At 37.7% G+C, this 72,089-nt stretch overlaps 1 non-coding gene across 1 annotated transcript; it reads left to right on the forward strand.

The window, feature by feature from the left end:
- Positions 1-34,695: 34,695 nt before the first annotated feature.
- LOC133813333 (small nucleolar RNA R71) lies at positions 34,696-34,801 on the forward strand. The gene has a single exon (XR_009884356.1). It is a non-coding gene; the product is annotated as a small nucleolar RNA R71 (small nucleolar RNA).
- Positions 34,802-72,089: the final 37,288 nt, after the last annotated feature.

Below are 72,089 nucleotides of genomic sequence, written 5' to 3' on the forward strand. Positions count from 1 at the left end.
ATAACATTGAACTTTTATGTAAAGCCAATATTTTCACCTTATTCTTGTAAAGAATCACGTGGTCATTTTGTAAAAGCGACCTAGAATATGTGTAAGTTTTGGTCGCTTGGGGGGCACATAACCGAAGAGCTTTTAAACGAGTTTAGCATATTCAGATAAAATTTGAAACTCAGAATTTGGAAAAACTTTTGGGAAAATTGATTATTCAACGACTTTTTAAAGCTCAGATTTTCAAAGTAATTCCGAATACGAACTAAGTTGGGAAATTTATAAGACAAAACAAAACCTAGAAGATAACTAGGAAACCTGTGATATAATCAGGTCTGAGGCCTGATTCTTAACATGTACAATGCTTCTTATTGAGGTTGTCAACCCCAGCCTGCAGTTGATCCCATTACTGGCTCACCTCCACCACTTGGTCCTTAGCAATCTGCTCATTCCCCTGGGAAGTGGCCAGGGCGGCCTTGATCTCCTCTTTCCTAGCTCGAGACCGGGCGATGCCGCCGAGTTGAGTCAGGACAGACTACAAAGGGGAAATGCAATTCAGGGTTAGTTCGCAAAAAAAAAAAAATAAGAGAGAGAGAGAAAAAGAAGTACTATAGGGGGAATGAAGGTGGCTCACAGTTAGGTTCATTCCCATGGCAGACTCTAGAATGTCTTCAGGGGAACGCTCCTCCATGGCCCTCAAGTCCTTAATGTTGGCTCTATATGTGTGGCCCACCATATGGTTCACCATCTCATATACAGTCCCTCAGAATGCTTCTGGGATCCTTGCCATCTCAAGTGGTTTTACCAGGATCTGAACGGAGGGGAGTTCACCCTGAATAACCAGAGGGACTCGAGCAGGTGAATATCGACAAGAGGAGAAGGAACCTCAAGAATAGTAACGGCCGTTGCTAGAGCTAAGGGCTGAGTTTGTGATTGCTGTCTCTGGGTGGAGCTAGCATTTTTATCTTTTATAGGAGATTCGATGGAAGCTCCAGACTTGGAGGCAAATTTCTTTGATACTCTTGCCTTCTTGATCACGGGTCCAGCTCCGAGCCCGCCAGATTTAAAGGCGCCCTTTAGGGCCATATTGTCTCCTGCAAAGGAACGAGCAGAAGATTTAGATACAAGAAATGGTTAGTCAAAGTAATGCAAGGAAAATAATAGAGCAAGAACCCTACCCTCCGTGCTAGAGGAGGAAACTACTATGATCGGCTCGGGGTTACGAATCGGACTAGGTAAAACCTCTAATATTATTACGTCTTGGTTCCTATGGGGTTCAGGCTCTTCAGCCAAGTTGGACTCTTCTAGGTCTGCCTAAAACTAGGGGAAAATATTCCCTGACAAAGGGAAGGCCACGTCCTACGATTCGTACCATACTTCTAAAAAATGGTGGACCTAAAGTGGAGGGTATTGTCTACCATTATGGTGCATCAGGGATAACTATGGTCATAACGAACCACCAAGTGATCCACACATTATTGGAGGGTCATGTTCAGGTCTGGGTCAACAGGATGTCGACTCACGAGCTGTCGTGGCTTGAATCTGACTAGCCTAAAACTAGCAGCAACCCGGTCTAATTCTCTATAGGGGTTACCTTGGCTGGAAGTGTCGGTTGCTGCCCCTGGCTCAGCTCAGTTTGGATCAGGATGCTAGCCATCTTTAGAATCTTTTCTCTTGCACACCAGCGGTGCCACCTCTTCTTCCTCCTCTGTGTCAGCAATGACGAAGAGAACTTCTTGAGGAGGAAGGAGCTCGGGGGGCGGACCTCTGGCTTTGATGGCCAAAATTTGATCTTTACGAATAAGATTATAAGCCACTATGGTAGCATCATTCACTACCATTTAGAACTCCTTCTCCTTCGGAGGAATACAAGACAGTGTCACGTACCGACCTCCAAGAGTCTCAGATCGCTTCGCCTTCTTGTATATAGATGCACAAAGAAGCAACTCAGTTAGGAGGGTTAAACTCAATAAAAAAGGAATTCATGTATGAAATTTGAAGAGTTAGGAAACTTACGAGGACGGTTGAAGTATCGATGAGTGTAGTTCTTGAACCCATTTGACATAAATAATTGATCTTTATAGTCATTCGAGTGGCTGGGGAGGTCGATGATGAAGGCCGTGTTGGGAAACTGAGTGAGGTAGTAGAATCCATCACCTCACCCCTTCTTCTCATGGATTGGCTTTGAGGCAGAAGAAATACATAATGTCGGTCGGGGTGAGGACCTCCCACTCGTGCTTGAAAAATAAATACTTCAGCCCCGCCAAAAGCCGATATGCGTTTGGGGGGAGCTGGAATGGAGCTAGTTCGACGTAGTTTAAAAAGTCTATGAAGTACTGGTCCAAATGGAGGAAAGCACCTACTTTCAGATGCTCATCACTCCAGGTCCCGAAATCATCCTGAAGTGGGGCGTAACTTCGCTCTTCTTCTAGCGGAGGTCGGGCAACAAGCCCGTCGGGTCCCATTTCGATCCCATGGCTCAGTAGAATCTTGTTCACTTTGCCTTGGATTTTTATTGGAGACATGATGTGCTCGGCCTCAAAAAAGGCATTGGGGTCGACTACAATCTCCCTGTCCACCACCGGGCCAAAATGGGGAAAAGGGGTGTCGGGTGCAACCTGCTTGCCCTTACTCTTGCTTTGCAAAGAGGAGCTCGCGATGGTTTTCTTTTGATGGGCCACGATCTAGCTCGCCTGATGACAAAGCGGCTTGTTAGTGGTGACCTAAAATAAGGTCTAGCTACGGGGATAAAGGTTCAGTGACCCTGGGGTTTGAATTTGATTTATTTAGCATAGAATATATGCAAGCTAAGAAGTACCCTAGCACCAATGCATGTTTCCCATGTGCAGTCCTTGGCCACGCGCTACAGATTGGGGGAAGTCCCTCATACTTTGGGATTTGCATGTCAGACCTAGTACCATTTTGAAAGCGGTTTAATGTAAAACCACTCAAGGAACCGTGGCCCTTAAGCAACCCAGAACCGAACCTAAAACCCCCTCAGCTTCTACGCACAAATAGGTAACTTAATTAATTCATCAACAATTCTATCCTTTCAAAACCCAAAAAAAAAGCCCATTTTTCACTCACCTTATTTCTAAACGAACCTAGTATCATTCTTTTAGCCTATGTAAACTATTGAGAAAACTTATTTAAGATCTTGTTTATTTTCATGTAAATCTTTTATCAAACATATTAATATAAGAAAACCTAGAACATGTTTCTAAAATTTAATTCATACAGAGATAATGATAAGAATACTTACATTATTGTGTAGCAGAATGATTGAGTCATTCTTTCAGTTTCTCTAACCCTTGTATCCTTTCTGTTGCAGGGTATCACCAAGAAACTGAACCGTTCTTCAATTTTCTTCACAACCTTCCAAAGTATCCTTAGAATCACCTAGACTGGAGTGGGAAATTCTCAACACATGAGATAGATACAGAGAGAAGAAGAATAGAAGAGAAAAATTGAGGCTTAGAAAAGGACTTATGCTATAGAGAGAATCTATAATCTAGAGCATTAAGAATAGATCATCCGATCTTCTAAAAAACCATCTAATTTCAACTCTCACTTAGCATTCCTTCTATAGGCTCAATTAGGTCATTTATTTTAATTAAAAATTAATAAAATAATAGATAATATTAGTCATTAGGTCAAAATTCTCATGGGCTTTAGGCCCGTGAAATTTTCTATTTAATTATAAGCCCATTGAACTTACAATCAATGCCAGTATTATTTTCTATTGATTTAATTAATTAAATATTTTATCAAATTATTTATTTATAATTTGAACCTTGATTTAAACTTATTTATTAATTTAGATACCAATTTATCTTAATTAATAAATCTGCCATAATTTCTCTTTTCTTCTTTAAATTACATAACTCTGTGAAACTATCCAAAATTGACCTGGTCAACTTTGATAATTCTAATTGATAATTAAATCAATTAATTGAGACTATCTAGATGATTTTATCCAAGGTACAGTGGGGACTGTGGGCCTATGAAATCAAGCTCTAATAAGTTATCATAAATTTAACAAATAAATTTACTAACTTATTAATTCCTTGTAACTCCACTAAAGACTCATAATTGCACTCTTGAATTCATAGAACGCTCTATAAAAAATTAAGATACATTATTAATTATCCATTGTTACAACCATCATTTTCACTTAATCCTCTATAGACAGTCTACAATGAGATGGGACTAAATAACCATTTTACCCCTCATTGTATTTTATCCTTAAAACACTTAGTTCCTTGTAAATGATATTTCTATAAACTAATATTAATTACTGAAATGAGATCTCTATCATTTAGTACCTTGAACCAAACGAAAAGGAAACCATCGTTTCACTTCTTCATCAGAAGCTATAGATGTTTGTATCTATGATTAATACTCCCACTTAATTATACTACCGAGTTCCAAAGATGTAAGTATGGGCTAGTCTGCAGGGTAAGCTGGTAACAAACAAGTCAAAGAACTCAAATATTACAATAAGTTAGAATACTAACCACTTAGAATTGAGATTGAATTGACCTATGATCAACTAGAATAGATAATAATTGTATGTTTACTTATCCTATCTTCTGTCAATATCGATCCAATCCGATGTAACAAATACATATGATCTTATCTATTTTGCTAATGTTCTGGAAAGAACATAACACTGTGATATATAAGTAGATCATATCGTATATTGACAAGTCAATGTAAATCATGTGCACTGACTAATCTTAAGACTAACTTATTTTGAACATATAATCATATTTATATTCCACTGTGATTACGACACTATAAATATGATTAGCAATATGCTCAGGATTTAATAGAAGTTTATATTAAACAAATTATCATGAAAATAAAACATGTGAGCAAAGTGATTGACCAAGTTAAAAATTGATTTATATTCTTTTATTGATAATAAAATGAGATTACAAAGAAACATGTGAGCAAATTGGGATTTCTATTCTTTCACGCACCTTATTTCTAAACGAACCTAGTATCAATCTTTTAGCCTGTGTAAACCCCTATTGAACTCGAACATGGTTAAAGTACGAGACGATACTTGAAATTTTTTTGAAATAAAAGGAGCTTATTGAAAAACAAAGAATGAAAGATTTAAACCAGATGAAGAGATACTTACAGTTTATATGTTTACTTGACGAGGATGCTGATGGTTCCAAATGTAGGAGCTTGAGAGCTTCTGAAGAATGGGAGGAAGATGAAGGTTTTTGAAGGAGGTATGAGAAGAAAGGGTAAGTTTTTGAAAGGAAACTTTTTGAATGCGAAGGTGGTGAAGTTCAGGCCTGATTTTCCTATTTATACGTAAACCTTGAGAATTAATCTGGGCCATTTGATCGGCTCAACTCGAGATCCAAAGAACGAGATTAAATGACCCTTGCAGCAACAAAAAGTTGATAGGACAGTTGTCACAGTCCTTGAAACCCGAACATGCTCCTATTATAGACGACAACATGTTTAACACTCGAGTAATGGGTGGGCACAATTTCACACAACATAAGCCTAAAAGCCCCTACTGTTCACGTCGGAAGTGACGCCATGCACGAGCAGGAGCTTGGGGGGGGGGCAAATGTTGTACCCCCCAAAATAAGCGTGGATTCAATCATTCAGCTAGGGGGTACAGCTAGCAGATAAACACATGGAGAAAGCGTGCGAGTATGACATTTGTCTAATTTTGATGTCAGCAGCTCGAGTTAAGACTTGGAAGCATGATAAGCAGATAATCTCCAGATCGCCCCTCAGGACAACAACCTAGTTTGAGACATGTGATGGCTACATCGCCTTCCGGATACTCCGAACTTGGTCCAAACTAAAGTCTATTCACTCTTGATCTCCAGCTCGAGGAAGATGTTCAACTCGTGGAAACCTGGTCATGATGCACAATGAAGGATCCCGAAAGACTTAGAGGTTCCTTATACGCTCATTAATTCCTAGGTTGTATTACATATTCATTGCCTGAGATAACAAATGTAATTTACATAGGCAATCATATCCCTATGTAGATGAGAAATTATATTGATTGATTGTTTACCATATATATGCACGCGGTTACCCAAACCTATCTAGGAATATCCACTATAAATATCAGGGATAATGGACAGGAAAATGAATGACTTTTAAGATACAAAAACTCTACAGAAATTGTGAGAGATTAATAATATTGCCTCATGGACTAGGTGGATTTTAACCACTGAACCACGTAAAAGTGTGAGTGTGAGAAGTTTTTCATTTTTGTTAATTACAATTTAGAACAAAGCACTAATCTCTCTGTTATCAGATTTATTAATTCATTGTTGGCGAAAAATCGCATCAAAAAATTTAATAAAAAATGTATATGCAGGTAGTAGATGTCAAAAAATGACAATGAATTTAAATTAAGCATTTATCACGTAACAAATGATAGTTAACCGTTGAAGTTGATAGAAAAAAAATCGTCAAACTAAAAATTTGTTAGATACATATTTTTATATATAAAGATATAAATATTTTTGTAGGTTGATTTTCATTATTTGAGTGGGTTGTCAAGGTTGTGTTTGGTTAATATTTTCTAATAACAATTTTTTATTTTTAAAAAATTAATAAATATATTTTCGAAGAGAAAAATCTTTTCAAAGTTTGTAAAAAATAATGAGATAAAGTAATGAAACTCAAAGGAATTGACGGGGGCCCGCACAAGCTTGTGAAAGAAAAAGTGATGAAAAATAAGAAGTGAGAAAGTTGTTGATGACATTTTCATCAACTTAATTATGTAGAGAAATTAAATAGGAACAAAAAAAAGAACGAGAAATTTTACATGGTTCAACAGTTAAAATCTTCCTACATCCGTCCACGAGTCATTTTTTATTAAGGTCCGCGTTAAAGCTTCAAGAAAGAGCAATTTCACATAGTGTTTCTCAGTCCAAAATTGTGCCCTCGTACAAATGACCGGATCCATGCTATTTATAGACTTTGTTACAAGAATATATTCCCACAAGTTTAGGGAAGTTACAACATATATTCAGATGACTATTTGAATAATAATGCAATTAAAATGCATTACATAAATAAGGATCCCATAAAAATAGGGATTCAATACACAGTTTTAACAAATCCCAAAGAAATAGGGATTTCCTAACAGCTTCTACGTGTATATATTTAATGTGCCTTCGAGCTTGAACACTGCTTCATCACGCTTTCGAGATCACTCATAGCTTCGAGCTCACCATTCTAGTTGTCGCCACCTCCTTGCTTGATCAGCTGTCGAACTCATCTCTTGGAGGAGACTGATTCTTTCGAGCTTGCAACTCATGCTCGAGTGCTAATGACGTAGCTCTAGAACTTCACGATAATTTGTACAAGTATAATGTTAACACTTGTTAATCCCAAGCTTACACTCATTTGTTGAGGCTACTTATTTATCCTCGAAATTTGGGTGTAACAAAAGTAAAGAGAGAAAATTTGAGGAAAGAGAAATTGAGAAAAAAGAGACTGATAAGAGAAAAAATGAGAGAGAAAGCGATGAAATAGAAAGTGAGGAGAGAGAAAGTAATGAGAGATAAAATGACCATAGAGTATCTGATGAGCTTTCTAATTTTTATTTTCACTTTTTTCAATCTCTGGGCCCTCACTTTTTTCTTTATTGCTAGATGATGCAGTCTTCCGAGAATAGGTGGGGGCCCGAGCTGGCAATCCCCTACCATTCTTCCTTGTCACAAGCCAAGTCTCCATTTACTCGAAACCAAAGACGTATCCAAGAATACAAATAATGCATCGAGCTTGAAGATATCCGAGCTCATTTTTGACACCAAGTGATTGAAATCCAAGAGGGAAAAAGACGAAAGTTATGAGTAGTATTCGATCCCGACCCTGACCCTGAGCCGAGACCCATTCACTCAGACTTGAACCTTAGGGTTACTGTTTCTTTCAAACCACACGAGCTCTCCTTCGAGATCATGGAGAGCTCCTCTAGCCAAATCCTTCTTAATCTCCTCCTATCTCTTCCATCCCTACCCTACAAGGAGAATGTTTCGAGGCTGATCTATACAAGAGTACTATCAGCACTACGAGATAGATATCAGACATTTTGTCTTGTCATGGTCTTAAGTTGACCGGGGAGCTCATTTTTTGAGCTCTTAAGCCTGAAGAGAGGAGCTGCTATGCTCCGGGTGAGGAAAACACAAAGAGAAAGGTTAAGCTCGCGGCTTGGTGTTGCAAGCACATGCGAACTGGGGCTCTTTTTCCTCTAAATGATTATTTTAGGAAGTTTACCAATTATGTCAGTATTGCCCCATTCCAGCTCTAGACCAACTCATACAGAGTTTTAGCGGCACTTAAGTCATTGTATCATGAAATGAAGTGGGAAAGTCCATCTCCTTATGAGATCTTGTACCTTTTTTGCTTGAAGAACAACCCCACAAGAGCTAAAGGTGGAGACGGGTTCTACTATCTCTCCAGCTGGCCTCGAGAGACGAGGTTGCTTGAGGATATTCCCAACCATCCTCCCAACTTCAAAACACAATTATTCTAGATGAATGACCTTGAATCGTCCAAATTATTTTCATTCCAACGCCCTCGTAAGTTATCTTGTGATTTTTCAATAGTCATGCCTTTTGCTCTTTTACAGCCAACTATGACCACCCAAAACCAACGCAGGACATGGAGGACCACAGGGAAACAATGTCAAAACTCCCATATGGGAAGCAATCCCTTCGTTACCTCTGACACGAGGATAAACTGCACCTATGCCAGCTCATTAATGAAGATGAGTCCACAGATGACTCTTCTTCTTGCAAGTATGCTCAATGGGAAGAAGTCCCCATTCTTTGACCTTAAAATTCTTCAAAGAAAATCAAAAGGAAGGACCCGAGCACAATGCTGGTGGAGCCTTCAGGGTCGAGTAGCGAGGCTCAAGATGAGGCATCTCTAGGCTCGACAAGAGGTAAAATAGCGTTGAATATGTCCATATGGTCTCCAAATCTTTTGAAATATGAGACTAGCATCTTTGTTCCCTTTGTCAATCCTAGAACAACTTTTTTACTTGGTTGGGGGTAGAATTTAGGGTCTATAGAGACGATAGTTGGTTAGGTAAATTTCAAACAATGTATAGTTTAAACGAGGTTCGGGAAGGGATAGTTGCTCAATATGGAACCAGCGATTGTAAAAACTTATCTAGCTTATCCCCCACCTATCGAGAAGGTACTCGCATAGAATCCTTAGAAGATAGAGGGATTTCCTAGTCCCCAAGCTCAAGCTCAAAGGGATCTTCTAGTTCGGTTTCCTTACTAACTGTTTCCGATCTCTCTTTGATGACCAGTTACTAATATGCCATTTTTTTTGTTTCTCATGTGATATGGATTCAGAGCTTGACAACATACTCAGGATGCCACCTAAGGCCCGAGGTAGCAAGCAGGGCTGCGTGTCCTCGAAGAAGCATGCACCTCCTTCTAAAGTCACGAAGGTTGCTGAGGACCCTTCCTTGGCGACCTCGAAGGCTGCCCCTAGTGAGCCAAAAATAAAAAATCCTCCCCCAAATAGAAAGACTCCACCTCCTCCCCCCCCCCCCCCCCCCCCCCCCCCCAAGAAAAGTCCATGTTGAGGATAAAGGTAAAAAGGTCGCAGACCTCGAAGTTTCATGGCCAGCAGGTGCTCCAACTCAAACTGTGGTACGCCAATTCTCCGCCATGCCGCATATGCCAGAGTATCTCTTGGAAAACGAGGCTGGTGCCTTAGGAGCTGACCTGTGCTCTGACTTGCTGTCTCGAACTGAGCAATCCTGCAACAACCTCGACATTAACCTGTGGATATTTTTTAAGGGAGACAACACCACTGCCCTCTTCGACCAGACCATGGAGCTTGAGGTTTCTGTAAGTATCCCAACCTCTTTAACTCTTTATTTTCTCAGTTAGTTATTCTCTAATTGTCATTGTTTTCCCTTTAGACTATCCTCGGGTTTATGCGCCAATGCTTCCTCCTATCCTCAAAGATTGTGACCAGTGAGAAGCTAGCCAACGATGCTCATAAAGCTTGAATTTGAGCTGAGGATGTCCTAAAAGAGGCCAAGGGAGCTCAGACCAAGGCTGAGGATGCCCTTAAAGTGGTCCAAGATAAGCTTGCCTCCTCTGAGGCTGAGGTTAGCCATTTGAAGGTAGAGCTCGATATGAAGACGACAGACTTCGACGTTGCAAAAGTTGAGTTTGCTAACAATGCTTTAGAGATCGAGCATCTTAAGGAGGAGAAGAATGCAGCCTATGAAATCCTCGAGGATGAGAAGAAACACATGCTTGAGGAGTTCATTGCCAAAAAGGAGTGGGCCACCGACAGAGCCATGTACCAAATTTGGTCATTGAATCCAAATGTCGACACTTCATTCCTGATGGACAAGACTAAGTGGAAGGCTCGGTTGGCTAAAGAGGAGGCAACCGCAGGAACCACTGTCGAGGGTGGCGGTGAAGATGAGAAAGAAAAGGAGGCCGAGTCCACTCTAGTTGCTAAGGAGTAGTTTTATTTTTATTTTTAATAAAGGTTGCATCCCTTTATTTGTGTATTATATTCTATTGAGGCCCCTTGGACCGAGACAATCTATATTATAGCTCGGGTTCAAGCTACTCTATCATCTCTTGTGAATATTCATCTATTTTTAACAGTAGTGGTATGCTCAAATTTCTATCTCGAAGTCTTTATGAACATTATCTACTTATAGCTTTTGCCATAATATTATGCACCATATTTTAGGTTCGAAATATTTCGAGCATGTTACTAAAGACTCGCATTTATACTTGTTTATTTGCACAAGTACACATTTAGAGTTTAAGCTTGAATTTCTTTATAATCATACATAGTTCATTCGATTGTTCAATTTTGACCTCGTTATATTCAAGGTCGAATACTACTTATACCATGAATTTTTGCATTTGAAAACACTTGTTGGCGTGTTGTTTCGTTAGTCTAGTTATTTCTTGCTTAGTGTTGACGGTGAAATATCGTCAATGATATAAGGTTAGAAAACTAAGACTGTATTGCCAAAGGTATCTTAGAAGAAGATGGAGAAAACTTGAAAGGTAAATATGCAGAACTACAATGGAGTCGAAATTGTATATTGCTTAACAGCCTTAGCATACAATCAATTATCCAACCTCTTTTCTGGAGGGGTGATGATCTATTTATAATGGAGCTCTAATGGCTCCTCATACATTGTGGTCCTTGGGGACAAGATTGTACATAGGTACATTGTAAGGGTAGTGACACAGGTTGTGGTGGGGCAGAAGGTCATGGTGTCGGCTTGGTACCTAGTTAGAGGCATGCATGTAGTGCTTCCACTCTCTGTACAGATCTGCACCTCCACTACTTGTGTTATACAGATGTCATGGTCATGCTTCTATCATCCTCATGGTCGTACTTCCTGCACCCGTACACGTACAGGTGCTTTTACCTGATGGTTATGCATGCGAGGGTGCGAGGCCCAACGTAGTGCGAGACCCGCAGGTGCATGGTGAGGCATGACAGGGTGCGAGGGTGTGAGACCCTCGAATGCATGGCGAGGCATGTGAGGGTACGAGGGTGTGAGACCCTCGGGTGTGCGGCGAGGCATGCGTGGGTGTGAGGGTGCGAGACCCTTGGGTGCATGGCGAGGCATGCGTGGGTGCGAGGGTGTGAGACCCTCGGGTGCATGGCAAGGCATGCGTGGGTGCGAGGGTGTGAGAGCCTTGGGTGCATGGCGAGGCATGCGAGGGTACGAGGGTGCGAGACCCTCGGGTTCGCGGCGAGGCATGCGAGGCGCTTGCGAGGGTACGAGGGTGCGTTTGTGCGAGGCGCTTGCGAGGGTACGAGGGTACGAGACCCTCGGGTGCGCGAGGCTCTACGTGGCATGGAGCGCCTCGCTATGCAAGGTTGGGTGAGGCCTGGAGTGCCTCGCTGTTAAAGGCTGGCCGAGGCAAGGAGCGCCTCGCTGTGTGAGGCTGGCCAAGGCCTAGAGTGCCTCGCTGTGCGAGGCTGGCCGAGGCAAGGAGCGCCTCGATGTGCGAGGCTGGCTGAGGCAAGGAGCACCTCGCTGTGCGAGGCTAGTCGAGGCAAGGAGCACCTCGGTGTGCGAGGCTGGATGAGGCCTGTGGTGTCTTGCTGTGCAAGGCTAGGTGTGGCATGGTGCGAGACACCCTTCTAGGCATGAGGTCCATCTGAGGCGCGAATCGCCCTGATGGCGCGAGGCCATTAGCCTAGGGAAATGTTCACCTATAATTTCCATACTTCCATCGAGGAAAGCTCTAATGGAAATTATTCCATATTCCCAAGACCCACAAGTCCGAGCCCAATAGCATGAATACCTGACCTTTAGTCATGTGATCTAACTAGGGACCAAAGATTTTTTCCTTGGTCAATTTTTTGCATTCACACTTGCCCCCCAGTCTATTAGGAAGTCTTCAGGCTTCCTAGTAGACTCATAGTAATGCTACACTCACTTTGCTCTGGTGGTACTGCTGGGTGATTCGTGTCTGTTGGTGCACTTTGATTACTTGTAAGGATATGTTGACGCCTTGGGTTCTTGCTATCCTTTTATGTATTTTAGCGCACGCTTATTATTTTTTTGCGAGAAGCGTCCTTCTCGTCATTAGGCATAGTACTATTTTTGCAAGCGTCTTCTTTGAGACCCTTTTTGCAAGCATCTTCGTTGAGACCCTTTTTGGCAAGCACCTTCTTTGAGAACCTTTTTGCAAGTGTCTACTTTGAGACCCTTTTTGCGAGCATCTACGTTGAGACCCTTTTTGCAAGTGTCTACTTTGAGACCCTTTTTGCAAGCGTCTACTTTGAGACCCTTTTACGATTTTTGAGGTGATCTCCCCTCGTGTCGGGACTTTTATGGCTAGATGGTCCTCCTCCAATTTTAAACTTGGTCAACGACCCCTCTAGCATGACGTCCCCTTCTATATGGACTCTTCAGACGTATTGGTAGTAGGGCAATTGGAGGAAGGTTCGCTTTCTTCAACATGCGAGTTCTTATGGCCCTCTTCCACCCGTATGTACTTCTGTGCTCTTTCGAAGAAATCATCTAAATTTGAAACTTCTCTTTTGAGCATGCTACCCCATAACTTGCTTCCTGGATGAACTCTGGCTGTAATAGCTATCTTGAGCTCCGCTTTGGTTAAACTCCCCACCTTTGTTGCTTCCATATTGAACCTATGGATATAGTTCTTCAGAATTTCATTTTTGCCATGCTTTATGTTAGCGAGGCTGGTAATTGGCATAACGTAATCACAGACCGCATGGTGCTACTGAAGAAATTCGCCAGAGAATCGCTGCCATGATCTGATTGTTCCTAGCCTTAACCTTTTGAACCACTTGTATGCAACACCTTTAAGTGTAACAACAAAGAAATGGCATTTTTCTTTGCAGTTGACCCCTCTTAACCTCATCAGGTTATTGAAGTAGTCTAAGTGATACTTTGGGTCCGTAGTACCCTCGTATGGAGTCATGTGAGGCTCTCTGAGGTTGGCGGGGATTTGCTCAGCCTAGATCTCCCTTGTGAAGGGCGAATCATGGTCAAATTCTTCATCATCTCTGTGCCCCCCAGGTGCGGTGATAATCTTGCCTTGAGGGTGCTGCATTTTGATGTCTAGTTCCCTCCTCTTTTTGTATAAGGAGTCTTGCGGGTTCTCAGGCTGATCCCTTGTCTTGGTTGTGTTCCTCGGGGGAGCCGCGGGGGGTGCGTTTCTTACTTCTAACCTCTTCCCATGGAGCTCTTCTCTTAGGCCAGGGGGCGCCTCTTTTGAGGTGACCTTTTCTTCATTCTTACGACCATCGTCTTCCCTCCGCCTTTGCTCCCGGGGGCATTTCGTCGGCCTAGGTCCCTCATGGTACTTTTTTTGGGGAGTTTTACTGCTGGAGAGTCGGGTTCTCCCATCGTCTGTGGGGACAGCATTTTCCCCTTTTTTACACTCCTTCTCTTTATGCTTAGGAAGGGGTATGCTTGAATTTCCTTGCAGGAGGTCGTTTAAGACCTCCTGCATGTTCTCTATCGTGGTTTCTAGCCTTCGAGTCTTTTTATGCAACTCACGAATCTCATCCTTGTAGAAGTGAGTCCTTGAGCCGGAACTTACCGAGTGTACTCGGGGGCTCTTGCCTAGCCTGTGCGTCGAGGGACCCGGGTCTTGGTAGCCTGAGCATGGGGCCACCGGGGACCGGGGATATGGGTACACTAGCGGCTTTGAGTAACCTCCGTCGGGCTGGACAGCCGGGGATGATGCTTCCTTCTCCTCCCCTAGGGGAGGACATTCCTCCGGCTTATCTCCATGCCCAGGCGGAGGAGGGTCTTTCCTGGAAGCCCTCATTCGTTCTCCGTTCAGGTGAACCTCAACGTCTTGTAGCTGCCGCAAGCGTTGTGAACGCCTTGGCATCTTTCTTTTCTGGAAGTGATGAAAGAACGTTGGCTTGATGCTTGTTCTTCCCACAGACGGTGCCAAACTGTTGATGGTGAAATCTTGTCAACAATATAAGGTTGGAAAACTAAGACTGTATTGCCAAAGGTATCTTAGAAGAAGATGGAGAAAACTTGAAAGAGTAAATATGCAGAACTACAATGGAGTCGAAATTGTATATTGCTTAACAGCCTTAGCATACAATCAATTTTCCAACCCCTTTTCTGGAGGGGTGATGATCTATTTATAATGGAGCTCTAATGGCTCCTCATACATTGTGGTCCCTGGGGACAATATTGTACATAGGTACATTGTCAGGGTAGTGACACAGGTTATGGTGGGGCAGAAGGTCATGGTGTCGGCTTGGTACCTAGTCAGAGGCATGCATGTAGTGCTTCCACTCTCTGTACAAATCCGTACCTCTACTACTTGTGTTACACAGATGGCATGGTCATGCTTCTGTCATCCTCATGGTCGTACGTCCTGCAGCCGTACACGTACGGGTGCTTTGTACCTGATGGTTATGCATGTGAGGCATGCGAAGGTGCAATTCCCAATGTAGTGCGAGACCCTCAGGTGCATGGTGAGGCATGACAGGGTGCGAGGGTGCGAGACCCTCGAGTGCATGGCGAAGCATGCGAGGGTACGAGGGTGCGAGACCCTCGGGTGCGCGGCGAGGCATGCGTGGGTGCGAGACTCTTGGGTGCATGGCGAGGAATGCGTGGGTGCGAGGGTGCGAGACCCTCGGGTGCATGGCAAGGCATGCAAGTGTACGAGGGTGCGAGACCCTCAGGTGCACAGGGATGCATGCGAGGCACTTGCGAGGGTACGAGGGTGCGAGACCCTCGGGTGCGCAAGGCTCCGCGTGGCATGGAGCACCTCGTTGTGCGAGGCTGGGCGAGGCCTGGAGTGCCTCGCTGTGCGAGGCTGGCCGAGGCAAGGAGCGCCTCGTTGTACGAGGCTGGCCGAGGCAAGGAGCGCCTCGTTGTACGAGGCTGGCCAAGGCCTAGAGTGCCTCGCTGTGCGAGGCTGGCCGAGGCAAGGAGCGCCTCGCTGTGCGAGGCTGGACAAGGCCTGTGGTGTCTCATTGCTCGAGGTTAGGCATGGCATGGTGCGAGACACCCTTCTAGGCATGATGCCCATCTGAGGCGCGAATCACCCTGATGGCGCGAGGCCACTAGCCTAGGGAAATGTTCACCTATAATTTCCATACTTCCATCGAGGAAAGCTCTAAGGGAAATTATTCCATATTCCCAAGACCCACAGGTCCAAGCCCAATAGCATGAATACCCGACCTTTAGTCATGTGGTCTAACTAGGGACCAAAGATTTTTTCCTTGGTCAATTTTTTGCATTCACACTTAGAGATAGTAACTTTTCCTTATCCTCAAGTATGACCTCAAGGTTGCAAGGTTGAAACTTTTTCGCAAAAAAATCTATCTCTGTCTTGATTTATGAATATTGTTGGTTAATCTAGAATTTCAACTTTATTCCAGTATCAATTTGTTGGTGTTGGTTATTCTAGACGCATAGTTAAGTTAGGCTCGTGGTTTATGCCCAGGCACTTGTTTTTAAATTCGTGCTTTGTTAGCAGTGATCCATGAACTTTAATTATTTTTTATTTTTTTATGCTATATTTTTTTGAGCTTATGGTATGATTGTATACCACATATGCCCCCTTAAATTCCTACGATTGTGAAATCTTAAGTTATTAAATTTTGAGAGCGTCCAAAAAATATAACAATAAAAATAAGAACTGAACAGTAAACAATTCTTTATTAATAATACTGAAATAAAAAAATTAGTACAAGATTGGTTATGACTAAATAAACATCATTCCTAATTTACTGATAATAAGGTCGTAGATGTTCATTGTTCCAAGCTCGTGGAACCAACTCTCCATTCAATCTCGTTAGTTTGTATACTCCAGGTTGAATGATGGATTCGATTTGGTAAGGTCCCTCCCAATTAGGCCCCAGCACGCCTGCAAAAGGGTCTCGTATGGCTAAAAATATGCGTCTAAGAACCAAATATCCCAATCCAAAGTGTCTGTCTTGAACCCTTTTATTAAAGTATCTTGTAGCCTTTTGCTGGTATGCAACATTTTTAAGCTGGTCTTCATCTCGCTTTACTTTAATTAGATCTAGGGATTCTTCAAGCTGAGACTAGTTCTAATATGTTTTGCGCTTGATAGTAGGAATTTTGACCTCAATTGGTATCCCATATCTGCAAATTATGTTCTTTACCACAAAATCCAAGACTTTTTTCGAGGTGATTGTGGCCAGAGGTTCAGCCTCAACCCATTTGGTGAAGTAGTCTACAACAACTACATCATATTTGACTCATCCTTTTCCCATTAGTAAGGATCCTATGAGGTCGATTCCCCATACTACAAATGGCCACAGGGAGCTCATCATGGTGATTTTTGTTGGTGGAGCTTGAGGTATTGAGGCAAACTGTTTACACTTATCACAACATTTGAAATATTCGAATGAGTTTGCCTTTACAGTAGGCCAGAAATATCCATGCCTAATTACTTTTGCAGAGAGACTGTGCCCCCAGTGGGTTCTCCACAAAATTCTTCATGAATTTCTTCTACGATATTTTTAGCCTCGGGTGGAGTTATACATCTTAGTAATGACATAGAATATCCTCTTCTGTACAATCTCCCTTCCAATATAGTATATCTTGGTATTTTATACATCAGTTTTTGAGCCCCGTTCCATTCTGCTTGGAGGTTCCCGGTTTCAAGGTAGTCGATTATAGGTGTCATCCAAGTAGGCTGTGAGTCTATCATATCAACCTTGACTTCATCAAGCTCAATTATGCTTGGTTCTTGTAAAAATTCCACTGGTACCACATGAAGTGCATCAGCTTCCCTGGTTGTTGCGAGTCAAGCTAGAATGTCTGCATTCGAGTTGTGTTCTCGCGAAACTTGTTCGATCGGTTCGAATGTTGCTTTGACTATTTTTGAGTACGCTGCAATTTTTGTGCCCCAAGGCTGGTATTCTTCTAGGAATTGGTTGACGACCAATTAAGAGTCACTATAGCAGTGAATGGCCTTAGATTTTAGCTCGGAAGCTATTCGGAGCCCTGCTAATAGTGCCTCGTATTCAGTCTCGTCGTTGGAGGACACGAAACCAAACCTTAAAGCTGAGTGAAACCTGTTTCCTGATAGGGCTATTAAGATGATGCCTATCCTCGATTCATTTCCGTTTGAGGATCCATCGACATATAGTCTTCACAGCTCACAAGTCAGGGTCACGACTTCTTCGTTGGTTATTCCTGTACATTCGAATATAAATTCAGCTAAGGCATGACCCTTTATCATCATTTTTAAGTGATATGTAATCTCAAATTGATCGAGTTTGACTGCCCATTTCAGTCAGCATATGTATAGGGTGTGCTTAAAAGTAGGGTCGAAGTTTTCGAGATGCATGTATTAAGCATAATGCTATTTTTTCCATCAGTGGATATCTCGATTATTCCCCCAGTAATCTTTTGCTAACATAATAGACGAGCCTTTATACCTTTTTATCCTCATGAGCAAGTACTGCACTGATTGCATGCTCGGTTGTAGTGAGGTATAAGTAAAATATTTCCCCTGTGACTGGCTTAGATAAGATAGGTGGCTCAACGAGATGCTTTTTGAGAGATTGAAAAGTGAGCTCGCACTCATTTGTCCATTCAAACTTTTTTCCCCCTCTCAAAAGATTAAAGAATGGTAGGCAGTTGTTTGTAGATTTCGAGATGAACCTATATAATGCCGCCATATGTCCAATTAGACTCTGAACATCTTTATGCTTTCAATGCGAATTCATATCAATTAAGGCTTCTATCTTATCCAGGTTTTCCTCGATGCCTCAAGCATTTACTATAAACCCGAGAAACTTTCCCGAAGATACTCTGAATGAGCACTTTTTTGGGTTGAGTCTCATGTTATAGTTTCAAAGTATAGCAAAGCATTCTGCAAGGTCAGCAACATGGTTATTGTTGTGTTTAGATTTGACTAGCATGTCTTCCACATACACTTCGATGTTATTTTCTATGTGTTCAACAAATATCCTATTTACCAGTCTCTGATATGTAGCCCCAACATTTTTGAGAAGGAATGGCATCACCTTGTAACAATATAGGCCTTTATCCATCATGAAGCTCATATGCTCTTGGTCGGGTGCATGCATGGATATCTGGTTATATCTAGAATACGCATCCATGAATGACATGATGTCATGGTCCAAGGTTGCATCCATGAGCTGATCGATTTTAGGCAAAGGGAAACAATCTTTTGGGCATGCTTTGTTGAGGTCCGAATAGTCAATGCATGTTCGCCACTTGCCATTTGGTTTTGGGACCAGTACTGAGTTGGCTATCCATTTTGGGTAGAAAGAGTCTCGAATAAACCTATTTGCTTTTAATCTGTCGACCACCTCATTCAAGGCTTTCTTCCTCCCATCGTCAATGAATCTTCTGTTTTGTTGTTTCAGAGGGAAGCTTTTGTCGATGTTTAGTGTATGGCCTATAACATTGGGACTGATCCCAATCATATCTGAGTGCAACCACACAAGTTCATCTTGATTTTCATCAGGAATAAAATTGATTGCTTTCTTGCTTCCTTTGTGAGGTTCTTCCCAATCTTCACCACTTTGGTGGTATCCTTTTCATCAAGATGAATATCTTCGAGCTCTTCAATCAGACCGAGATCGACCCTATCTTCTTCTACTCTTGGGTCGATTTCTTATTCGACCTTGTATATCACTTCATCAATCTCCTCAATGATGACTAGTGCCTGCGCATTAGCTTGGCACTTCTCCCTCATTGAGATGCTATAGCATTCTCGAGCTAAAAATTTTGATCTCCTTCTAGTGTCCCGATGCCGCTAGGGGTTGGGAACTTACTAACCAAATGCTTGACAGATGTAACTGCCATAGCCCGATCAGGGCTGGTCTCCCGAGTAGAACATTGTAGGGTGATGGGGTGTCCACTACGATGAACTCCAACATTTTGGTTATCGAGACTGGGTAGTCTCCTAAGGTTACTGGGAGTTCGATAGATCCCGTGTTGGCGATTCCCTCTCCTGAGAATCTGTATAATGTTGTAGCACAGGGTTTAAGGTCTCTAACAGACAGACCCATTTTTTCCAATGTCGCTTTATAAAGGATGTTGAATGAGTTCCCGTTATCGAGCAGGACTCGGTGCACTCTCTTATTGGCGAGTTGGAAGGTTATGACCGATCATTGTGAGGAAATTGGACGTGTGAAGCATCGTCTTCAGTGAAAGTAATAGGTTGGGATTCAACTCTTTGTTGTTTCAGAGCTCGTGGTTTAGGCACATAGGGAGATCCATCTCCCATTTTGAGTTCCTGGACATATCTCTTCTGAGCGTTTCTGCCCGACCCTATAATGTGCGGTCCCCTTGCGATGGTTATTACGTCTTCTCTATCGAGGGGAGGTCAATTATCCTCCCTCGCAGGTGGTGCCGCGACTTGTTGGGCAGGTAGTTTCGGCTTAGTTTCTGTTTCAGACATATTGTTTGAGGTAGCCTATTGAGATCAACCCCTCGATATCATCTTTTAGTTGTTTGCATTCCTCATTTGTATGACCTACGTCTTTGTGGAATCTGCAAAATTTGTTTGAATCCCTCTTCGTTCGCTGATTTTTCATTCTATCAGGTCGCCTGAAGGGGGCTTGATTCTCATTCATGATAAATATATTTTCTCGAGTATCTGTGAGTTTGGTATACACTGTGTAAATGGATAAATGTTTATCTCCTTTCTTCTTCTTACCCTCGTCAATATCGAGGTTATTGCCTTCATTCTTCTTTCTCTTAGAAGAATTGTCTCTTGAAGGTTGTGTTGTGGAAGGCGAAGCCTAGGTCATGGCTGAGTTAACGTTTGTCATTGTAGTTGTTGAGGACGGATGAGCCACTTTGAGTGCTGACCTTGCCTCTTCTACATTGACAAACCTCTGAGCCTGAGTATTGAACTCAACTATTGTTCTCACAGGCTTCCTCTGCATGTCGTCCCAAAAAGAACTTCCTGGCAGCACTCCAGTTGGTACTGCCATAAGGTGATCACTGTCATCAATATTGCAGGCTCGTGCTGCCTCCATATTAAACCTTTCTAGGTAGCTCTCTAGTGATTCTCCTGGATGTTGTCTAACATTTGTCAAGGTAGAAGCCTCGGGTTTGATATACATCACAGCTTGGAACTGCTTCTTGAACTCCTTAGACAACTGATCCCAAGACGAGATTGAGTGCCTTCGAAAATTTTCAAACCAGCTCTTTGTTGGCTTAATGAGTGTGTTCGGGAAGAGCGTGCACTTGAGCTCGTATCCGACATTGCTAGCTCGCATCACAAAATTGAATGTATTAAGGTGGCTGCTTGGTCAGTAGTCCCATCATACGACGCCACGTGGGGTATCTTGAACCCTTTGGGGAATGGTGTGTTCGAGATATGCGGAGCAAAAGGCTTGATCTCCTCATCAGAGTCGTACGCCTTTTCTTTGTCTTTCCCTTCTTGAAGAAGCCTGAATGCTTCATCGAGTTGGTTAATTCTTTATTGAACTGATTCTACTAGAGGGGGAGCTTGCGCTACTGGGAGCTGGTCGTTGTTAATAGGAACTCCAGCTCCTTATCATAGTATAGGGTTATATTAATTTACATATACTAGTTGTATAGGCTCCCTTTGGGCATTTAAGTGTGCCTTCAGGTCTGGCTTTGGCTGATTGAACTGCCCTTGGTTCTGGTTCAGGTGGTCTCGAAGATCCAGATGATCATTCGGATAGTTCATGTAATATCTAGGCTCGGTGTTATAGACACTCACCAACTTGCTGTAATCCTGACTTCCGTCAAGGAAGCTGACAGTTCTTTCTGGCTGCTGTTGTTGTTATGAGGCTTGTTTGCGAGGTGGATTATTAACGTGCACTCTAGATGGCTGGGGTTTTCTAGCTTGTCTACGTTCCTAATGTGTCCCCAGTGGGACTTCACATTCACCCCTACGCTCGAGTCGAGCTCGATGGCTCTTGTCCCGGCTTCCACTTCTAGTGCTTTGTGAAGGCCTCTGAGGTGCCCTCTCCCCAGGTTAGTTTTCGTTGGGAGCTTGCTGGGGTATACCTCGAGCTGGAGAGGGATGTATAATAGGTGATGGATGATGCCTAATTAGAGATGGTGGCAGCCTCTCATTGTTTGGCCTTGCAAGCTCAGGGTTATTATTATGGGTTATCATTTCGAGTTGGCGGGGAGCTTGGTTATTCCTAGGTTCTGTAGGAATGTCCCTGGCTGAGTTGTTTCTGGCAGGGTTTTCAGATGACACCCAAGGCAGGCTTTATCCAGTATTTTCCCTAGACCTTGGCTAAGCCTGTTGGGAAATTTGTTCGGCCATCTTAGCAGTCGTACTTCCTTGAGGTCGCCCCTTGGTCCTCCGTGGGGGTGCTTGGGCTTCAACTGCCCATCTTGTTATCTCTTCATTTATCCGCGTATATTCGACTAACTATTCATGTAGCCTTCGATTTTTGAGCTCGACTGCGGGCACATATCTTTTAGGATTATAGTAATCCTGCTCATTAGGTCTAGAACATTGGCCTAGATTCCGTGAATGATTTCGCTCTCTAAGAGATGATGAGGCACTCTCTTCGTCGGGACTCTAGTCCACGATTGACTCTTTTCTAGGTCTTCGAGGATGCTATTTAGCACGTGGAGTACTTTCCTCAGGGATTTTGGGAAGTGGTCGCCCACTGGTTCTAGGAATATTCAAGGCAGCCATTGTTGTTAAGCAGGAAGTTTTATACTAAACGGTAAGAATAATTGTTTAATGCTCTCAATGAAAGCACTAAACCGTTGACGTCATTTTTCATCAACTTAATTATGTACATCAATTAAACAGGAAGAAAAGAAAAGAAAAGAAAGATATTTTTTACGGGTTTAGCAGTTAAAATCTGCCTATGTCCACAAGTCACTTTTTCATTAAGGCCTGCGTTAAAGCTTAAAAAAAGAGCAATTTCACAGAGCGTTTCTCTGTCCAGAATTGTGCCCTCGTACAAATGACCAGATCCGGGCTATATATAGGCCTGGTTACAGGAATATCTTCCCACAAGTTTAGGGAAGTTACAACATATATTCGAATTTAAATTCAAATGAATATTTGAATAATAATACAATTAAAATGCATTACTTAAATAAAAATCCCATAAAAATAGGGATTCAATACATGGTTCTAACTAATCCCAAAGAAATAGGGATTTCCTAACAGCTTCTCCGTGTATATATTTAATGCGCATTCGAGCTTGAACGCTTATTCATCACACTTTCGAGGTCACTCGTAGCTTCAAGCTCACCATTCTAGCCGTCACCACCTCCTTTCTTGATTAGTCTGTCAAACTCATCTATTGGAGGAGACTGATGCCTTCGAGTCTGCAACTCATGCTCGAGAGCTGATGACATAGCTCTGGAACTTCGTGACAATTTTTACAAGTATAATGCTAACACTTGTTAATCCCGAGCTTACACTTTATGAGCCTACATTTCGAGGCTACTTATTTATCCTCGAAATTTGCGTGTAACAAAAAGTATAGAGGGAAAATTTGAGGAAAGAGAAATTGAGAAAAAAGAAACTGATAAGAGAAAAAAATGAGAGAGAAAGTGATGAAATAGAAAGTGGGGAGATAGAAAGTAATGAGAGATAAAATGACAATAGAGTATCTGATAAGAGAAAAAAATGAGGATATAGTAAGTGATGAAAGAAGAAAATGATGAAATAATAAGTGATAAGAGAGAAAATGAGGAGATAAAAAGTGATGAGATAGAAAGTGAGAAGATAAAAAATGATTAGAGAAAAAATAAGGAGAGATTGTGAGGAGAGAGAAACTGATGTGAGAGAAATTGAGGAGAGAGATAGCAATAAAAGAGAAAGTAATGTAAGAATAAATAATGAAAAAAGTAATTTTGAGAAAAGAAAATAAAAAAAAATGATGGGCAAAAAAAATTGAGAACAACAAAATACAACTTTTTGTTCTCAATTTTTTTATATTTTTTGTAACTTTGTTTTTAAAAATTGTTTTTAGCTTTAAAAAAATTAATTTTTTTTAATTAAATAGCCAAACACTCTTTTAATTGTCACCACTTTTATTTTCTATGTAAAATATCCCTAACACTAACAATATAATTTTTTTTTAAAAAATCTTCAAGCAAATAAAATTAAATATAATTTAGTTTCCATTCTTTATTTGTATAGGCAAATTGCTTTCCAATCTTCTTATTTTTAAACTTTTAAATTTAAAATTAGAATAAAAAAAATGATGAAATAAAGAAAAAAAAATTGAATAAGAAATTGAAGAAAAAACTATAATGGTTTAAATTAACAAAAAAAATCAAATTATTTTAAAATAAATAAGAATTAAAATGAGAAAAATAATGAAAATAAAGAAAAATATTGATTTTTTTATTAAAAAAAACTATAAAGTTTAAACTAACCAAAAAAAACAAACGAATTGAATTGAATAATTTTTTTTTTGTATTTTATGATCACAATATTAATCTCTTATTTCTTTTTAAATTATACATTAAACTTTATTTTTTTTTGTTAATTTGAAAGTTATATATATATATATATTTGGAGGAGAATTCAATAATTACGTAACCAATGGTAGTTATATTTTTAGTGACATAATAAACAAGTTATAATAAGTTTTTTAAAGTTTCTATTTTAAGAATTAAATGTTGTGAGAATTTTGAACTATCCAAGTATACGCAATTCTAATAAGTAATGAAGTGACAAATTAAGTATCGTTCCCACAAAGACTGTTATTAACTACCAAAAATTAATGTTTAATTATAATTGATTGACAGATAATGAATTTCGAATTTTTAAAACTAAAGGAATAAAATAATAAAACCATAAAAAGGAACAATAGAGAACTCAATACTAAATATTAATTCAATGCAATATGAATTAAACTTATTAACTTCATCAACTATCTATTCATGTCTCTCTAATGTGAATTTAAGAATTCAAATCTCTATTGTGATAGCGGATTACAATTGTAAATTATATTCTTACTAGGACATATAACTCTCTACAATAAGCAAATCTCATACATCTCTGTGGTAAATTAGCATATCGCAGGTATTAAACATGTAATCCCTAAGCTACACAAATTATATAGATACTCTCGCCAATATAAATCTATGATTATTTGACTATAGCATATTTATCCTTCACTTCTCATTTCTTAGGTTAAATTCATATAAATTATGTAAATGGTGATCAACCATTCACAAGAATTAAACACATGTCAAACAATTCGCAATATTGATGGGGAATTCATAAAAACTTCATTAGATAATCATAAGGTTTCAAGAATAATCCATTAATACTCTAAATAAGAAATTAGTTCATGCTGAACATAATCAAATCAATCAAACTAAATATAAACATTACTACAAGAGAAAGTAAAAGAAGAAGAAGAAAAAGAATGATAGAACTAGTTGATCTCCAAGTTTTTGTCTCCACGTAGTGTTTCATTGAGTCTCTCCTTAGGGTTTTTCTTTCAAAAATCATCATAATGTTGCTTAAATAGTAGTTTGTGCTTTGAACATGAAATTCCACTTTTGCCCCTACTTAAAATGCCCTAATCTACACACTGACCCCATAATTGTGCACCGCGGCCCGTGTCCACGATTCGAAGTCGTCTTGTCTCTGACTTAACCAACGCCGCGGCTCTAATTCCTCAATTAATAGCGCCACAACTCCAAAAGGTTGTGTTGCGATCCTCGTTTGCCCAAAACCTTCAGCTCTCTATTTCATCGTAGCTCCGCGACTCTAATGCTCAACGACGCGACTTTAATGTACGATTTTCACCAATTTACTTTTTCAGAGCCAAACACGGTCTTTTCATCAATTCTTCCATAAATCATGAAATATTAACAAACAAAGGCAACAAAAGCGTCATACTGCACAAACATAACTACATAAGCTTGAAAATTCCCTAAAACACCATAAAAACTACTCTATCAAACTCCCCAAACTTAACTTTTACTCGTCCTCGAGTAAAACATTTGACATTTCTAAAACAACTAAAAACAAACATGAATCAGTTATAACCTAGCAAGCCTCAACCTCAAAAACACCATGCAATACAAGCTCAGAATTTTCAACTACATTTCATCCAGAATTTCTGTAAAATCAATTCAATAATCAACTTCGATCTTTGCTACACCAATCAACACACAATCACAATACCATATACATGTCAAATCTTCCAAATCATTCCATCAACACCAAATATTTCATATACTTGCATAATTCATCAATCTCCCCTAATATGATAACACACACTCAAGAATCAAAATGACTTTTTTTTAGCTTGTAACGAAAGGCTTAGGATCAGGTAGGTAAATAAAAAGTCACTTAGGCTCAACTATACCATAAGCATACACCTCAAACAAACCAATCTTTCTCAACTTGAAAAACCACAAACAATCCCCAAATTTCCGAAAATTTCATACTTTGAGAGAATTCATACTTATGATTTTTTTTCTAATTATACTACACTCTCCCAAACTTATTTCTTTATATACTTATTTGAAGTGTAGTTCATTTTCAATATATTTTTTATATTTTTTTTTCTTCTCTCAATTTTTATTCTTCCATTGGCACAAATTTCCAAATATAAACTCCATTACAAACCATCCCCCAATCACTTTTCATATGCTTGTGGTATATCAAAAGGAAAGATAAATAACAAAGTTTCAATTAGGCTCAAAATAAGTGTCAAACAACAAAAGAATCATGTTAGGCTCAAAATTAGATAACTAGGGATTTAATACATTAAGGCTGGCTTGAAAGACTCAATTGTTCCAAATAATTGCCCAAATCATCTTCCTAAGCCTACATCATTCCAATTTCAGCTCAATCGACAACAATGCATGTTCTAAAATATTTTTCAAATTTCATACCACAAACCCACTTAACATGCATACATTAAAGGATTGTGAGAAATTTATTAATTAAAGCTTTCATGGCAATTAAAACTCAGATCAAAGCTAATCACTAAATTAATTTCACCAAGCATACAGATTCACATAGTTCTAAAAACATTACTCACATCACATGGTTATAAGTATCATCAGCTTCAAAACAACTTGATTCATAACTATAAACAACTAAAACAAAACAACTAAACCAAGTAATCCCTCCCCCAAACTTAAATAACACATTGCCCCCAATGTGTTAAAAATAATAAGGAAATAGGACATACCAAATCACACACCACATCTGGGCATCGCTACGCTTAGACTTCACCAAAAACTCAGTGGCTCTCTGACTTCACAAAGTCGCAGCTCTAATAGTGGGCACCGCGGCTAAAAATAGCCTACGTTATTTTTTTTCATGATTTCCACGGTTCATAAATGACAAATTAAATTGTAAAATTAAAAAATCATAAAAATTGAGAGTCAACGTAGAAATTTTTTCCAAACTTAAACAAAATAACAAAACAATAAAAAGATAAATAGATTGGGATGCCTCCCAATGGCGTTGTCATTTCACTGGACGTTGAATTCCTCTTCAATTTCATCTTGGATCAAGTCCACCCCTCATGTCCTTGAGAGCCATAGTGTCATGAGTGGAAGCTTATTTCTTGTTATTGCAAATTGGTGAAACTTTCCCTCGCTCATGTAACATTCGAATCTTCTCAATAAAGAACATTTTCACTCTATGACACACTTTTCACATACCACTTTTAACCATGGACCTTTGCTTAGAGACTTCAAACTTGTTCTCTCCTCTTTTTACAACATCAACTATACAACAAGTTGGAATTTCCATTGCTGCAAGGAAATTAAATGTTACCTCCTCTTTTTACACTCGCATATTCAACTCACATTTTTGTACATCGATTAATGGCCTACCAATAGCCAAGAATGACCTTCCAAGAATTATTGGAATATTTTCATCTTCCTCCATATCAAGAATAATAAAGTCTGTAGGAAATATGAATTTGTCAACTTTCACCAATACATCCTCAATCACTCCACGAGGATGTATAAATGAAAGGTTTGCCATTTGTAAAGACAGGGTAGAAGGCCAAGCTTCTCCCAATTTCAACTTGCGAAAGATTGATATAGGCATTAGATTCACCCTAGCCCCTAAATCACATAAAGTCTTTGTCACCACTGAGCCCCCTATAAAGCATGGGATATTGAAACTACCAAGATTTTTAAGCTTGGGAGGTAGCTTATTTTGAAGTATCGCACTGCACTCCTTAGTAAGTGCCATTGTCTCATAGTCCCACAATTTCCTTTTATTTGACATAATTTCTTTCATAAACTTCACATAACTTGGCATTTGCTCAAGTGCCTCAGCGAAAGGAATGTTGATGTGAAGCTTTCGAAATACATTTAAAAACTTGGAAAATTGCTTGCCAAGCTTATTCCTTTGAAGCCTCTGAGGATATGGGATCTTGATATAGTGATCTATGCTTATTTATGGATGCTTATTCTCAAGGTTCTCAGTAACATTTTGTAACGCCCCAACTCCAGGGACCGTTACGGTGTGCCTTGTAAACAGTGCTAAACTCGCTAATCGAGTCATTTGGCCAAAATTGTGAGCTAAGTATGATTAGCGGTTTAGGGATTAAAAATTTTGGTTAAGATGTAACGTTTCACTAGAACGTTTAATATATACATTGGGATCCCGAAAATATAGTTTCAGAGTCTATTACAGAAAATATTTACAACAGGCCGTTCTAAGCGGCAAAACAGGGTTCAACCCTAGTTCCTCTTTAAACCTCGGCCGTGGCGGACGAGCAGCTGCATATGTACACGTCATCACCTAAGCTCTCCAACTCAAGGATGGTCCAGTTTCCTTTTGCCTTTACCTGCACCACATAGCACCCGTGAGCCGAAGCCCAGCAAGAAAACACAGTATAACATGATATAATATCAATAGTAATTGTATTGATTATTCAGGACCAACAGTTCAAACATATAGGTGACTAACACAAGAGTCACAAATGTGGGGACAACACCCTTTAGCCATGTGACGATAGGGTCACCAGGGCTTAACTGGTAGGTTGTCCTTTCATAAGTTCGATCAGGATAGGTGCATGGTGATTGGTCACCAACATAACCTTCCTCCCGACTCTAGAGTCGTAACTATGGACAGCGTCCCCTAGCCGTGTGACAAACAGTCACCGGGGCCATATGCCCTGGCTAAAAACATATGGTCCTAGACCAAGCAAGCGCTTATAGTTTTCATTGACCCTCCGGTCGGTCCAGCATTAATACCCCATATGAGTCATTCAATGCCGACCTCGATTAGATCTAATCTTCACTTGGCCCGGCGTTCACAACGCTCTGCCATTTCTGACTCTTGGGTCAGTGGAACACGACCAGTGCTCAGCCCGTTGTGAACTTAACTAATAAGTCACAGCTTCACAGACGGATCTGACACCATTGCCGATTCTGACTAATAAGTCAGTGCCATACACAGGTAAGCCATGCCACCAAACATATATCACATGTCCATTATCCATAAACAAGGCATCCATCATGCTTACTTAACAGGTACTAGTACAATTAGGACCATGCACAACACAGAGGCTCAAGCTCTGAACGATATCATACTCAATATACAAAGCATGTCCTAATCACATGTTTCTCGTGCATCATATGCATAATATACAACAATCCAACATGCACCAATAACAGCCATGCATGTCACGTTTAATAATCAACCGACATGCATCAAGAATAGCCATGCATGTCACATATAATAATCAACCAACATGCATCAATAACAGCCATGCATGTCACATTTACACAGGGTGCAGTTTTCTTACCTCAAAGTCGAGCTAGAATGATTTAAAGAGCGACCCTTGAGAACGATCAACTTTTAGTCCTTTAGCGGTCACCTAGTCATAACCAAATATAAGATACCATCAATAAAAATGATCAACATAAGTTCCCAAACCAAAATCTAGCCTACGGGACATCAATCCCCACTTAACTGGGTACTAGGTTCAACCTCGAGGCCTAAGGCTTGAATCCCCAAGCTAAAAACACCATTCTGGCCAAAAAGTCACTAAGGGCCGTGGCCCGCCCTAGCTGCGCTGCGCCGCGCCCCCCAGATAGAGGCAACCCCCTCTACCAGACGCCATGAGCTGCGGCGCACCACAGCCATGTCGCGGCTCATTACCCTGCTCAGCCAAAAACTCAGTACGCACCAGCAAACCTCCCCTGCGTTTTCCCTTGGAACCAAGCCTTCAAACCAGTTCCAAACCTCCTCCAAACACTCAACTCAACCTCTAATCATTACCTATAACTCACCCTCATAAAAACCCAAGCTAAGCTTCAATCAAAACCTCCATAAATCCAAACTACCATCAAGAAATCATAAGCTGAAAAACTAAAGGAAAACAGAGTATAGACCATAAACTTATGGCTGAACTCACCTCAAACTTGATTTTGAATCCCCTTTAATGGCTGGAACAAGTTCCCTAGCTTCCACCTTTGATCTCCTAGCTTAACTCCTCAATTTAGGCTCTCAAAATCAAAGAAAGAATGAAGGGAAAAGCTTGTACGGGAGAGAAAGGAAGAGATGAGGATGGGGCTCTGTTTTGTTCTGTTTTCCACAGCCTTCTAAAATTCAAAGGCTGATATAAATCCTTAAGGTCAAAAGACCATAATGCCCCTAAGCCAAATAAATCCCTCTAAAGGCTTCCGAGGGTAAAACCGTCCTTTCCCGCCTATCTCGTTAATTATAATTAGCGCTCTCCAGTTCCCGCTATTCTCGATATTCTCAAATACCAATAAATCATATCCCATTACCCTTTTATTCTTGGTAATGTTCTAGTCATCAAAATGACCCCGAGACTCACCCCGAGCCCCGAACTTAAACCCGTTATGACTAGACCGAACACTTACATCTCATGATCGTCTCATGCCGAATAGCTCGAACCAATCCACCTTATAATGTGGCTATATTAATTAATCACAATCATGCACCCAAAATACACAATTACGCCCACAGCGGCCAAATTACCAAAATGCCCTCATAATTAAAATATGAACCCATATGCATGCATCCACCATCATATAATAATATAATTCACGTAAACATGCATATAACCATTAAATAACATAATAGATCAACTATGGCCCTCCTGGCCTCCTAATCAAGGTTCTAAACCTTATTAGGAAATTTGGGGCATTACACATTTGACCCACTCACTTCCTTCTCCTTATCAACCAATTTTGGCTCTTTTAACTCCTTGCCACTCCTCAAAGATATTGTATTTCACTGCTCTTTTGGATTTACCTCAGTAGTGCTTGGTAAGTTTCCTTGAGCACAGTTTTCATCAAAGTAGCCAACTGCCCTATTTGAGTCTCCAAACTCCTAATAGATGCCCTGGTTTCGGTCATGAACTAGTTCAGTACATCAGACTGTGCTTCAAGTTGTTTCATGTGTATTGGCTATTGTGGTTGTGGCTATGGAGGTGGGAACAATTGCTGATATTGAGGGAAAGGCTGTTGTGCAGCTTGGTTATTCATCCATGAGAAGTTAGGGTGATTCCTCAACCCTTGATTGTATGACATTGAAAAGGGGTTGTTGGTTGGCCTTTGAAAATTTCCTATGGCTTGGACTTGTTCCATAGGTATATTATTCATATCCATGTCAGGACATTGATTTAATGGATGGGAACTCCCACATGGCTCATACATATTCTATACTTGCATGGCTTGGGTTGACAGGTTACTCTGTTGTAACTGTTTCATTAAAGCTGCCACTTGAGCTGTAAGCATGGAAATAACATCCAATTCAATCATACCAACCACCTTCTTTGTTTGTCCCCTCTCATTAGGCCACTGGTAATTGTTCATAGCTGTAATGCCCTGGTTACTCCAAGACCGTTACTGTGAACTTTGAACCGTGCTTAACTCGCTAATCGAGTCATTTGGTTATAAACGTACATCTATGTGTTATTAATTGGCTAAGGTGAAAAATCTCGATCAAAAGGAAATGATATAGTTTATTTAAAACATAAAACTGTACATGGGCCCATAAAAACGTTCATAAGTTATTTACAATTCAAAATGGTCATTACAGTGTAAAAAAAATTAAACCCGCCGACCTAAGCGGCAAAAATAGGGTTAACCCCTAGTTCCTCTGAGAAACACCTTGGCCGTGGTGGTCAAGCGGCTGCATATGTACACATCACCGCCTAAGCTCTCCACTCAAGGCTGGGTGAGCTTTTCTTTCCCATTACCCGCACCACATAGCACCCGTGAGCCAAGGCTCGGCAAGAAAACTCATTACTGCATGTATACAATATCAATTGATGATTATGATAATCATACTAGGCTTATAGCTCTAAACAGATAAGTGAATATCACTTCAAGATTCTAGTAACCATGTTGGGGCTTGTAGCCCTAATAAGATAATATCGAGATTCTAATAATCATGTTGGGGCGTGTAGCCCTAATCAGGCGAGTGACTGATGAATAAGGCACTAACTTAAACCAGATGAGTGACTATGGAGTCACGGACTTGAATCAGATAAGTGACTAATGAGTGAGTCACGAACTTAGGCTCCGCACCCTTAGCCATGTGATGATGCAGTCACCTGGACCTTCTGGCCCCGGCTCTAAGTAACTAGCCTTTAGACTAGACAAGCGCTTTTGTGTTCATCGAACTTAAGGTCGATCAAGAATTTCATGCTTATGACGATAATGCTTATGTCGACTAGATCTAATCTTTTCGGGTTGCGTTAAACACGCTAATATCGTTCTTGACTCATAAGTCAATACCATACAACTAGTGCTTAGTACTACTGCTGAACTTGATTAATAAGTCACAGCTTCACAGTCAATACTGATACCATTGCCGATTCCTGACTCATAAGTCAGTGCCATTCACAGATAAGCAAGATTGCTAAGCATTTAATATGCAATCAATGTCCACATATATAACACTCAACATGCCTCATTAATAACCATGCATGTCACATATGGGGTGCATTTTTCTTACCTCTGGTTCGAGCGATAATTAATAAAAGAACGACCCTTGAGAACGATCGATCATTTGATTCCTTAGCGGTCACCTAGTCATAACCAAATATAACTTCCATCAATGAAAATGAGCAATAAATGGTTCTTGACCTAAACCTCACTCTCAGGACCTCGAATTGTACCCAAACGGCTAGTAGATTCGATCCCGAGCCTTAGGAATTGAAACCCCGAGCCAAAAACCCTAAAAAATGCCCAAAATAGGGTAGCGCTGTCCTCCTAGTGCCTAGGTGCTACAAGCAGAGTTGAATGGCCCTGAACAGCGCTGTAGCACCTTCCTTTGGGCACTGTGGCGCTAGTGCCAAGCTGATTCAGCTTTGGTTTTTTCTCCTACGACTTCTCCAACTTCCAAGCTTAAAAACATGATTCCAAACTTCATTCAAAATCACAAATGAACCCAAATACCCACTCTACAAGTCCTAGGCATCATAACTCAATCAACCTTTGCCAAAAACTCTCATCAATTATCACTATCCAAATCAAAATCCCAACTGAAAATCAAATGGAAAACAGAGCAAGAACTAGAGTTTCAATGGTTAAAAGCTTACCTTGTGACAGTCAGAATCCCGTGATCCATAAGGGGAAAGACCGGGTAAAGTTGTGCAATCCCACACCGCCTGGGGATGGTTAAGTGTGATGATTCTAAGACTATGTAGGTATAGGACTACACAGTTGAAGAGGGCTTAAATGGATTGATGGGTACCACCTATATCAACAAGATGCATCTTCTTTTCGGTAGCCCATCACTTAAGAACTCCACAGTTAAGCATGTTTGACCTGGAGTAATCTCAAGATGGGTGACCTCCTGGGAAGTTTTCCCATGAAGCGTGCGAGTGAGGACAAAGCACGCTGGAAAGACTCGTATTGGTTTGTAGGGCCAGTCATCATTCCAGGAAGAAGCCATAGTGACGTGAGGCGTTACAAATGGTATCAGAGCCTTGACCCAGCCGAAAGTGTGGCCAACAGGGACGTCGGGCCCGTAAGGGGGGGTGATTGTGACAGTTAGAATCCCGTGATCCGTAAGGGGAAAGACCAGGTAAAGTTTTGCAATCCCACACCGCCTGGGGATGGTTAAGTGTGATGATTGTAAGACTGTGTAGGTATGGGACTACACAATTGAATAGGGCTTAAATGGATTGTGGGTACTACCTATATCAACAAGATGCATCTTCTTTTCGGTAGCCCATCAATTGAGAACTCCAAAGTTAAGCGTGCTTGACCTGGAGTAATCTCAAGATGGGTGACCTCCTAGGAAGCTTTCCCAGGAAGCGTGCGAGTGAGGACAAAGCACGCTGGAAAGACTCGTGCTAGTTTGTAGGGTCAGTCGTCATTCCAGGAAGCAACCATAGTGATGTGGGGCGTTACATACCTTAAGCTTAGTATGGAACCCTCTTCAATGGTGGAACACAACCGTAGACCCTCAAGGATCACTTCCCTAGCTTGATTCCTCAAATAGAACTCAAAAATTCAAAGAGAAAAGATGAACGGGAGAAGAAGAAACTATGCTTTGTTTTCTTAAGCTTTCTACAGCTTCAATGGTTCATATATATCCTTAGGTCAAAAGACAATATTGCTCCTAGGTCATTTAACTCCCTCTTAAGGCTTCCAAGGGTAAAACCATCCTTTTTCCTCTAATCCCATTAATCATAATCAACGCCCTCCAATTCTCGTTATTCCCAATATTCTCAAATGCTAATAAAACATATCCCATTACCATTTAATTCCCAATAATGTTCTAATCACCAATTACCCCAATACTTACCCCGAGCCCCGAAATCAACCTTGTTATGACCAAGCCGCTAACTAGTATTCAAAGATCGTCTCATGTCGAATAGCTCGAACAAATCCACATTATAATGTGGCCTCATCATAAATCACCAACATGCATGAAATATACAAATATGCCCTCAACAGGCCAAATTACCAAAATGTCCTTATAATGAAATATGGACCCACATGCATGCATTTATCATCATATAATAATATAATTCACATAAATGTGCATATAATCATTTAATGACATATCAAATCAATTATGGCCCTCTGGGCCTACTAACCCAACCATTAAACCTCATTAGAGATTTTGGGGCATTACAATAGCCATCTCTTCTAGTAATTCATATGCCTCATTATCACTCTTGCTCATGAATGCACCCCCTGCTACTGCATCAATTATCGTTCAAGTAGTACCATTTAACCCATTGTAAATATTGTCAACCAACATCCATGTCTATATACCATAATGGGGGCACTTCCTTAACAACTCTTTGAATCTCTCTCATGCATCATACATCGATTCCCTTCTGTCTGGTAGAAATTATTAATTTACCCTCTCAACTTTCCAGCTTTTGCTGGAGGGAAAAACTTTTCTAGGAACTTCTAGGCTAACACTTCCCATGTTGTGAAAGAATTGGCTTGCACCGAAATTAACCAACTCTTCACTCGGTCTCTTAGGGAAAATGGGAATAGTCTCAGTCGGATTGCATCATCACTCACCCCATTCATCTTATAAGTTGCACATAGTTCCAGGAAATTGGCTATGTGCAAATTAGGATCTTCAGTAGGCAACCCCCTAAATTGAACAATAGACTGTACCATTTGTAATATTGCCTTCTTGATCTAAAAAATTAGCAACAATAGTGGGGTGTCGGATGCATGAACACACTCCCATGACAATGGGAAGCACATAATCTCTAAGCGTCCTTTGTCCTTGTTCCATAGGGACCTCTGCTACATTTGGAATATTATTCACATTAGCAGCATTGTTTGTTGCATTCCCTTGATTCTCAGCCATGGCAAAGTCCAACCTTTTCTTAATCTTTTAGTTGTTTTTTGCACGTTCTATCAATTTCCAGATCTACCTGTATCAATTCATTTTGTCTACTTTTTCGTATATACCAATATTTATTGAAAGCACAGTATCAGCCACAAACCAAATGTTATCCCCAAAATTTCAGTTCGATGATGTGGCAATCAGAAGTGACAAGTGGCAATGCATGGTCAGTAAATGGCACATTAATAGTCAATAAATGTGTTGGCTCTTCGGAGTTGTGATAAAGTGATCGGACCGACCTGATAGAATTTATGTCCGACCGGTGAAGATTTTTGACTGAGCAGAGAAGTGTCATGCTAGACTAGAGATGTGCCATGTTAGACCAGAGATGTGCCATGTTAGACCAGAGATGTGTCGTGTTAGACCAGAGAAGTGCCATGTTAGACTAGTCGAGTGCATGGCCGACCAGTCAGGTGCTTGTCCGACCAGTCAAGTGTCATGACCGATGTAATGACCCAACTACTCTAGACTTTTGGACCATTAACGAAAACTATACATAAACACTAATCCTTAACAAAACTTACAAAAGAAAATACCATAACTTTATTAAAGACTTGTAAAAACCAATGTTTAAACTTACATAAACTCAAAGCAGGATATGGGATCCCATTGTTTTAAAAAGAAAACATATCTTAATTGAAATGAAAAGAAATTACATAAATAGGTGCGGAAAAATTACACATAAACCATAAATAAAAGACTACATCCTCGAAATCAAACTCTCGACTCCTTGAATCCATTCATCACCGATACACATTCTCCCAAGCATCCACGAATCTTACTAGCCACTATAGCTATTTCCCTGCACATATAAACAAAAAGAAATGAGCCTAATGCCCAGCAAGGAAAATCTACCACATAGTTCAAATACATAATTTCATAAGAAACATAAAAACATAACATAACACTTATATCATACACATACTATAATGGCCATTATTACTTGGGGTCCCATAGACTAAACAAGTCATATGCCCATTAGATTAGTGGGGTCCTACTAGCTAAGTAGGTCATATGCCCATAATCTATTTGGGGTCTTGTTAATCATATGGGTCATATGCCCAAGCCTACATACATACATATCATAACACATTTCATAACATAAATACATAAGATAACACATATAAAACATATAACATATGAATTCTATCCTATTTTCCTTACCAAAATTACCGGGATAAGAGGACAGAGGTGGGACTTTGGAACACTCCTAAGAACCATTTGAAAAAGAGTGAGTATAGTGAAGAAGAGAAATGAAAGGAATGGAATGACTAAACCATTGAGAAAATACTTACCAAAAACTTATGTGCAAGTTCTTAGATTTCCTAACCAAAATAAAGATTAAGGTTAGAAGGCTGGTAAAAGATTATGAGAACTTAAAGAAAATAATACCAATGAACTAGAGTGTGGAATTACCTTGAAGACTTGTAAGACCAATCTAAAACTCGAACCGAAATACTATGAAACCTTACTTCCCCAAGTGTTTGATAAGCTTATGATGATCAAGCTTATGATTCCCAACCCAAGTGTTTACACTCTCACACTCACCTAGCAACTTGCAGCCTCTGAACTTAGAGCAAAAGATGAATAATGGCTGGGTACTAGGTCCTATTTATAGAGTTTAGGAATGAAAGGATCTTAATTTAACTTGAATAAAAATAATGGCTTTTTAAGTGAAAATAATTTGAATTATCGTTCAGCAGAGGCTGAAGACTCGTTCAAAAAAGATGCTGGACTTATCAAGAGGTTGAAGGGTTGAATGGAAAATGATTTCAAAAACATTCAAAATATGCTGAAGGAGGCGATATATCGCCTGGACCATTATGCCCGAGGCAAACGTGCATCTTTTCGTGTTTTCCGTATCTACGTGCTGCGATATATCGGCATTCGCTGATTATTTAAACACGAAATTACACATTTTTAGCTTAATTTGAATTGAGTAAACAACCTTGACTAAGCCCTTAAATGTATTCAAAGCTGCTGACTGACCTTAGAGAATTCAAATTTTACCCTTATTAAATTTAATCCTCAAAATACTTAATCCTTTAATCACCCATACATAACATGTGCTTAAAATCCTATTGGTTCTTATCTAAACCTTATAGTATAATAAATATTATCCTTAATATCAGTCATATTAATCAAACCTTAGGTTAAAATTAATATTCTTAAACTATAGGTTAAACTTAGAAAATCTACAAGTACTACTATGAATATCCAAATAATTCCCGGTCTGAACCAAAAATCCACAGTCATAAAGATAATACTATACTTACTATAATACTACTATCTAACTTAGCTAAGTAAAGTTCTTGGACTCTACAACCGACCAGTCAGGTGCTTGTCCGACCAGTCAAGTGTTTGGCTGACCAGACATGTCTTTGGCCGACCAGTTACTTGTCTTGGCCGACCAGTGCCGACCGGTGAAGTGTTTTGGCCCTCCAGTTTTCCTTCTGGGTGTGATGTGGACCGACTAAATAGAACAGTGCTATGCAAGAGATCCCAGTAACGGCTTCAGCCAGAATTAGTCGTGCCTACGCGGGAATCTTTTAGTTTATCCCAAAGAAGTCGCATATTGTTGTATTTTAAATGTTATTATTAATTAAATATTGTGAGAGTAACAGAAATGACCCGGTCAAAGGGAGATATTTATGTATGATCCATGAGCCTATAAATAAAGGGCTCATGGCATCATTTTGAGGGATCTGATCTTTTTAGACTGAAAAAAAAAAACTCTCTAGTTTGGAGACTTTGGGACTGTTACTTAGGGTATTCTTGGGGCATTTTCTAAGAGAGTTTAGAGAGAGAAACTATGTATTTTTCTACTTACACTTAAGAAACTCAGTTGGCTCAAGTTCATCTGATCTTAAGTGTAGGATATATATCACAACTCCAAGTGGATTAGGCTATTACCAATAAATTGGGGATGAGCCAATATAAAATTATCTGTGTCGTATTTTTCTCTTGAAGTTTTATTGTCATTTTTATGTCTACACGTCGTTGGCCAAAAATGCGGTCAACATTTTGGTGCTTTCATTGAGAGCCTGAAGAGAAGAAACACACGACTATCATATCGAAATGGCGCCCAAGAATACCAATGTGGCATCCAAAAAGTCAAGCACGTCAAAAGAGCCTGCTAGATCAGAAGATCCTGGACCGCAGAACCCAGAGACTGAGCCCAGGGTGTTTCTTGAGGAAACCACTCCAGAAGTTGAACAACTCCAGGAAGTAATAGGCGCTTTCCAAGAGGAGATGATGCAATTCAATGCTCGACAGGAGTCTTTTGCTAAAGAGATGGTCAAGCAGAGAGCTGTGTTAGAGCAACAAAGGCGCGATATGGAGGCCAGAAGTGAAGAGCTCAGACAACAACAGGAGGAAGTCGACCGGAGACATCATGAAGCAGCACTTGCTCTAGAAGCGGCTACCCAATTAGCCAAAGCCAATGCTCAAGGTGCGGCATGAGCAGCCTCCCAGGGAGCAAGAAATAATAATGCTGATCGGAGGACCACTGACAGAGCCAATTCTCGTGGACCGGACAGAAGCAGGAGTAACCCCTTTGGTCGGGAAGATGATGGGGTCCGCTCTAGAACTACATCAACACAGAGGGAGAACTCTAGAACTCCCTCCAGGAGCCAACGATCAGAAACCTCGAGATCGGGAAGTCACCGATCGGGCAGTAAAAGGACTCCACCCAGGCAGGATCAGACCAGGACTCCTTAAGATAAGAGGACTTCACAATTCAAAGATGGGCATGGTTGTGATGAGGCTGATAGTCATCACACCGACCAGTCAAAGGAAAAGGAGGGAAATGACCAACAAGGAGGAAAAGACTGCTCGGGGCATAGTGAAAGGCCTCCACTGTACCCCAGCCAGCAGTGTAGTGGGAGAGCGCAAGTCCCGCGTAGTAAGCCCTCCGAAAAATTGAAAAGTACGGTGCTCGATCGGGCAGGAGAGCATGCTTCCCGAAAGGATCTGAGGGACGTTATCACCAACATGAGGAGGACCGTCCCGGTTGAAGGGAAAAATTTGAACTGCTCTGCCAGTCAAGTAGAAATACTTGACGACAGTGCACCAGATGGTAATGCCCGACCAGGCGGTCAAGACCGTGGAACTTCATCAGTTGCACCAGCCATCCAAGCCCAGCTTGACGTGCTAATAGCTGCAATGCAAGGTTTGTCAAAACGACCTTCCGGGATAAATGCGATAAACCACTGGAGTGGTAGCCCATTTTGTGCCCGGATTAGAGCAGCCGAGCCGCCGGAAAAATATAAAGCACCGCTTCTGCCAGTATATACAGAGAAGGCAAATCCCATCAGACATGTTGGGAAATTTGAGGACCAGATGGAATTGCTCGGAGTAAGTGACGATTATCGATGTAGAGTTTTCCTAACTACATTGTTGGATACTGCCCAGGAATGGTATTGGAAGTTTAAGCCGAACTCCATTACCTCTTGGGAAGCATTCAGGAAGGAGTTTTGTAGAAAATTCAACACTGCCCGGACTCCACCAGTTTATGCCAATCACTTGGCAGATATCAAACAAGGAAAAGATGAGTCTCTAAAGAATTATATACAGAGATTCATGAGAGAAGCCAATAGAGCAACTGCTATAGGAGACAAGGGGAAGATGGTTGCAATATCCGCTAGGATAACTTATCGGAGCCCTTTGTGGGATAGCATACATAGAAATCCAATTTCAACACTTCAACAATTTCTTGACCGAGCAGACAAGTATATGAAATTGGATGATGCAATCGAAAAACAGGAGAATGGCATAAACAATCCGGGCGGATCAACTGACCCTCAAGGATGGTGGAAAGAAACGTGGAAATAACGGGTCTGACCACCATGAGGAAAAGAAAGCAAAGTTGAGTTCAAATGAAAAGCCAACCAAGTATGAGCCTCAGTTCACTAATTACACCACTCTCTCAGCCAGCCGAGCAGAAATATATCTTGCTAGTCATGAAGAGGTTCCCTACAAGAAACCTTCACCCATCAAGAAGGAGATGAGGAAGAGAGATATGAATAAGTTTTGTCGTTTCCATGGAGATTATGGTCACGACATGAATGAATGCAATCACTTCAAGGACGAGATAGAATTTCTTCTCCAGTCGGGCAAGTTGAGGAAGTACCGGGCAGAGACACCCCAAGGAGAAGAAGGTAGCAGCAATCCTGGGTTCAAACGACAAATATCTCCACCCTTGCAGCCCGGACCTGTGGACTTTACCTTAGAAACTATATGTGGAGGTCCACACTTGGTTGAGGAAAGCAACGAAGCAAGGAAGAAGTATGTTGAGCGGGAGTGCTAGGATCAGGAGCCACTGGAACGGTGAATGTTTGTGAATATATTATTTCTAAATATCGCTTTCAGAGTGGTAGTTTAATTTCAAGTTGTTTAACTTGTTATTTAAATTTTGGTTTATGAGCTGGTTATTTGCTAACCAGTCATCTATTTTTGAACAATTTTTGTTGTTTAAGACTCGTTATTAGACATGTATTGTCCTTTTTTAATTTACGAGTAATAAAAGAGATTACGCACAGCGTGGTCGATTCTTGCTACAAATGTGCATGTGTGTTAATTATTCGAACAGTGTTCAACTGGTTGGTAAAATTGGACAGTGTTCAGCTGGTCGATACATTCAAGCAGTGTTCAACTGCCCGAATATTTTCAATATATTCTATGTGTTTCACAAGCAATTAACTACTCGAACAGATTCGATCAAGTAGCAAGTGACTAGAATATTTCGACCCTCGATCGATTGGGGGGCACATGGGGTATGTTGGTATATAATTTAACACAGGAAATAAGAGCACGAGTTAAGATATCTGTTTTTAGGCTGACTTGTAAATTTTCGAAGTCCAAAAAGGCCATTAAGCTGACTTGTTTGACAAAGCTTAAGTAACTTGGAATTTGTTAAAATTTCAAGTTAGAAGCAGATATTCGTGTGACAATAAACATTATGCTCATAAAATGTTAGAGCAATAATAGTGTGAGAGAGTATACTTAGTATGGACTTATGAAATGTCTAGAATTTCAAAGTTAGAAAACTAAGTACTCATGTGAAAATATAAGGCATACATCAGATTGACTTTATTATTCACAAAAAACTTATAACTTTTTAAGTCTAAAAGGACTTAGAATGTTTTAAGTTAACAAATAAAAGTAAAGTATAAATGCCAACAGCTCGGCTGTACAATAAAAATATCAAAGCTGCTAAGCAACAATTGTCTTCACAAGAAAAAAGAGTAAACTACTGGCCAGGTACAAAGTCTAGCTGATCAGGTGCAAAGTTTTCCTGGTCGGGAGAACAGATACAACTTCCCTGGTCAGCTGAGCATGTATCACTGGTCGAGTAGGAAACTCTATTGTTGAGCATGACTAACAACGATGAGTCCCTGGAGTGAATCAAACAAACACGAACAAATGCATGCAAAGTAAATACTACATAGTGAAAAAATGTTTTTGAGAAGAGAAGTCAATTTTTCCCCAAGATTGATGGAGAGAAATCAATCTCTCAAAATACTTTTGGGAGATTCGAAAAAGGTGTTTTGATGGTTTTTGGAGGGATAAGTCTTAGGCATAGGCTTAAGTGCTTATGCCATATGCCCGATCGGTTGGGTGGTATTCGAGCATTCAGAACCGAGAGCCGAGCGATTATGCTCTAGCGTCCAAGTGATTGTACCCTGGCATCCGACCAGATGGTGGCGCATCCGATCGGGTAGCGTGAGTGTCCGAGCGGATAGAGGAGCATTCGAGGGGCTGGCGTGCGTGTCCGAGCAGCCTGGGGTCTGCATCCGAGCAGTCATGCGCGCGCCGAGCGAAAGGTGTTGGTGCATCCGAGTAGATGCTGGCAGTGTGTCTGAGTGGATTGAGCACGTCCGATCGGCTGGCTGCAGGTGTGCATCCGAGGAGACAGGCACGCCGAGGAGTAGCTGCAGGTGCGCACGCGCATCCGAGGAGCTGATGCGTCCGAGCGGCTACATGTGTCCGAGTAGCAGCGTAGGCGTCCGAGCAGCTGCATGCGTTCGAGCGGCTGGGTGGTATCTGAGTGTTGGGGTGCATGCCCGAGGATTTGCTGGCCAGGCATGCCGAGCGGATGGAGCATTCTCAAGGAGCTTGGCACATCCGAGGCTACATGTCCGAGAGGTTGAGCATATATGTGGAGTGGTGTTCGAGGAGCCAAGCAGGCGTCCAAGCAGTAGGAAACAAAGCACCCAAGGGTCAGCAATTAAGAAATTATTTGGGTCCCGGGGACCAAATAGGCATTTCAAATCTACTATTCAAACAAGCTCAAAGAATGGAATTTGAAGAAATCAAAAGAAAAGTTCGATCATAGGTTTATTACAAAAGTGAAGGTTACTAACCGGATGGAAGCTTTTGGATGACCCCAAAAACATTTTGCTAGAGAAAAAGTTTATCATACGAGTAAATCATATAATAAACTTGGGGGAAAATGTTATCCCCAAAAATTGGAGTTCGATGACGTGGCAATAGAAGTGACAAATGGCAAGGAATTGCTGGGTAATCTGGCTTAGGAGTGACCCAGTAGACCAGTGAAGATTTTTGACTGACCAGTCAAGTGTCATGACCTTGGCCGACCAGTCATGTGCTTGTCCGCCCAGTCATGACCTTAGCCGACCAGTCATGTGCTTGTCCGCCCAGTCAATGCCCTTGGCTGACTAGTCATGTGCATGACCGACCAGTCATGTCCTTGGCCGACCAGACATGTGCTTGTCCGCCCAGTCAGGTGCTTGTCCGACCAGTCATGTCCTTAGCCGACCAGACATGTGCTTGTCCGCCCAGTCAGGTGCTTGTCTGACTAGTTATGTCCTTGCTCGACCAGTCACTTGTCTTGGCCGACCAGTGAAGGTTTGGCCGACCAATGAGGAATTTTGGCCCTTCAGTTCTCCCCCGGAGTGTGATGTGGACTGACTAGACAGAACAGTGCTGCACAAAGGATCCCAGTAACGGTTTCAACAAGAATCGGTCATACCTGTGCGGGAATCTCTCAGATTATCCCACAAAAATAGTGTATTGTTGTATTTTGAATATTATTATTAATTGAATATAGTGAGAATAGCGAAATATCCCGATTATGGGGGACATCATTTGTACGATCCTGAGCCTATAAATACAAGGCCCATGGCATCATAAAAGGGGATTCAATTCTAATTTTCTGAGGGAATATTTGTATCTGGAGAGAAATATTGTATTCATTTCATCTTCACTAAAGAAACTCAGTTGTCTCAAGTTCATCTGATCTTAAGTGTAGGATATATATCACAACTCCAAGTAGATTAGGCTATTACCAATAAATTGGGGCTGAACCACTATAAAATTATCTGTGTCGTATTTTTCTCTTGAAGGTTTATTGTCATTTTGATGTCTACACGTCGTTGGCCAAAAACGCGGTCAACAAGTACTAAAATAAAAATTATTTTAGAAAAAACCAACTATATTGATATTAATAATACAGTTCTCAACAACGATGCCAAAAACTTGTTGTGAGAATTTTGAACTACACAAGTATACGCAATCATAACAAGTAATAAAGTGATAAATCAAGTATCGTTCCCACGAAAACTGTTATTAACTACCAAAAATTAATCTTTAATTATAATTGAGTGACAAATAATGAATTCAAAATTTATAAAACTAAAGGAATAAAACAATAAAACCATAAAATAGAACAATATAGAACTCAATACTAAATATTAATTTAATGGAATAAGAGTTAGGGTTATTAACTTCATCAACTATCCACCTATGCCTCTTTAATGTAAATTTAAGAATTCTTATCTCTATTGTGATAGCATATTACAATTATAAATTATATTCTTACTAGGACATATAACTCTCTACAATAAGAAAATCTTCTACATATCTGTGGTAAATTAGCATATCACAGGCATTAAACACATAATCCCTAAGCTACACAAATCATACAGGTACTCTCGTCCAATATAAATCTATGATTATTTGACTATAACATATTTATCCTTAACTTCTCAGATCTCAAGTTAAAATCATATAAATCATGTAAATGGTGATCAAACATTCACAAACATTAAACACAAGTCAAACAATTCACAATATTGATAGGGAATTCATAAAAACTTCATTAGATAATCATAAGGTTTCAAGAAGAATCCATCAATACACTAATAAGAAATTAGTTCATGCTGAACATAATCAAATCTATCAAACTAAATATAAACATTAATACAAGAGAAAGTAAAAGAAGAAGAAGAAAAAGAATGATAGAACTAGTTGATCTCCAAGTTTTTGTTTCCACAAAATGTTTCCTTGAGGGGGTGTTTGGTATGAGGTAAAGTAAATGTGGGAATGAGAATCTAAATTCCTTCCTATGTTTGGTTCAAATTTTAAAGGGGTAAAGTTAAAAATTTGTGTAGACCCTACATGTATGTTAAGGGTAAAGTGAACCATTTTGTATACAAGAGTTTAATATTACATCAATTCTAAATCCCTCTACACTTTTCAAGTCAACTTAACTACTCAAAACAAACACCCCCTGAGTCTCTCCTTATGGTTTTTCTTTCAAAAATTGTTATAATGTTGCTTAAATAATAGTTTGTGCTTCGAATGTGAAATTCCACTTTTTACCTTCCTTAAAATACCCTAATCTGTACATTGACCGCCTCGGGCACCACGACCCAATAATTGTACGCTGCGACATGTGTCCACAATCGAAATCATCTCATCTTATGATAAAAAGTTATTCTCCGCATTAATTTGTAGTACCGATATCTACCAAACAAACAAATGTTAGCAAAAATGAAACCCACTTCATCAAATGAAGGAAAAAAATAAAGACATCCAACGAGCATTTAATGTTGTAGTAGTGCATCACCTTCAATAAAAATATCCTCATCGTTTGTAATTCTTGAAATAAGCCTAACAGCCCACTCTGTCAAACTTAAAGTTGTGAAACATCTCATCCTGCAAGCTGCAATCAAAGATGGAGCCAGAAATCTTGGTAAACTACAAATAATAAATAAATAAAATGTACTAAAATTGTAAACAAAGAACTCGCGATATACTTTGCTATTGCTTGACTCTCTCTACGTGTTGTTTTTATTTGTTAGTTTGTACGTGTATCAGATAGATAGATGCACAAACAATGTGTTTTGATGTTAAAGATTTTTTAAATTATTACTTATAAAACAAAATTTGGTCAATGATGTAAGTGGTAAAAAAATTATAATAGGGACTTAAATAAAAAGAATAGAAATAATTATGAATGTTAATTGCTAAAATTAAGAACCTTATCTAATATTTTGATTGAAAATTTTAATTTTTTAAAAACTAATTAGTAATTATAATTAAATATATTTTAAAATAAAATAAATCATAATTAGTATTTTATAAGGAAACAAATATTTTAAATAAATAATATAGAACAAATTAGTATCAAGTTACATGTTACTCATTAATTATTGTTAGTTAATTACTGAATTAATTACAACCATTCAATAGCAATGCAATGACTAAAATTAATGTAATCATTGATTGTTACATATTTGAGGTAACCACTAAGAGCACTCACATTGGGTGAGTTATATTACCAAAATATGTAAAAAAAATAGCTAAAACTAACAAAAATGGGTATACATTGGATGATGTATTTTACAAATATTTTTAGATAAAGCTACAGTACCAAGCTATATTTAATGTACACTATTCATCATTTAACCCAATATTATAATATTAAAATATATTAGAATATTATTGATAGTTATAAAAAATATTTGAAATGAATAAAAAATGTTTGAAAATATAATATTTAAATGATATAGAGAAAAAAATAGAGAATCTGATGTATGGTAAAATGTAAAACTTAGAGGTAAAATAGAAAAATGTGTGTTTTGGGAGGTATTTTAAAGGTTGAAGTAGAGCACCGGATAGGAGTGCTCTAAGTACTCACCTATATTTTTTATTGTTATTCAATTTTTTCTTTATTTTATATTATTTTTATGTTTTTTAATTCAACTTTTTACTATTTTAATTTAAACTATAATATTTTTTTTGTAGTTATATTAAATATATTTAATTAATTATGATAATTTTTAATACTATTTTTAACATTAAAAGTTAAAAATATCTTAAAAATAAGAAGGCAGGGATCAATTTGCCAATACACACAAATAAATATAGACCAAACTGCATTGAATCCTATTTGTTAAAGTTTATTTAGCAATGTTCACAGGGACGTGTTTGCATCCAAACTAGAAGATTTGACACTAATTTGTCAAAAAAAAAAAAAAGATCGGTTCCAACTTGCTAACACACATTTGAGCCAATAAATATAAATATATATATATATATATATATATATTTGTTACATTCTTTTGTTTAGTTGCTATTTTAATTTTTTTTTCAAGAATAATAGAATTCCATTAATTAGTTATGCATACAAAGTTTGTTAGAGGCCAGGAAAGCTCAACAAAGAACAATTAAACATATCACATAAGAGACTAATCAACCATTTAAAATGTCATAACCACCTAAGTAAAGCCAACCTAAGTAAAGCCAAACAAGGGCCTGTTTGGTATGACTTTGAAATTTTTTTTGAAATCTTAAAGTTACTTTTAGGTATATTTGAATGAAATTAAAAATCAGTTTTTTGAATTTAGAAGAACATTTTAGAGAAACAGTGACTCACCAGTTTTTTCAGGAATAACTTCTAAAAAAACACGTAAGCTATTTTTTCGTTTCAATAAATCTTTCATAATACCTATTTTACTCCTATTTTTTATAAAAGAAAAAAAATTACATATTTATCATAACTTGTGCGGATAATATTTATAGAATACAATTACTTTTTTCATAAAAGTATTCTATCTAATTTTTCTAAAAAAAATTATTAACAATTTCTTTTAGTTTTTATTTTTTTTGTTATTGTTTTATGTATAAAATATGTTTCTCTAAGTACATTTAGATTTTTATATTTGAATATCCAATTTAAAATTTTAGAATTTTGTTAATTATGTTTAGATTTTTATGATTATTTATTTATTAATTAATATTAATTCATATATGCATACAATTAGATTTTTATTTTTTCAAAAAGACCATTAATTTTCAAATGAGTTCAGACTTAACATATATCATTATTATGATTAAATTTGATATTTATTTTATAATAGCTTTTCAACAAAGAAAAAAACACTTTTAAAATATAGAATAATTCTATGGTAGGGCCTTAAAAAAGAGCCCTACCGTAGGGCTCTTTTGTGTTATCAACCCGTGAATAGTTTTCGGCGCGATTATTTTTTATGACTATGTATATTGTAGTTATTTAGAGCATCCTGCAAATTTTTAGAAAATTTTGAATAATTTACAGTGCCGAAAATAGATTATTGCACGCGTGACTAATTTTTTTATGCGCGTGAAAAATAGCATGTTTGAACTTAGTTTTCGGTAATATAAATTATTCAGAATTTTATACGGTAGGGCTCTTTTTTAATTGTATACGTTAAAATATGTGTTGATTGGGAAAGGTTATGATGATTTGTTTACTTATTTTATATTATTTGTTTTTACTGATTTCTTTTATTAATACATTATATTTTTTAATCATATATATTTTAAAATATGTACAGATTGTGAATATTAAAAGGCACTTACCTTTTTGGAAGATAAACTATTTTATTTTAATTGAAAAAAAAACTCAATAAAAATGTTTCATTATAAATTGTTAGTGTTTATTATTCTTTGTATCGTTACAATAAATAGATTAATAAAATATACATATTAATATTAACTTTATTTTATTTATTATCAATATTTTTTTGTACAACATGATTATCAATATTCGGTCAATATTTTTTTCGTTGAGAGTTGAACTCAAGACATTCAGGATAAACAATGACGAAAACTTCCAGGAATGCGGGTCAGACAGGGCAGACATCTAGAAGTATACTAAATCAACCTCCTCCACAAGATGTAGCAGAGGACGAGCCACAGATGGAACTAGAAGAGGAAAAGATGGATACTGAAACCTTGGGAACAATTTTGATTGTATTGCAAGAGGAATTAGCTACTCTAAAAGCTAATCAAGAGAATGTGGCTGAAACGATAGTGCTGCAGCAAAGGGAGATTGACCGGCAGCGCCGAGAACTGAATGAGCGGCAAGCTGACATGGATCGCCGCCAGAGAGATGCCACAGTAGCTTTTGAAGCAGTTATTCAGTTGGCTCGAGGACAACTTGCACCAACCTCTCAACCAGATCAACCACCAAGCTCTCACCCTCAACAAAATCCGCAGTCAGAGCGTCCCCAGTATCATCATAATCCACCACACCCAAGGAGTCCTCAAGGAACAGAGCAACCTCTCGCTGCTCAGCAGGAAAGACCAGCCCAAAATCCTGACGGAAATAATGAGCAGCAACCGCCCTCTCGATCTGGTTGAGATAACGTTCAGCAGCACAGGCAAATTAGGGTCGAGCAGCATCCCAGAAGCCCTAGATGCCAGACAGCTAGGGAACAGAACCCTCCTGATCGAGGACAGCGCCCCTCAGGAAGAAGAAGGCAAGTGGACTGAGGCTCTACGGTCTGGGATCCCCCATGACATAGTCATGTCAGAGGACCTAACGATCAACGCAAACCTCTCCCTGTTTATTGAGACATACCAGAAGGAAGAGAGGGGAACAGTGCATACAGCAGGTCGCACACTCATAGGTTGCAATTCAGAGATGACCATGATTATAATGAGGTGGACTATGGTAGGAGGAACAATGGTCGGCAACATGAGGAGAAAGGCGGACAACAAAATCCTCCACCAATGGAAAACTGACTGACGAGCCAAAATGCTGGGGGACAGCCTAAACAGCCCAATGTCTTTGAGCGACTAGGCGCAAGCGAGCAGAGACGTAGGGATGAAGATCTAAGAGATGTGCTCAATAACCAAAGAGAAAGACATGACGAGTACTTCCCCCCGACACCAGCCGCTCCAACAATACCAGATGTTGTACAGGCTCAGATAGATGCCTTGAATCAAGCCGTGCAGTAGCTAGTTGGGAATAAAATGTCCCACATAGAGTTTGATCGAAGGAAGGGCACTCCATTCATTAATAGAATTGTTGTGGCAGAAGTTCCGAGCAAATTCAAAATTCCAATTCTACCCAACTTTACGGGAGGAGAAGATCTAGTGTCTCACGTGAACAAATTTGAGATACAAATGGACATCCAGAAGGTGTCGGAAGATGCTCGGTGCATGATTTTTCCTGCCACTTTGTCTGAATCTGCTCAGGAATGGTATTTCAAGTTCCCCTCCGACCATTATAGTTTCCTGGGAGATGTTCGTGAAGGAGTTTTATGGGCAGTTTTATGCTGGTCGAATACATCCAACAGAAGCTAATCAGTTGGTCGACATTTGACAAAAGGAAGGAGAAACTCTCGGGGAGTATATCCAGCGGTTTATGTGAGCAGCACCTCAGGCCAAAACTTTTGGAGATGAGGGAAAGATGATGGCACTCACAGCTAGAGTGCGATGCCATTCTCTCCTCTGGAGTAGTCTGTTGAAAAATGGAGTCAAGAGCACTCAAGAATTTCTATATCGAGCAGACAATTATATCAAACTCGAGGAGGCCATTGCCAATGAAGGAAAGTCCCCAAAGGACGACCAGGGTAAGAAAGAAGACCCGACCAAAGCCGTAAATGGGTTTGGTAAGCCCAACGACAACGACAAAGGTAACAGTAAGAATGGGGGAAAAGGGGCGAACATCGAACCAGCGACATCTGATAGCAAGCGCCCCAAACAAAATAGATATGATCCAAGGTTCACCAATTACACTGCCCTAGTCGATAGCCGAGCTGAAGTATATTAGGCTAGTCATACCACCATTCCCTTTAGGCGACCAGCCCCGATCAGGGACACGACCAAGTTTTGTCATTTTCACAACAACTATGGCCATGACACCAACGAGTGTAATTATCTCAAGGATGAGATTGAGTTCGTTATTCGACAAGGACATCTAAGGAGATATGTGCGAGCAAGTGAAAGTTCTCAGCAGGAGGCTTATGGAGGTAACGAGTAGGCGCCTGTACGCCAACGCTCGCCTCCTCTACAGCTAGCTTCTATCGCTGGTACATTGTTGACCATCTGCGGAGGACCACATATAGCAGGTGACAGTGGTAGGGCGAGGGATAAATATGTCAGAACCCTACGTCATGATTAGGACATTGAAATGCTGAACGTTGAGGAGCGAACCCCCAAAAAAGCTTGAACAGAGGAAGAATTACTAACTTTCTCCGAGCTGGACGCATAGCATGTCTGATTTCCCCACTTAGATCCTCTGGTCGTGGATGTTCAAATCGCCAACATGATGGTAAAACAAGTATTGGTGGATACATGAAGCTCTGTCAACATTTTGTATAAATCTTCACTGGAAAGAATGAAATTGTCAGTGTAAGATTTAGAGTCATGCAACCAAACCATCTATGGTTTTTCTGGCGAAGGGCTAGCACCAATAGGGTCGATCAGACTTCCAGTCACAGCAGGAACTGCACCTGCGAATAGGACATTACTCGCTACTTTTATAGTAGTTGATTGTCCGTCTGCATATAATGCTATGATTGGAAGACCCATACTCGTCGATCTGCGAGCCATAACTTCGGTCTGGCATCTGGCCATGAAATTTCCAACCAATGCAGAAGTTGGCTGCGTGTTGGGAAACCAGCGAGAAGCCAGAGAATGCTACAATTCCTTGACCACAAAGGCAAGAAGAGGAAAATCGAGGAGCAAATTCGAGAAAAGGTTGCTAGTAGTAATTGAAACGCAAGCCCAATCAGGTGAACAAGTCACCAAATAGGGCGTTTCCCAAAGTGAGGATAGGGACTTAGATCCTCGCTTTGGGGATTTTGAAGAAAACATTGGGCCTCTGGAGGACCTCAAGGAGGTCCAACTAGAAGAGAAAGATCTGACCAGGGTTGTGAAAGTCGATAAAAACTTAGAGACAACAAAGAAAAACAAACTAGTGGAGTTTTTGAAGAGACACGAGGAGGTCTTTGCCTGGTCACATAACGATATGGTTGGGATAGACCTAGCAGTGATCAACCATGTCTTTAATATAGACAAAAGTCATCCACTTGTACAACAAAAAAGAAGGGTGCTCGACAAAGATAGATCTAGAACTCTAAAAGAAGAAGTCGAGAAGCTGAAGGAAAATGGATTCGTTAGGGTAGTGTTTTATCCATCTTGGGTCTCTAATCCTGTATTAGTTCCCAAGCCAAATGGTAAATGGAGGACGTGCATGGATTTCACAGACCTTAATAAAGTCTGCCCGAAGGATTGTTTCCCACTTCCAAGAATCGACCAGCTGGTCAATGCTACATCAGGACATGAAGTTTTATCATTCATGGACGAGTACTCCGGTTATAATCAAATTATTATGCATCCACCTAATGAAGATCACACTAGCTTTCGAATAGATACATGACTTCACTGCTACAAAGTAATGCCCTTCGGTTTGAAAAATACTGGTGCGACTTACCGGCGACTAGTCAACCATATATTCAAAGAACTGATTGGCAATAATATGGAAGGTCCATATAAAATTGAAGAAATTCTTCAACCAGGCACTCACAAACTTGCTCGCTTAAATGGAGATCTCACTTCTCGCTATTGGAATGGAGAACACATGCGCAAGTATTACCAATGAACAATTATTTTTAAAGAGTTGGCTTGTATTAATTTTACTTTTTACAAGTTTGTGAACAAGGGCTGGTCAGTTAGATGGCTGGTCGCTTATAAGTGTAAGATCAATTTTTGATCACTCGTATAGACACGAATCTTGTCCATTTTATTACAAGAAATAAAAGGAACTGTGCGCAGCAAGTTATTCTTGCCAATTATTGTATTTATTACAAGTATTTGCTCATTACGTGTGTAGTTTTGCTATATTATCATTGATTATTTATATGTACGCGAGCAGTAATGTTCGAATAGGTATTGGTCATGGCCAGTGACCGAGAACCTTAGACTTCTCGATCACTTGGGGGGCATATAAGATACTAATCCAGCAAATCATATCAACAAACATATGTAAACACACTAGCAAAATAAGGGAAAGCATACTACGCCACTTATAGAATATTTAAAAAAAATTCGTTAATTTTGTGAAAATATCAATAAAGTGTTATGCTAAGTTCAGTCATACGAGCAGATTTTATAATAGCAATGAGAATATATATTATAATATCACAATGAAATTTCTTTACACTGCGAGCAAATACTGCTCGGATGTAATTAAAAATATTAAAAGAAAAGAAAAGCTGCCTTAGGCAGCAAATTGTCTTACCATCACAAACTGTTGTTCATGTTTTTTAATTACATAAATAATTTTTTTTATTGTGCAACTGAGGGAGGGTCCTGTTGAGGCAGTTGGTCGACTGAAGGTCCACCTTCTTCTTCAGCACCATCGATGCTTGTTGCCAAGGAAATTTCAGGAAAATCCGAGTCATTTTGAGCATTTCTCTCCTCCTCTAGGAGAGTAGCACATTTGGCAAGTTCAGCTTGTTTTACCTGCTCGGGAAGATAGTCGAAGTATGCCTCTGGATTGTTCTTCCAAAACATGTAGAAGCAGTTGAAGGTGGCTCCTCGGATCCTCTCCAAGTTTTGGGAGTTTTTCTCCTCGAGCAGCTTCACTCGCTCCTCTAGACCAGTAGCCTCCTTCATGCTCGCCTCCAGATCCTCTTGAACCTTGGCTGCTTCCTTGTAGTTAGTCTCAGAAGCTTCCTTAAATTTCTCCTTGGCAGCAGCAACCTTGGCCAGATCTTCTTGGCTCTTCTTCAGCTCCTCGAATAAAACAACAACTTTGTCTTCAGCTGCTTTGACCTTGGCCTCCCATGCCTTGGTCTCCTCGGCAACTGCCTTAGCCTTGGCTTCCCATGCCTTAATCTTGTAATGACCCAACTACTCTAGACTTTTGGACCATTAACGAAAACTATACATACTAATCCTTAATAAAACTTACAAGTGAAAATACCATAACTTTATTAAGAAACTTGTAAAAATAAGAGTTAAACTTACATAAAATTTAGGTTAGGATATGGGATCCCATTGTTGCTAAAAACAAAACAAAACATAATTTAAAATAAAAAGGGATTACATAACAAGTGCGGAAAAATACATGTAAAAACCATAAAAAACAAAACTACATCCTCGAATCGTAACGCTCGGCTCTTGAATCCATTCAACCTCAATACACATTCTCCAAGCTTCCAAGAACCTTTCCCGCCACTAAGACTATTTTCCTGCACATATAAACAAAAAGGAATGAGCCTAATGCCCAGCAAGGAAAATCTAACACATAGTTCATATACATAAATTTCATAAGAAACATAAAAACATAACATAACACTTATATCATACACATACTATAATGGCCATTATTACTTGGGGTCCCATAGACTAAACAAGTCATATGCCCATTAGATTAGTGGGGTCCTACAAGCTAAGCAGGTCATATGCCCATAATCCATTTGGGGCTTGTTAGTCATATGGGTCATATGCCCAAGCCTACAAACATACATAACATAACATAACATAACATATTTCATAACATAAAAACATAAGATAACATATAAAAAGCATATAACATATAAATTCTATCATATTTTCCTTACCAAAATTACCGGGATATGAGGACAGAGTTGAGACTTTGGAACACTCCTAAAAACCATTTATGAAAGGGTGAGTCTATTGAAGAAAAAGAGATGAAATAGATGAAAGAGATGAAGGAACTATACTTTTAAAACTATACTTACCAAAACCTTTTGCTCAAGAACTTAGATTTCCTAACCAAAATAAGAATAAGGTTAGAATGAGTAGAAGACTATGAGAACTTTTAAAGAAAAAGTACAGAAACGAACTAGAGTTTGGGATACCTTGAAGACTTATAAGACCGATCTAAACCTTGAACCGAAATGCTATAAAATCTTACTTCCCAAGTGTTTTGATAAGCTTATGATGATCAAGCTTATGATTCCCAACCCAAGTGTTTACACTCTCACACTCACCTATAAACTTGCAGCCTCTAAACTTAGAGTAAAAGATGAATAATGGCTGGGTACTAGGTCCTATTTATAGAGTTTAGGAATGAAGAGATCTTCATTTAACTTGAATAAAAATAATGGCTTTTTAAGTGAAAATAATTTGAATTATCGTTCAGCAGAGGCTGAAGACTCGTTCAAAAAGATGCTGGACTTATCAAGAGGTTGAAGGGTTGAATGGAAAATGATTTCAAAAACTTTCAAATTATGCTGAGAGGGGCGATATATCGCCCCCTGTAGGCGATATATCGCCTGGGCCAGTATGCCCGAGGCAGTCGTGCATCGTTTCGTGTTTTTCGTATCTTCGTGCTGCGATATATCGCCCCCTATAGCTGCGATATATCGGCATACGCTGATTATTTAAACACGAAATTACAAATTTTTAGCTTAATTTGAATTGAGTAAACAGCCTTGACTAAGCCCTTAAACGTTTTCAAAGCTGCTGACTGACCTTAGAGTATTCAAATTTTAACCTTAATAAATTAAATCCTCAAAATACTTAATCATTATTAAACCCATACATAACGTGTACTATTTTCCTATTGGTTCTTATCTAAACCTTATAGTATAATAAATATTATCCTCAATATCAGTCATATTAATCAAACCTTAGATTAAAATTCATATTCCTACACTATAGGTTAAACTTAGAAAATCTACAAGTACTACTATGAGTGTCCAAATAAATCCCAGTCTGAACCAAAAATCCGCAGTTACAAAGATAATACTATTTTTACTATTATACTACTATCTAACTTAGCTAAGTAAAGTTCTTGGACTCTACAAATCTCCTCGGCATGCTTTACATTGATTTCCTCAGCGTGGTGCCAGGCGTTGTTCATGGTCAAGATACCCTGCAAACAGTAGAAGAATGAAGCTTTCAGAGCTAATCAAAGGAAATGTTGTTTGACTAAAACCCAATACAGAAGAAACTTACACTCAGGAGTTAAATGAACCCACGAGCAAGGACCTGGCTGGGTTTCAACGAAGGAAGACAGGCAAAGGCCTCCTGGCTGCGAAGGTGCTTGGAAAATCTCTGCAGTTTGTCGTTTGCTGAGCTATAAGCATTGCTCAGCAATTCTGCAGCCAAAGATCTTCCCATTTGGTCGGTGGAAGGATCAGTGCGAGGAGGAGGAGGAGTTGTTGATCTGGAAGGAATGGGAGCTGGAGTGGCCTCTAGTCGAGCCTTTTTCTTTGAAGGTTCCCCACTGCCTTCTCCAGATTTTCTTCTGCTCGACTTCGTCTTGCTCGTTGGAGTGTCTGCAGAAGCATAGATGCCAAAGGCGTCGTTGGATGGCATGATTACTAAACAAAAACAAACGAGCAGATATGTCAAGAAATGGTTTGGCACAATAAAGAAACAAACTAAAAAGAAATTCTAAGTAGTATACCCAAACTATTATTACCGGTCGCTACATTATCTAAAGAGCTACTGCTACACTCACTATCTAACTCGAAGAAGTCCAAGCTAAAACCACTAGTCGTAAATTTAAAGTTGCCATCCCTATCAAATAAATGACAAGGGATGGGTAGTTTATTTAAGAGTGAGAAATCTATATCGTTCTTGTCAGCAGATTCGAGTATGGGACCAGTATATCCTGGTAGTTTTTGTTTTCCTCTCCCATGTGGGGTAGGAGTATTAGCTGCTCGAGTATTGAGGGAAGGTTCTCGAATGGTCACTCCTGTTGGTCGACGCCTTTGGGGTTGTGACACATCCTGCTGCTGCTCGGGGTTATCTTGTCCTCTAGTGCCCTCTCCAGTGACACTCCCTGCAGTGTATTCCCTCACTTCCTGGTGAGGTTATAAAAGGCTGACTAGCCTTAAATTGCTCTCCATGACCAGCTCCTTGACAATTTTTTCTATATTCGTCATGATGGCTAGGGTTGTGACTCTTATCTCCATTTCTGGAGTGGGGACTGTTATATTATTTCATATAATATAATATTAGATTAAATAATGTGACAAAATGTGATTTGTCACACCTTGTAACATATTATTGAGAGTCACAAAATTGGACTAATGTGTGTGCCCAAATGTGACATATTTTGGAGTTACAAAATCAGTTACAAATTTGTAGCTCCCAAATATTACCCAATAATGTGTATATTATATGTTAGACATTTGATATTGGATTTCATAAAGTCATGATGATATATGACTATTGGAGACATGTTTTTAACTCCCAATAGGTGTTTGGAGGTTACAAAATCATGTGGGAAAGGATTTGGGACGTTTTGGAAAAATGAATTTTTTGTGCTGAAAATGGCCTGTGGCCACGGCCACTGACTTTCAGTGGCCGCGGCCTGGGGGACAGAAGCTAGTGGCCGCGGCCAGTGAGGCTGACAGCCTATGTGAATTTTCAGTTTTTTCCAAATTGAACGGTTCTAACATCCCAAATAACTCCCAAATCTCCATTTTAATTCCATAAACACCCAATTAAACATTGGTAACAGCCATGAGGGTTGGTGGAATTTGAAATTCAAAGGGGTATCTCAAACTCTATAAATAGGAGCCTAATGCTCACTTGTAAGAAACACCATTTTTCATCCACAAAGCACTTGGCTGAAAAATACACCAAAATGCTTGATAATTCCATAGAGATATTTCCTAGAGAGATCCCTTAGTGCTTAGAGAATAGGGGGAAATAAGCTTTTGGACAAAGGTCTTGAACCTTGTTCAAGTTGGTGATCCCCATTACTCTACACTTTGGTTGTGTGAGAGTTTGTGTTTTCATTCTTTTGTTCTTCTTATTTACTTGTATTGTTATAGTATTGAGTTTGTAATCTTCTTCTTCTACATCTTTTTATTTACTTGTATTTTGAGCAATTAAGTTGTAATACTTATTTAATCAATATTATCTTGTCCATTGTATTTTTGCATAGAGTTGTATTTGGTTTTTCCATAATTCCATTGAGTATTAAGATATATTCTCTAACAATCAAAAGCTTATTATCCTTTTCAATGGAAGGAGAAGCCATAGAGATCTTGTGAGGATTCAACCTTGAAAAGATGGTAAGATAAGGTAATGTTCTTATTTGGTTTTCTTAGAAGATCTAGTAGCTTTCATATAGTGATAGATATGAGAAGAAGAAAATTTTATAAATGAGGTTCATTGTTTTCTAATCTCTTTTGTTTTTCAAATAAAATGGTTAGATTAGAAGATAATTCAATATGTTGAGTTTTTGTTATATGTGATTAATTAACATATTGTGTAAATAATCTAGTAGATTATTGGGTAATATGCTAGCATGTCATATAATTGTGTTAATGGGAAATTATTAGAATAACAACTATATGAGTTTTGTATGACATGTATAAATATATTGATTTTGTGAATCAATAAAAATGTGAAATCATATGTGTATGATATTTGTAATTCATGTTCTCATATTAATAAAGAGTCATATTAGTATGATATTAGTCATGTATGTTGACAACTATGTGAAATTATAATCATGCAAACATTTGTGAGATGTTAATATGTTTATCCTATATTATTGCAATGTGATGAGTTACCATTTATTTGGTAAATAAAAGAAATTATTTGAGAAATGAAATTTCCCATTTAAGTGTTCACCATCTCACTTTATGAGATAAGAAAAGATGAAAATAAGGGGGGTTACATCTTTTAATGGTTGTGTCTTGCCATTGCAAGAAAAATGGATCAAAGTGGATTAAAAAATTGTGGGATGACATGTTGACTCATTAGACTTATAGTCTAGAGTGTGGTCAAATAAAATATATTTGAGAATTATTTAGTGTCAATAATTCTTAAATATTGAATGTCTCAATGAGGAGACATTACAAAATTGGAGAAGCAATTTTGAATTTTACACCAATAGTGAATAAAAGAGAACTTTATTCATTTTGGTTAAAGATGGTGATATGTTTAAATTTATCTCAATGAGGAGATAATTTTAAACAAAACATAAGAAATCAAAGTGTTTAAATAAATCAATGAGGGTTTATTTTCTTTGATTTAAAGTGTTTAATTTTTTTTTTTTGACATTTTGATTTTGATTTTGATGAGAAAATCAATGGATGTCAAATTGATGTTTTCAAAAGAATCTCAAAGAGACTCTTAAGAAATACACAAAAGTTGTTTAAGTGATTTTGAGATTATTTAGACAACTAAAAATGAAAATTTGTGATTATTTGTTTTAGAAATTCTCACATTACACTTGTGTTCACATTTTATTTTGTGAAATATATAAAAGAAAGCAACCAAGTGAAAGTTACTTTCAAATAAGTGTGTCTTGCTTTAGCAAGTAAATGAATCAAGATAAACATTGATGTTTTTATCTTGATCTATTGAGTGTTTATCATGTAGCTTAAGGACTCATGATGAACTTTGAAAATCATAGGTCTAGATTTATCTTGGAGGATAAATGACTTATTAGAAATGAAGAGATTTCTATTTTAAAGTGATATTTTATTATCACTATGCGAGAAATGTGGGGGTGATGCTCCAAAGTCAATCAATTTATTTTGTTGTTAATCAATTGATTAATTTGGTCATCCTATCGAATAGGTGATTTGGAATTCCACATTCTAAATCACATTCGCTATATATAGAATGGATAAATCTAGACATGCTTGGTGTCTAAAGTTACTGTTTGTAATATTTTGATTCAAGAAGGAATCAATTTAAAACATAAAGGAGAATTTTAAAAACAAAGAGGTTTCTAGAATTAATATTCAAATGTTTATCTTGGATATTAAACTATAAAATAGTGGAGGTGTTGACTATGGTCAAAATCACTATTTTAAAGAGGTAACTATTTTAATCAAACTATGGCTAGCAACAAAGTTTGAATAAAATAACGAGAGTGTCTAAGTATGCATACATGAGAAAAGAAATGATTCAAATGGAATTATTTCTACATCTCAAGGGATGGGACTTAGACTCCCTAAAGAGATTCACGGTTGATGGTAACCTATCTTAATACTAGTAACCAAACTAGTATTAGGTTCAATAGGTAATAACAAGTCAATCAAGTGAATAGATAGTAGTACTCAAATTTTGTCCCATCTGAGATATGAGTACTAGTGTGTTACCAAAATGAGGGTTAAAACCGAAAGGTTTTTTAATAGAATTCAGTCTTGAAAAGACAAGTATTTTAGGGTAACAAAATACTGTAAGAGTTCTACCTATATAGACCTAGGGGTGGTGCCGCCCCTCATGAGAATTGGGAGTCATTCTCAAGAAAAGTCTATGAATGGAATGTGCACATGGCCATTAACGGTGCAAAAGCGAGACATTGAGGTCTCAAGTGAACATAGCAAAGGTGTGTGTGTTATCACCGGTTTGTTATCAAGGGATAGTGGTTCAATGCTTCGGCAACCAAAATTTCAACAAACTTTGTGATAATTACACTAAGGTAAAATTCAAGTCGAAAGACATTTTACTTTATGCACCAATGCAAAGGTTTCTATAGAGAGTGATTATTTAATCAAGTGGGGGAATATTATATTTTAATATAATGTTTGATTGATTAAATAAGTGTTACAAAAATTGATTATTTAATCTAGTGGGGGAATGTTATATTATTTCATATAATATAATATTAGATTAAATAATGTGACAAAATGTGATTTGTCACACCTTGTAACATATTATTGAGAGTCACAAAATTGGACTAATGTGTGTGCCCAAATGTGACATATTTTGGAGTTACAAAATCAGTTACAAATTTGTAACTCCCAAATATTACCCAATAATGTGTATATTATATGTTAGACAATTGAGATTGGATTTCATAAAGTCATGATGATATATGACTATTGGAGACATGTTTTTAACTCCCAATAGGTGTTTGGAGGTTACAAAATCATGTGGGAAAGGATTTGGGACGTTTTGGAAAAATGACTTTTTTGTGCTGAAAATGGCCTGTGGCCGCGGCCTGGGGGACAGAAGCTAGTGGCCGCAGCCACTGAAAATTCGTGGCCGCGGCCAGTGAGGCTGACAGCCTATGTGAATTTTCAATTTTTTCCAAATTGAACGATTCTAACATCCCAAATAACTCCCAAATCTCCATTTTAATTCCATAAACATCCAATTAAACATTGGTAACAGCCATGAGGGTTGGTGGAATTTGAAATTCAAAGAGGTATCTCAAACTCTATAAATAGGAGCCTAATGCTCACTTGTAAGAAACACCATTTTTCATCCACAAAGCACTTGGCTGAAAAATACACCAAAAGGCTTGATAATTCCAAAGAGCTATTTCCTAGAGAGATCCCTTAGTGCTTAGAGAATAGGGGAAATAAGATTTTGGACAAAGGTCTTGAACCTTGTTCAAGTTGGTGATCTCCACTACTCTACACTTTGGTTGTGTGAGAGTTTGTGTTTTCATTCTTTTGTTCTTCTTATTTACTTGTATTGTTATAGTATTGAGTTTGTAATCTTCGTCTTCTACATCTTTTTATTTACTTGTATTTTGAGCAATTAAGTTGTAATACTTATTTAATCAATATTATCTTGTCCATTGTATTTTTGCATAGAGTTGTATTTGGTTTTTCCATAATTCCATTGAGTATTAAGATATATTCTCTAACAGGGACTGGTCGGTGCCATGGACCTAGATGCAGCACAAAACAACTAAGGACAAGGAAAGATGAAAAATGATTGGATAAATGTCGATCAGAGATTGAAAGTTTACCTCCCAGAGTGAAGGCCATGTTGTCGGCAACCAAATCAGTTGTGAGGAAGTACTCTTGGAAGTATCTTCCTACATTGGACTTGTAGGTAATGTCACTTAGGAATGTGTGAGCGGATTCCTGGTGGTAGAAATTGAAGAACCCCGTGTTGTTCTGATTGGGGTTGGATTTGAGATCGAACAGATAGTTGATCTCATGCGGAGTAGGCACATGCCATTTTTTGTGGTTGTATAAGATATAGAGTGTTGAAAGTACTTTGTATCCATTGGGTGTTATTTGGAAATGGGCGATCTCGTAATAATTGGCCACCCCTTGGAAAAAGTCATGCAAGGGCAAGATTGCCCCTGCTTCTATATGATACCTCGACCAGGCGCTGTAGGCGCCACTGGGCAAGTTTGCCCTGTGGTTGGGTGTAGGTTTGTATAAAGTAATCCCATGAAGCCCGTACTTCTTGGGATATTTTTCCACCATCCTGGTCGATATGACGCTAGGAGGGGCAATGTATCAGTCTACCTCTGCTCGAGGACCATCACGGGGACGAGCTTTGGGCTAGATATCTGGTGGTGAAAAGTTTAAAGGTTAAGGATCGCTTGAAGGACCCTCTGTATTGGTTGCAGGTTGGTTGGAAGGTGAATCTATGGTTTTCCTTTTTCTACGAACAGTGTATTTGACACGACCCTTGTTTGATTGGTTCTGTGACGGGTTGTATGGAGGATTGGTCGTAGGGTTTGGGTGTAAAACCGAAGGCTCACGAAAAGGAAAAAAAGGCTGTTCTTGATCCTCGAACAACAAAGCAAGAAGGTTGTCGTCTATTGGTCTCTCACCTCCCCAAGGATCATGCATGAATATGTGAGAAGAGCAAAGGGGAAGTGAGAGTCTACGAACAATAGATAGAAGAAAGAGAAAAGCAAGGATAACGTTGCTCGTGTATAAAAGTTAAGCTTTTATATGATCAACATCATCTTGATAAAAACACAATAAACATGCGAGCAGGTTGAAAAAACAAATCAAAAAGTGAATGCAAAAAGTTTTTTCGAAAAAACTTTTCAACTCCGAAAACGGGCGGGAAAAACCCAGTTTTTCTGAAATACTCAAAATCAAATTTTCACTTCGATTTTGGACCTGAAATCAGTATACCTATACCCTACATTGCTTTTTAAGCATTGTCTAATATTTTATATTGCCTAAAGTCCCTATTCTAGCATACTTATTCTATGTATGTTTGCCTAAACCCGGTTACTCAAAATTTTCTCATGAACAGTAGAAACCCAGTTACGGAAACTCATGAATTAGAACTAGAATACACAAAAATTGCTACAAAGGTAAGATGACGGATTTGAAAACTTACTTGGAGTACATATTGTAGGACAAATCACGAAAGTTTTGCTCGGAGTTGCTCGAGGACGTCTCGAATCGCACTGGAGTCTTTGGGTTTTCTTGAAGGTTTTTCTGAGTATTCTTGAAGAAAGAGAAGGGTCGGGTAAAAAAAATGAAAAAAGGAGAAGAGGCTTATATTTATACTGCTCAGGGTAGTAATAAAAGGTAATGATGGGAATAGAGTTTCAATGCATGGGGAATCGTGATCACTGTCAAAACGTTTCTAGAAAACTGTAAAAGTCATGATTACTTGCCTTTTTGAAAAAGTAAGTACTGATAGATGTGACAGGTCAAAAGAATTGCTGGTCGAGTAAGTTTATTAAATGCTGATCGCATTAAAATAAACTTGGGGGGAAAATGTCTAACCAAAAAATATTTGCTTGCTGACGTAGCACGATAGGGGTGCATGTTGATAACATGTGACTATTTAGTGATGACAGTCTAGTCGACCTACGACCAGAATAGAAGCTACTCGATGGATTCAAGAAAGATTCTGAACAGTACGACAAAAGATATGCTGACATATGTGACCAGGTATGGTCATAATAACGAAGCCAGAGTTCAAATACAGTTATAGGTTAGATATTTGACCCTCTTTATGTGTAACTATTATGATTTTTGTTATTATTCAAATATGCTTGTAGCAAAGTTTAAAGACGGCCCACCAGCCCATATGTACATCCTTGAGCCTATAATTAGGACTCAAAAAGGAAGAGGACAATAATTTGTATACACGACTTTTGTATCCCCTTTGGAGCTTGTGAAACTCAGCGAACTCTATTTGGCTGATCACAGGTTTTAGAGTTTACATCAATAAAAATACTAAGTGGATGTAGGTTATTACCAATCTCTGGGGCTGAACCACTATAAAATCCTTGTGTCATTTAGTTCTTTCATTCAGCTTATACATTCATATCATTTTTAGTGACTCCGTGTCGTTGGCTAAATCGTCAGTCAACAGAAGCACTTAAGTCTTGTTCTTTTATTTTTAGCAGAAAAGTCCCTAATGTTACATAATTTTTTCACCATTTCCCCATTTTAACGGAGAGACAACGGTTTGGGGAAATAGTGCAACAATTATGTAACGTTAGAGACTTTTGCCAAAAAAAAAAGACAAGAGACTTAAATACTACACTTGAAAAAAAGATGGACTTTAGCTGCCAATAACCCTTCTAACTTTATTCACATTTTCATTCTTTAATTTTTATTACAAACAAGACCTAAGAAAATTTCATCTGATTGCGTGCTATGTTTTTAAGCAAACTACATAAGAAAAATATTTCTCAAATAATATAAATTGTACTTTTTTTGCGCCATTGGTGCATCACTTTATTTATAATTATTTTTTCATCTTTGAACAAGTTGTAGGATCTTGGAATTTAAATCTAGATGCATGCTCCTATTATTTTTCCAAAAACATAATAGAAACATAGAATCACATGACATACATTTAAACATCAGATTCATAAATTAAAACAAACACAAAGATGTAGAAACTTATGAATACGCATCAGAACAATGTCTAATTTCTTTAGATTCTCTATCATTTTGTCCTTTCTTAATGCTATGAATTGTCAAGAATGTAAACCGCTTAGACTATGCCAAAGTCTTCCAAGTCTATCTCTTAATCAACTCTAACAAAGAGTGAGCAAGTTCTCAACACATGAGATAAAATTAGAGAGAAAAGAGCAAGAGAATGAGTGACCAAGAAAAAATTAGACTGTCTAGATTTTCACTTATCCAAATAAATCAACTGAGACTACCTTTTGAAAAACCTAGATATATACAACTTAACTAGCTTTATTTTAATGAAATTAATTAAAGGGAAATTTACATTGTACTTTACATTTTTTTTAAATATTACATTACATACACAAAAACAAAATAATTACTTATTAATATACAATTCGTATACAACTTCAAAAATAATCGTAATTAATTTCCTTTTTTATATTATATGAATTAATTGTCTTGTTATATCATATATATACGTTAAAATATGTGTTAATTGGGAAAGGTAATGATGATTTGTTTACTTATTTGATATTATTTTTTTTTACTGATTTCTTTTATTGATATATTATATTTTTCTAATCATACATATTTCAAAATATGTACAGAATGTGAATATTAAAAGGCACTTACCTTTTTGGAAGATAAACTTTTTTTTTAATTGAACAAAAACTCAATAAGAATGTTTCATTATAAATTGTTTGTGTTTATTATTCTTTGTATCATTACAATAAATAGATTAATAAAATATACATATTAATATTAACTTTATTTTATATATTATCAATATTTTTTTGTACAATATGATTATCAACAGATTTTACAAAAATAAACAGTTGATTTAAATATTGATAATTAATTTATAAAAAAATTTCGTTTTTTTTTTTTTTTTTACAGGAATGTATATATCATTTCTGCTTAATGCTTATCATAATCAACATTTTAAAAATATAAAAAAAATTGTTTATATCAGCCACTGTCACGTTTAATTATTGTATGCCTAAATAGAATACAGAATCATAATCAAAATTATATTTATTTATAATTATAATCAACATAGTGAAAAGATACACCATTTTGAGTTTCCATTGTGTATGTTTACCAATAAACTTTTTTTTTAATTGAAAAAAAACTCAATAAAAATGTTACATCATAAATTGTTTGTGTTTATTATTCTTTGTATCTGAAATTCCGTTTTTAGTAATTACCAAATTAATTAAACCATGTGAATTAATTAAAGTGCGGAATGGTAATTAACTGTTTACACAAATAGCAGTTCTGTCGGGACAGAATCCGAACTTGTCACGACAGAAACTGAACACAATAAAGAACACACCGAATTTTTACAAGGTTCAGAAACCCTTTCGGACAACCTACTCCTTGGGGCCACGCCCAGAGAATAAACCAATTAGTAAAGAAACAATGTGTACAAAAGCATTGACTTAAACAATGTAAGACTCCCACTTAAACTATTGCCGCAATCTTGTTGTACTTTTCTCTACGAATCTGATTTGATGAAACGCTGATTCTCTTGAACTCCTTTCAAAGAATAGCGCGAGTGCACACTTCCTCCCGAAGTGAGACTTAGATAGAATCCTCTCCCGAAGATCCTTATGAACACGTTCACAATAGATACTATCTGTTTACAATGGACTAGATAGATATCCACAAGTACACTCAGCACTCTCACAAATATTAAGGTGAACAAACTTAATCTCTACAAATAAAGACACTCTTCAAAATAACTTAATGTTTACAAATATTGAAAATGGAAGAGGTGAAAATTCTAAAGGCCTTGGCAAGGTATTTATAGGCAGGAAAATCGTCCAAGACCATCATTTTCTGGTATCTTTGAAATCAATTTGCGAATTCCTTTGATTAAGGAAATCAGCCAGCCAGATGCATTCTGTGTCGACGGAAAAGGAAACTGATGAGTCAGCAACGTAGTCAGTCTCATCTGGCAGAACGAACATGGTCATTTCTTTTGACCATGTTCATTTTCGACACCTTCTTTATTTTCAGAATAGACATAATCTCATATAATCCCTGAAAATAATATCAAGATATTTGCACAATATATTTTTACCAAAAATTGATTATTTGTGATAAATAAGGCAACAAATATATTCACACTTAAATATATTTTCACATTACAAAATCATCTGAAAATATTGATCATTAATCTGAAAATCAATATGGAGATATGCTACTGATTTTCCTTAATAAGTTTAAAATATTTTGTCTAAAATAAAATTAGCCAATAAATTACTTTACTGTATCATTACAATAAATTGATTAATAATATATATAATAATATTAACAAAGGTGGTTATTTCATATATTGTTAATAATTTTTTTACAACACGATTATCAACGGACTTTACAAAAATAAACAGTTGTGTTTACTTTTTTTTTTAAAAAATTGAAAATAAAGTCAATAAAACCATCCTAACTTGTTTGTGTTTATTTTTCTTTGTACCATTACAATAAATAGATAAATAAAATATACATAATAACAATATTAACAAAGGTGTTTATTTCATGTATTGTCAATATTTTTTGTTGCGCGATTATCAACAGACTTAAAAAAAAAAATAGGTTGTGTTTACTTCATATACCGTCGGTGAATATTAAGATTTTTTTTTCTTAAAAAACTCTTTAAAATAGCATAATCGTGATTCATTGTTAGTAACACTTTCAAACTTGTTTTTAAATGAGAAATATATATAATCAACATAAAGGAATTAATAAACAAATTGGGAGATATAAAATGCTGTCTTTTTCACTTAGCTTGAAATCTACGGAAAGCTTGCCGGAAAAAATGGCCTCCTGAAGCTTGAAAATATATCTCCAACTCAGAAAAGACTATTGATAAATGTCTAGTGGCTCTTTTCTTCTTTGCTAGAACAACTAGTTCTAAAATACATATATTTGACAACCAAAATCCATATGCAATTCTTTAGATTAATGGTCGATTTTTTTGACTTGTTTTTTCTTCAATAATCTAGTTATATTTATACAGGATGTTTCAAAAACAAATGGGCGCTTCAATGAAACTTTTGAATTATTTAAACAAAATTCTATAATTAATATTTGTGATTTTGAATTATTTAATTACTTGATATCATTACACATATGGAAAGTCCCGTAATCCATGTCATTAAATAAAATCAATAATATTTCATTTGGTATTTATATTAAATATGTTTTTGTAATTAAGTTTTTCTATATATATATATATATATATTGTAGTATTGTGGATTTTATAGTCTATAGGTAAAAAATCCACTTAATTAAAATAATAAATAAAAAACTCAAAGCCTCGGCTCCCACACATGCACTTGGACCATTCTCTTTATCTTAAATTTAAATCCCAACTCGGTGTAAACTCAAAACACTTTTATTTTTAAATTTTTAATTAATTAAATAAATAAATAATTAAATCCTTATTTAAATTAACAAATTATAATTTAAAACTTGATTTAATATTATTTATATTGACACAAATTTATCAATATTAATAAATTTGTCTAAAGTCTCTCTTTTATTTCCAAATTTTAGTACATGTAAATATCACTAAATTGACTCAATTTAATATTTTTAATTGATAATTAAATCAATTATTTCATATTATTAAACTTGATTTGATAAGAAGCGACATGGGGACCATGAATCCATGAATACATGCTTCAATAAATTTCTTAGAGTTTATTTATTAAATAAATTATCTCTCAATTTATTAATTTCTCACGACTCCACTATAGATTCAGAATTGAACTCTTGAATTCATAGAACGTATTTTCCAATCCTCAAAAATGTTTTTTATTGTTATAACCATTACAATCATTTAATGTTAGTCCTTTATCGATGACTTACTAACAAGCTGGGTTTACATTATCGTTTTATCTCTCATCAATATTTTATCCTTAATTCTTACTAAGTTCCTTATAAATGATATTTCCATGAACTTAATTACGGAAATAAGATCTCAATCATTTAACCTTTTGAACAAAGCAATTAAAGAAATCATCTTTTCACTTCTTATACAAGAGTTATAGATTTCATATCTATGAATAATACTCTCACTCAATTACATTACTAAATCTCCAAGATGTAAGTATGGGCTAGACCGTAGGGTAATCTAGTAACGAATAAGTCAAAATATTTAAATAATATAATTAGCAGAATATTATCACTCGAAATTAAGATCGGTTTGACATATGGTCAACGTTATGACAATGATTAGATTCGATAACAACGATACTTATTCATCTATCAATAATAAAAATCGGTCCTAGTTCGATGTAACCAAATACATCTGATATTATCTATTTGGTCCATGGCTTGGATAGGACATCACACATCGGATGTGTAAGTAGATAATATTGTAGATTACCAAATTAGTGAAAATCTAATGCATTGATTTAATCTTAGGACTCGTTCTTTTGAACTTATAATTACAACTATAATCCACTTTGACCTAGTTATTGTAATTGTAACTATCCATATGTTCGAAATTTTAAGAATGTTTTTAATAATTGAATAAACATATAATAAAACATGTAAACAATGCGATTGAATAAAAAAAATGATTTCTACTTTTTTTTTATTGATAATAAAAACGTGCTACATGAGAAATATGGTTTTATTAAGGGCATAAAACCTAACACAAGTATGATAAGATAAATTAAATGTAGAAGTTTGTGAACTTGGTTGTAAAGTGTTTGAAAATAGATGAGAAATATGTAATAACAAAATAGAAAACAAACTCAAATTTAGATGAAAATGTTGGATTAAAATCCTATTTTCTGGGCACATATGTATAATGTATAATGCTATTATAAAGTGTGATATAAAATTAAGTGACCAATTATGTTATAAATATCATAGGGTATTAAAGTGTCATGGATTTAATGTGTAGAAACAAGAAAGTGAATTTTTAATTTTATAATGGGTAAAATTGGAAATCACTAATTATAAATTAGGGTTGTGGTCCCCTATATATATGTATCATTCTATTCTGTCTGTAATCCCATTAACAGAAAAGAAAAGAGAGACTATTCTCTCATAGAGATACATATTATATAGGAAGATCTAAACCCTTTATGCAATCTCCAACAATGGCATCAGGTTAGTGCTTCCGCTCTTGTGTTAATCTTCTTCTTTAATTTAGCAAATGATCTATAAAATTATGATTTAAGATTTCTCATATATGCATTTATAATGACATGATTTTGGATTATGTGTTGGAGATTATTATTTGTTCATGTTATTTGAGTGTATTAGAAATTCTAACAAGTGGTACCAGAGCTACCTTTGCTGAATTTATTGAAGATTTGATGATTTTGTTCATAAGAAATTTGGGGATTTTATAAAATTAGGGTTTTGATTATAAGATAATATTACTCCCTCTGTTATTTTTTTTATTGCATTTATGTGCATATTTTTATATTTCGGTATATGTAAATATGCATATATAAATTGGTCGAATAATTTTGTGGCTGTTATGTTGAAAATTATGGTTATTCGTACATAGGCTTCAAGCTTCATGAATCAAATCAATCTTTTGAGTCCATATCTATCGCACATGGCTATTGTATATATATACGACTCAATTCAAATGATATTTAATGGCCTCAGCATGTGCATATGCATAAAGATTTTGTAATATTATATTGTTTTTTTTTCGATTACCGTTTGGGTTTATAATAGGATAGGAGAGGTTATATATATTTTATAACTTGAATATATATATATGTATATATATATGATATGGTTTTTGTTTTACACTAGTACTCATGGTTTTGAATAATTGACTTCAAATATATATATATATATAATTGCTACTGTAGTCATTTATCAAATATATATATATATATATAATGTATACATGAGACCCTATTAGTTTTCTTTCTCATTTAGTCATATATGTATATACATGTTAACAAGTTGTTAACATACAACTTTCATATATACACATATAACATACATTTGTTAAATATGTGATTTTATATATGGTTTGTTTTTCAATTGTTATGATTGGTATTATATTTATATTTTCCAGTGACAATTAAATTCAAGTTTTGGTGTTTGGAAAATTTCTTAAGGATGTCTAATATTTTGAATAGATTAATTGAAACAATATGTTGCCAAAGTGACATCTTTTGTGTAAATTAATTTATTTAAAATATCAAGATGCTTGTGTGTTTGTAATTTATGCATATATTAACTGACCCAAAGGTAAGTGAATATTTCGTTGAATTTCATACACACCTGTGGTAATAAATGTGTGACGATTATAAGGTATTTTGTGTGAGCAATATGTTAGTCCAAAGATTGACTTATTGTTTGACATAATTTATTGTCAATGTTTGATTGCTACAACAAGAGTATCGCTTACAGTTAATATTATTGTCCAAAGACTTAATATTAATGTTGTGCTTGGTATCTTGAGATGGGATTAACCAAATTTTGAATTTATTGTTTGATTATGCATATTGATGTGAGCTTGTTTTGTTTGTTTTGTTCTATATTCAGCTAGTTCATCTTCTGCTGCCTCAATATCTGCTAATATTAATTCTATTCCTATGCTTAATGAGACCAATTTCAAGGATTGGAAAAGAAACTTACTTATAGTTCTGGGATGTATGGATTTAGACCATGCATTAAGGGATGAACAACCTGCACCTCTCACTAAGGAAAGCACCCGTGATGAGAAAACAGATTTTGAGAGGTGGGATCGTTCAAATCGCATGAGTTTAATGATTATGAAACACAGCATTCCAGAAGCCTTTTGGGGCACAGAATCTGAAGGGATTAATAAGGCCAAGAATTTCCTTGAACAAATTGAGGAACGTTTTGCTAAAAACGATAAGGTTGAAATGACAACACTTCTAGGTTCTTTGATGACCATGATGTATAAGGGTCAAGGAAATGTAAGGGAGTACATTATGGAAATGCATCATATTGTCTCAAGACTTAAGACACTTAAGATCGAGCTTTCTAATGATGTGCTTGTGCTTATGGTTTTGTTAACGCTTCCTGCACAGTTTAACCAATTTAAAATTAGTTATAACTGTCAAAAGGAGAAATGGACTCTCAATGAACTCATTTCTCACTGTGTGCAAGAGGAAGAAAGGCTAAAAAAGGACAAAACTGAAAGTGCTCACTTGGCCACTGCCTCTAAGGATAAGGGCAAGAAAAGGAAATCTGAGAATGAAGCTGCTAAGGGTCTAGCCCAAAAGAAACAACAGAAGGATTCAGAAGGTTGTTACTTTTGCACCAAGCCTGGACATGTGAAGAAAGATTGTGCCAAGTATCACACATGGCGTGCAAAGAAAGGTATGATTCTTACTTTGGTCTGTTCTGAAGTTAATTTGGCTTCAGTACCTAGGAACACTTGGTGGATAGATTCTGGTGCTACTACTCACATAAGTGTTTCTATGCAGGGTTGCCTGAGCTTCCGAAAGCCAAGTGATGGTCAAAGACACATCTTCGTGGGTGATGGAAAATCGGTGGAAGTGGAAGCAATTGGGCATTTTAGGTTGTTGTTAGGAACTGGTTTTTATTTGGATTTGAAAGACACTTTGGTTGTACCGTCTTTTAGACGGAATTTAATTTCTGTTTCTTTGTTGGACAAATTTGGATATTCTTGTTCTTTTGGAAACAATCAGTTTAATTTGTCTTTAAATTCAAATGTTATTGGAACTGGTTACTTGAATGCTTATGACAACCTTTATTTGCTAGAAACAATTGCATCCTATAATGAAACCTTGCATGTGGAATCACGTGGTACTAAACGCAAATTAAATAAGGACACTTCAGCGTCATTATGGCATAAGCGCTTAGGTCATATCTCAAAAGGTAGAGTTGAGCGCCTTGTGTCTGATGGCATTTTAGAATCTCTTGACTTCACAGACTTTGATGTTTGTGTCGATTGTATCAAGGGAAAACAGACCAAAACTAAGAGATTAGGTGCCAACAGATCTTCAGATGTCTTAGAATTGATTCATACAGATATTTGTGGGCCATTCTCTACAGCATCATGGAATGGTCAACAATATTTCATATCATTCATAGATGATTACTCACGTTATGAGTACCTAATCTCATTCATGAAAAGTCCCAGTCTCTGGATGTGTTCAAAGCTTATAAAGCTGAAGTTGAGAATCAA

The sequence above is a fragment of the Humulus lupulus genome, chromosome 1 (assembly GCF_963169125.1).
Source record: "Humulus lupulus chromosome 1, drHumLupu1.1, whole genome shotgun sequence".
Classification (NCBI taxonomy): domain Eukaryota; kingdom Viridiplantae; phylum Streptophyta; class Magnoliopsida; order Rosales; family Cannabaceae; genus Humulus; species Humulus lupulus.